General features: G+C 40.1%; 1 protein-coding gene and 2 long non-coding RNA genes across 3 annotated transcripts; all 3 read right to left on the bottom strand.

Moving 5' to 3' along the window:
* Positions 1-2,362: 2,362 nt before the first annotated feature.
* Positions 2,363-5,625, bottom strand: LOC139038395 (uncharacterized). Its single transcript, XR_011491359.1, has 3 exons — positions 5,480-5,625; positions 3,676-3,755; positions 2,363-2,935 (listed from the first exon to the last, which is right to left on the bottom strand). It is a non-coding gene; the product is annotated as an uncharacterized lncRNA (long non-coding RNA).
* Positions 5,626-17,459: 11,834 nt separating this feature from the next.
* LOC139038394 (uncharacterized) lies at positions 17,460-35,497 on the bottom strand. The gene is made up of 2 exons (XR_011491358.1): positions 35,392-35,497; positions 17,460-17,753 (listed from the first exon to the last, which is right to left on the bottom strand). It is a non-coding gene; the product is annotated as an uncharacterized lncRNA (long non-coding RNA).
* Positions 35,498-43,498: 8,001 nt separating this feature from the next.
* On the bottom strand, positions 43,499-48,954 carry FABP5 (fatty acid binding protein 5). Its single transcript, XM_020891156.2, has 4 exons — positions 48,796-48,954; positions 45,161-45,333; positions 44,668-44,769; positions 43,499-43,747 (listed from the first exon to the last, which is right to left on the bottom strand). The coding sequence occupies exons 1-4, from the start codon at positions 48,872-48,874 to the stop codon at positions 43,694-43,696; spliced, it is 408 nt and encodes a 135-aa protein (XP_020746815.1). The 5' UTR covers positions 48,875-48,954; the 3' UTR covers positions 43,499-43,693.
* Positions 48,955-72,089: the final 23,135 nt, after the last annotated feature.

The raw sequence follows: 72,089 nt of genomic DNA, 5'->3' as shown, positions 1-72,089 counted from the left end.
CTTCCTCACCAGCTTTCTTACTGACACACAGAGATTAAACTTGTTATTTTCAATAGCAAAAAAAAAAAAAAAATCCCTTATTTATTACAACAACTTCGTATAAACAGGCTCATGGGTCACTTTTCATATTTGTTCCTTTTTACGGACATTTTATGATGTATAATGACTAACAATGGCAAACTCTTATAATTAGCAGCACATTTTTAAAAAAAAGTTTCCGCATGCCCAGTCAGTCAGTTCTGCTAAGGCAGTTGCATTTCTGAAACAGACAGTGCCAACAATCAGATCTTTCAGTGAAAGCATTATAAATTTAGTAGCTAGTCTCAGGAGTTTCTAAAGAATTATTCTCTGAAATCTTTCTCAGATTATTTCCCTCGGGTCTTTTCAGCCTTTTGATTAGCACTGAGTTATGATCTCTAGCCTAGAAATAGGGCACTCCTTGGGAAAGCTCATTGGTTCTTACTGCATCTCTACAGTATTTCCCAACATTGTTATCAGCATCCCAATGCCTGACATGCCCAAGGCAAGTTGTGTTGAGTAATGTGTATCAAAGGCTGTGGTCATGAGACTGCTCTGTAAAGGTTTATATACACTCTGCAAGAGATTTTTCAATATATAGCACCTCCATGAGTGAGTCTGGAAACTATTAAAATTATTGGGAATGTCAACTTAAAAAAGAATACATAACTTAAAAGTTGAGAACTATTTTTTATTCGGTGAACTTTCTGAGAACTTAAGCCCAGAAGACAGTCTCTAAGCTCTGAAGGACAGTTCCAAAGGGATAAGTGAGCAGCCAGGGTATAGAGGAATTTCTGCAACAAAAACCAGGTAGCCGGAACATCAAAAGATTACTGCTGATTAAAGAAAGAACAGATATTTCAAGTTAGTGAGTTTAGTGTTTTTCTGTCTATAGAAAGATGCAAGAGTCTGGGCTCATTGAAATCATTCCTTTGGCGTCTTATCTATCTAGGGCCAGTAACCTGTTCTTTTCCATCCTGAACTCCCTTGGGGTGCACAGTTGGGGCAATGGCTTATGGCTTAGTGGCTGGCAGCCTCTTCATCTCCACCCTAAGTTCCTTCAAGGCTCACCATTGGGGCAGGGCGGCTGTTTGGCTCTTGTCTTGGTGGCTGAAACATACTTTGTTTACTCATATGGCAAGTGACATTTTTCATCCACAAGAACATCTGCTTAGAGGATGAAGGCATCAGAATTATTATACTTTTAGAATACTGAAAAATGTAGAAACGGTTGTTTTGTGTGCCACGTGTAAATTATTAAGGGAGAAGCATTTTCTTGGGACCAAACTAAAAAAAAAAAAAAAAAACAGTGAGAGAAACAGAGAGACACAAAGAAAGAGAGAGAGGCACCCATGGGCAAGGAGTTAGACAAGGTCTAGAAGGCAGGCAGAGAGGATGGCAGCATGTGGTGACCAGTGCTTTCCCACTAGTAGATCATTGTCCTGTTTCCCTGTTCCAGCATTTCTTCCTGGTATTTGCTGCATCATCCCCTGTGAAGTAATGTGGTTCTTCAACCTGAACAGGAGCCCATGCAGAGAGAAAGGAGCAGGAGAATTGCTGCTCTCCTAGCTGCTCAAAGCACTCCTTTCCCAGAGTAAAGGGAACATCATTTTCTGAATATTCATTTTCTGACATTCTTTCTGTTTAACTGGCTTCCAGAACAGATTTGGACTACTAGTTGGTTATCCTATGATGGTCTAAATGCCATTCTCCAGGGAAAATGCAGGTACACAAAGGTTAACTTTGCTTACTTAGCAACGACCATCATTCCAATGGCTTCCCAAGTGGAGCTGGGGTAAAGAACCCACTTGCCAAGGCAGGAGACATAAGAGACGCAGGTTCAATCCCTGGGTCTAGAAGATCCCCTTTAGGAGGCCATGGCAACCTACTACAGTATTTTTGCCTGGAAAATCCCATGGACAGAGTAGTCTAGTGGGCTACAGTCCATAGGGACACAACTGAAGCAACTTCACACATCATTCCAATAGTTCAAATTCAGAGATATAAGATAATAGTAACTAGAGTCTTTTTCTTCTTTCTTTTCTTTTTATGGGATAAATGTAAATTCATACCATAAAGATAATAAAGTAATCAATTGCATAATTCAGCTGCACTTACTGAATGTTAATATTCTACAGGTAGTTAACACTTTTTATCTAATAACCCCCAAAATGCTCACTTTTAGCTTTCACAACCTAATTAATTTATTTATTTTAATTGGAGGCTAATTACTTTACAATATTGTAGTGGTTTTTGCATACATTGACGTGAATCAGCCATGGGTGTACATATGTTCCCCATCTTGAACCCCCCTCCCACCCCCCTCCCCATCCCATCCCTCAAGGTCATCCCAGTGCTCCAGCCCTGAGCACCCTGTCTCATGCATCAAACCTGGACTAACGATCTCTTTCACATATGGCAATATACATGTTTCAATGCTATTCTCTCAAATCATTCCATGCTTCCCTTCTCTCACAGAGTCCAAAAGTCTGTTCTTTACATCTGACTTTCACAACCTATTAATACATTTTCTGTTAGCGTTAACAGTTTACAATTGTTGTTCAGTCACTAAGTCATGTCCAACTCTTTGCAATCCCATGGACGGCAGCACACCAGGCTTCTCCGTCCTTCACCATCTCCCGGAGCTTTCTCAAACTCATGTTCATTGAGTTGGTGATGCCATCCAACCATCTTATCCTCTGTCGCCCTCCTGCTTTCTCTTCCTGCTTTCAGTCTTTCGCAACATCAGGATATGTTCCAGTGAGTCAGCTCTTCATATCAGGTGGCCAAAGTATTGGACTTCAGCTTCAGCATGTTCTTCCAATGAACAATCAGGGGCCTTCCTTTAGGATTGACTGGTTTGATCTCTTTGCAGTCCAAGGGACTCTCAAGGGTCTTCTCCAGCACCCATGAACCCCTTGAACCGCATGAACAATATGAATAGTTTACGGAAGCATTTCCAATTCAAAAGGATAAAGATAACTATTCATAAGAAACAATGTTAGGCCACACTGTATTTCTCTGTTGTTATAAGGAAATTTCCTCCTTCAGACTTGCAAAAGGCCACCAAGGGGGCCAAGAATAGAGGAAGAAACCATGGTTTCAGTTTCTGAACTCTCATCCTCAGTTCCCTCCGCGTCAGTGAAACTCTGGGCTCCCCCATCCCTCTCCATGTACAAATTATTTGGCACACTTCTGGCTAAGCGAATTGATAGCTAAGTGAGATTTAGACCCTGAGCCCTGCAGGAGGCAGGGGCTATTTCAGCACAGACCGCACAGGACTAAGAGCTTCCCCTGCATCATATGTGCATACCTTGGCACTGAATTTTAAAAGGTCAGGATCTAGATATCTAAGCGTTCAAAATTATTGTCCCCTAAGTTATTTGCTTAGCTTCTAATGCGTGTTAATCTCCCTCTGTTTCATCTGCAGTTGTGGGAGGTCTCTGTACTGAGCCGACAGGGAGCCTTTGTCAGGGCTGCTCTGCGCTGTCAGCAGTGGGGGCGGGGCTCTGCCCGGGCCCGGCTGGCCTGGCAGCGCTGGGGTGCCTCAGCACTGGCCCTTGGTGCGATCAGGCCATTTCTCAGCCTTGCTATTGGCCCACAGAGCAACTTTCTGTTGCCCTGGGAAAAGCCCGGGTCCTGCTGGCTGGCTGATACCTGAGAAGCCTCCATTCGCCATCCAATTCAGTCATCATCACACCACTTTTACTATCTGCACACCTCAGCACATTCCTGACCTGAAGAAAATGAATAAACAGTAAAGATCATTAGGATTTATTTGTAAAGCTCTCAAGCCCATCCAAAAAAAAAACTTGCCAAAGCCATAGTATACAATCAGTCAGGTAGAAACAGAGTTAAAGAACAAGTCACTTCCTTTTAAGAGCACTTGTTGGGTTCAAAAATAATTAAGAAGGCAGCCAGAACTCTTGAAAATTGATGCTTTCTGAAACAGAAAATTTCCAAATGCAAAGTGTCCCTGATGTTAGTTATTATTGTTAAATTCCAAACCTAGAAGACCTCCATACCAGTGATATCATATCTAAAAACCAAAAACATTTTAACAGTAGCAAAATCTTAAACAAGTTTTGAAAAACTGAGTTTGAAATGGAGGAAATAAGACCTCTAAATGCAATGAATATGTTAAATAGAATATGACAAAGTCAGTACTTTTCTATGAAGGGACTTTGTACTTTACAGTAAACTTGACACCAAGAATTTAGCAGAATTAGTAAAGGTCAAACCTCAAGATTAAACATCTACTTCCCTGGCATTGTCTTAAGGCTAGCAACACTACTGACCTTCTCCCAAACCAAGCTGTTCCTCTATATGAAACAGTATGGAACATGGTTTTGGGCCCCCAGGAAAAGATACTACAAGCTACAAAGTATTACTAATGATTAATAACAAGCATTCTCCTGTATCCCCCTAAAAGATATGTTTAAGCCCTAACTCCCAGTACCTCAGAATGTGATCTCATTTGGAAATAGGATCTTTCCAAAGACAGAGTAAAATAAAATCATTAGGGTGAGTTGCAATCCAAAACAACTTGTGTACTAATATAAAGGGTCTTCCCTGGTGGCTTAGACCATAAAGAATCCACCTGCAATGTGGGAGGCCTGGGTTTGATTCCTGGATTGGGAAGATCCCATGGAGAAGGGAATGGCTAGCTACCCTAGTATTCTTGCCTAGAGAATTCCATAGATAGAGGAGCCTGGCAGGCTACAGCCCATGGGGTCACAAAGAGTCAGACATGATTGAGTGACTAACACTACTACGATTACTACTAATATAAAGAGGAAATTTGAATGAAGACAAAGATAGACACACACAGAGAGTGCCCTCTGAACATGAAGACAGAGATCCAGATGCATCTACAAGCTGAGGAATGCCAGAGATGGCCAATAAACCAGCAGAAGCTGGGACAGAAAGAAACAATTAGCATATTTGCGCTCTGAGATCTCAGAAGGAACCAACCTCACCATAACTTTGATGTTTACTTTCTAGCCTCCAGAACTGTGCAAAAATATGTGGTCTTTTCTCCAGTAAGAGAATGAGTATTGCTGAAGGTGTTTGCCATTCTTAGACTCTCCAGCTTCCAACAGCCAACGCCAGTCAACACCGTACCTTACCCATTAGAGGAAGTCCCATACTCTAATGGGGCTTCCCTGGTGGCGCTAGTGGTAAAGAACCTGCCTGCCAATGCAGGAGACGAAAGAGACACAGTTTCAATCCCTGGGTCAGGAAGATCCCCTGGAGGAGGGCATGGCAACCCACTCCAGTATTCTTGCCTGGAGTATCCCCATGAACAGAGGAGCCTGGCCGGCTACAGTCCATAGAGTCACAAACAGAGGGACACAGCTGAAGCAACTTATCATGCACACATGTATACTCAAATATCCCTTTTGGGAAACTCCCCGACTGTGACTGCCTCCACCCAGGAATGAAGGGACTCAAATCCTACCTGGCCCCTTAGTGTAGCAAGGGAGTGGGCATAAAACCCAAACTCAGCCCATCAGGCTTCCTTCCTGGAACTCTGAATCCTGAGCAAGTAACAAATCTTTTCAGATTTCAGAGTCATCTCAGCAGCAGCACAAAGACCAGATTGTTTCTGTATCATGGTTCCTACTGCCAAGCCTGGGGAGCTGGCTAGAACTGCCAGCTTTCCAAGATGAATGCTCCAGACTCTGGTTAATACTTGAGTACCAAATATGCTTCTGATATATGTATTTTGACTTTTTCCACTTGATTTTCTTTTTCCTTCCCCTCGTCCAACCTCTCCTCCCTCCCCCACTTTCTCCTTCCTTACATCTCTCTCCCTGTTTCTTTCTGTCTCTCTCTTTTGGACCATATAGGTCTCAGTGGCTGTCAATGAAGGCAGTTGACTAAGTTTGCAATAAAGGGCTAATGAACAGACTACCAGACTGTAGTGCAGCTTCACCTCATATAAGCAGTGGGATATGATGAAAATCTTACAGCCAGTCTGAGCCTGCTTGCTCATGTGTAATGTGAGTCATATCTACCTTCTTAAACCCTGATGCTTATTGTGCAATCCGAAAAAGCTCTTTGTTGATGTTAAGGAGTGGAATGATGATGATGATGATACTAAAGATGGTGATGATATTTTATTAGAGTTTCATAATATAAACATGCAGGGTTTCCCAGGTGGCACTTAGTGTAAAGAATCCACCTGCCAATGCAAGAGACACAGGAGATTCGGGTTTGAACCCAGGGTCAGGAAGATCCCCTGGAGTAGGTGACAACCCTCTCTAGTATTCTTCCCTGGAAAATTTCATGGCCAGAGGAGCCTGGCAGGGTCTCAAAGAATCGGATATGACTGAGCACACACATGATAAATATGCAGGGAAGAGAAACATACAGATGGGAGGTGGAAGGTGGAAATACTTAGAGCACTTTAAAAAATTACCTAGACTTCTTTCTGGGTGTTAACATGAAATATTTGAAAATCACACTATATTTCAATGCACCAAGAAAAAGAGAGAGTTATTTCTTAAAGGGTACATTGAATACTATATAAATAACACTGCTCTTCATTTATTTTTCTTGTAAATATGGATTTCTTTGTTTCAGGTTTTCCTAAAGGGAACTTCATCTGTATGTGTTACAGCTAAATTCAGGAGTCTACTGATATCAGATTGTATATCATATCCCTAAAATGCAATGCCTGTGAGATCTGTTGATAATGGTTAGCTGTTTTTCAATAAAAATTTTGTTGAATTATACACTCAGGAAGGCATACAGATCATAAAGATACAATTTACTGATCTACCACAAGTGGCATACACCCATGTGCATATCAGCTAGGTCAAAAATTGAACACTCCTACAACCTCGGAAAGCACCTTCATGCCCCTTCCAGGCCATATTTAAGCTGCCCCAGTTGCCCCTAATTTTAACACCACCAAACAGTTTTTCCTGTTTTTGAATTTTATTTAAGTGGAATTATAAATTATGTGTCATTTTGTATAAGGCTTTCATAGATCAACGTCATATTTATGAGATTCATCCAGGTTTTGAGAGAAGCAGTGTTTCCTTTGTTACTGTGTGTTATTCTATTGTATAAATCTACTACAATTTGTTTATTCATTCAACTCTTTGAAATGTTTCCAGTTACAAATGATATTGTTTCTAGCATTCTATACTATCTCTTTTATTTGCATTTTTGTTAAATATTTAGCTGGGGATATAACTGCTGGGTCATAGAGTATGAATATGTTTAACTCTTATAGATAAAAAATAATTTTCTCAAAGCTATCCTGCAGTGTTCTGCACCCTTGTCAACACTTGGCATTCTCAGTTATTTTAAATTCTAGTTATTCTTGTGGGATTTAGTGTTATCTCCTTTTAGTCTTAATTTGCATTCTCCTGAGTCTAAGCACACAAAAAAGAAAAACTATATTATCTTTTATTATTTAGACTGAGGGATATGTAGAGAGACAAATTGTACCCAATGCGAGCTCAAAACATCACAACCGTACCCTCAAAATTGAATACACATACGTGAATCTGCATGTGTGTAGGAGACCAAGAGTGTGACAGAAATTCTTCAAATAATCTCCATGCAAAATTAAGTGCTTATGAAAGGATGAATAATAAACACAAGCTAATTTAAAATATATGCATTATTAAAGCTCAACATAACCATAAAACCTATAGGATCTAGACCACAAAAGGTTTTTTTAAGGAAGGGTGTTTTATCATGAAGTTTTTTTGTGTTTTTTTTTTTTTTTCAGTGGCTGGTCCATGGTAATATTCAAATGTAGACCACTCACTGATTTTTAAGCTCTTGTTAGACAACACATCTCATTATGGCCTACACTCACAGTGCATCACTCTCACTGTCCCATATTTTTTTTCTACCAAGAGATTTTATGCCTTTATATGCTGAATCATAAAATCCCTTAGTGGCCACCAGGGATGGGGTAGCAGGAGTGGTCCTTTCTGAGTGCAGGCAATCAGAGGATGTGCAGTTTTTTGAGAGTTTAAAAATGATAATAAAATAACCTAGGTGATCTGCTTTTAAATATTACCATGGATCAGCAATTTTTTTAAATCTCATGATAAAATACTTTTCCCTGAAAAAAGCTTTTGTGGTCTAGATTGCATATAGTTTTTGTGGTCATGTTGAATTGTAATAATACATTATATATATATATATATATATTTTTTCAAATTAGCTTGTATTTATTACTTAACCTTTCATAAACTCTTAATTCTGCATGGAAGCTATTTGAAGAATTCCTCAGTTATACATGGACAAAGGAACCTGGCATGCTATAGTCCCTGAGGTCACAAAGAGCCAGACATGACTTAGCAACTAAGCAACAACAATGTTGAATCATCCTTGCATCCCAAGAATAATTCCCAATTGATCATGCTGTATATACTTTAAAAATGTTTTCTTCTAATGCCCTAAATGATTGCTGCCTCCCTTCCCAATTTACCTCCCCTAGTTTGAATCTTTCTGTGCCTTAAAACTCAAACAGCACCGTGCATGATAAATCAGATATTAGCTTTGGACCTAAATTTACTGGATTCTTGGGAAAATGGAAGGAAGGAAATGGCAACCCACTCCAGTATTCTTGCCTGGAAAATTCCATGGACAGATGAGCCTGATGGGGCTACAGTCCATGGGGTCACAAAGAGTCAGGCACGACTAAGCGACTAAGCATATTACTGGATTTTCTATTGGCCTGGCGAGAAAACATATTCTTGGAAGCTAGTGGGAGTTCAAACATCTTACTAATATTAGCATCTCTTCTTCTAGCGAGTTAGAGAATCAAAACTAACTAAAAAAAAGTACAAGAGCACTTTGGTGGGAAGTTCAGGAAGACTTGATCCTTGACATCATTAGCTCATTGAGTTTGCACTCATCTCTTTATTGCCAGCAGGAGCAGGTTTCCCGGCTGGCAAATGGACTCAGTGAGAACTGCATCAACATTCAGCTAGAAACAGACAGGAGAAATCAGAAGTAGGGATATTCCTTATTGACATGTCATTATTTCTCTAAATACTATGATCATTGAGAGACGTGATATACGACATCTGTTTACAAAGGCATGAAGAACCAAGTGGCGATCCAGGAAGATTGCATGAGACAGTATTCCGCTTTCCCCCTGACTTTATTTCTGTGTTGTATCAGTTATACGCCAGCTGTTTAACCTCTTTACTAAGACATACCATGGTAGGGTGCGTTATGCTGTATTAACATAATTGTGTTCCTTTGTTGGCTGGAAGAGCTTTTGAAAAGTCCTAGACACTAGAAACAGAAGCTGCTTCAAACTAATGCACAGGAATTTCAGCACAAAACTGCAGAGGTTAGTTAACGAAAGCTGAAATTTTACATTACTGATAAAGCATGATATTTTAGAATTGAAGTGAATTATCTGTGAGTTTTGGGTTTGTAAATAGAGATACAGAAAATAAATATTTTGTACAATTAAAAGTAATAGTAACTGTCTAAATATTATTCATTGCTTTATAGTATTTAGCACTTTATCTCTCAATAATTACTGTGATTTACTAAATACCTATTACTATTGTTAAGAGGTAAAGTACTATTTGTAATAATGTGTGTGTGTGTGTGTGTGTGTGTGTGTGTGTGTTCAGTCATGTCCAACTATTTGCAACCCCATGGACTGTAGCCTGCAAGACTCCTCTGTCCATGGAATTTTCCAGGCAAGAATACTAGAGTGGGTTGCCATTTCCTTTTCTAGGGGATCTTCCCGATCCAGTAATTGAAACTTGGCAGACAGATTCTTTACCACTGAGGCACCTGAGAAACACTCTTTGTAATAACAAGTATTATGAAATCATTATTTATATGTATCAAACATAAATGTATTACTATTAATATATTCAAATATTAACTATCCAAATTTCCTATACATAATTCATTACTTTATAATATATAACATTTATTCCTATATAATGACTAAGATTTAGTTGTATTAGTATTTTGTACTAGAACTAGCAATTAATAATCATTTATTAAATAATAAATATGTAGAAAATGATTTTAATTACAAGCAAAGCCTCTCCCATTTCTCTCACTTCACCACCAGGCTATGGTCTCTAGAAGAACTGGGCAATGATTATTACATCTTCATGCTTTTCTGAAAAATCTACAACTAGTGACACTTGGATGGTGTCTAGAAGGATGGATGGAATTAGGAAAAGAGAGAGTGAAGGTCTTTCCAGGGAAGGGGCAGCAGATGCAAAGACATAGAGACGTCTGGCACCTCAGAAACCAGCTGGAATTGCTGGGGACTGGTTGTTGCCCTTCACAGTCTCACATCCCTGGAGCTCTTCCCAAGTGTCTTTTCTCTTCAGCAAGATAGTCCGACTTCTCTAACAGGGGTGACTTCCAAAGAAGCAGAAGTGAAATTTTCCAGGACCCTTGTGGCTTCCCTGGTGGCTCAGAGTGTAAAGAAACTACTTGCAGTACAGGAGACTCGGGTTAGATTCCTGGACCAGAAAGATCCCCTGGAGAAGGGAATGGCAACTCACTCCAGTATCCTTGCCTGGAGAATTTCATGGACAGGTGAGCCTGGTGGGCTACGGTCTACAGGGTCACAAAACGTTGGACACAACTGAGTGACTAACACTAACTAACTTAAGGGATAGATGAGAATTTGCAATCATTTCTGTCACATTCCACTGGCCAATGTAAATGATAAGGTCAGCAGAGATTCGAGGCAAAGAGAATCAGCCTTTACTTTACATATGAGAAGACCAACATATGTCTACAATGGTAGGGAGAACTGAATATTATATGAAACAGGATTGTTTCTTGAAATTTGAGGAGAATATCACAAATAGGTCATATCCCTTCTATTTTTAAATTTCACTATGTTTTGGACTACTCAAAAAATTGCATTTCTTTTATTACATGAAGGAGAAAAAAGAAGGAAGAGAAGAAAGAATTAAAAGAAAATCCCTGCAAAGGAAATTTGCCTTTTAAGTTTCCTAAACTAATTAAGAACACACTCAAGTCTGATTTATTATCAAAATTTAACAGGTATTTACCTATGTTAGAGTATTAACTGCAATAGTAAAATCATCCAAGTATCAAATTCTCAACATCTCCTGTTTAAATTAATAATCTTAAAGAAGTTTCACCTAAAACAGAGTTGTGGCTCATTAGATGAAATATTTTTTATTAGATTTTATATTAAGTGGAGTTCATTTGTAGAAAACAGACACCACCTTAGGTACTTAAGGGAAAAGAGATTTAATACCATGACTTTGGTGCATAAAAATTCACTGGAAATGGTGGATGCACAAGATCCAAGATGCTGTAGATCAACACTGCAGAACCAGCCCAGCAAAGGACTGCTAACTGTCATCATCAGGATGCTGGCAAGTCAAGAAGCTGCAGTCTCAACTGGACCATCATCTTAGCCACAATATGAGGAAAGAGTATTTCCTATAACTGTTGACTGGGATCAAAGAATGGAAAGCCACCACTGAGATGTTGGCCTCTGGACCATGGATGCTTAATGAGTTACATAAGGGCGAATATAAATTAAAAATAAGGAAAAAAATTAATTCTTTCCACTGTAAAAGGTGAAGCATTTCTCTCTCTCGTCCATTTCTTATAGCTTTTACTTTAGAAAACATGTAGTTCCTCTCATTCATTGAAATGTTTGTAACTCTTTTTTAAAAACTCAATATGCCTCTTGCCAATTTTATAATACAGGAATATTTCCACAAAGACCTGGAAACCAACTCTTTGAAATGTAAGCATCAAGGAGGAAAATGCCCCTCTCTCAGTTCTGGTGGGAGGGTAGGAGCCCAACTTCAGCTGGACCCTGTCTCCAAGTTACAAACCTACCTTCTGTCATAACAATATGAGAAATTTATTTTTCCTTTGGATAAAGGCAGTGAGCAAAGACAGGTGGTTGCCCTGATTACCAAGTGAATTTAGGACCAACTATGTGTGATAAATGGTGCTGTCCCAGGGCTGTTTATCTTGAGAAGATAGATGGAACGGGATGTATCTGCTTGGCTTTATAAAAGGGTGAGATTCCTTTCTCTTTTTGCAGTCTCCTACCAGATCACCTATAATTCACACCACGTTTAAGTTCAGGCTCACTCAATAACAAAAGTTTTTTCTTTTGAGGGGAGAATCTCTAGTTTGGCAGGGAATTTGGATTTTATATTTCCCCAATACTTGCATGCCACTGCCTCTGTTCCCACTGTTTTTGTTCACTTATTCAAGCCATACATGAGTACATTTGATAGGCAAAACCTATATCACATCGAGACCACTAATTTTGGGTGAGCTGGGAAATGTAGTTTTTAGCTTCCCAGTCCCAACAATGTATGTTTCATCAAAATAATGAAGTTCTAAATTTTGAGACAAGCAATAAATAAGGTATTATTAATATAAAGATCATGCAGTCTAAATGTGCTTAAATTTCTGCTCTAAGACCTGGAGAAACTCTAGTATTGGAATTTTTCTAACCATGAACTGCAACAAATGCATGCCTCAGCACGTGCCAGGTGTCAGGGAGAACTAATGACCAGTTCTGTGGATCTTCTCCACCACGGGCCTGAGCTAATCACTCTATTTTTAGTTCTCACCACAATTGTGCAGGTTGGGTATAATTATTTGGATTTTATTCCTGAGGAGACTGAGGTTCAGTTTCCATGTCCTATCTCAAACCATACAACTAGAAACAAGGTTTAAAAATTCAAGGTTTAAATGTAGGTGATCTATCCCCCTACTTATCTCATAATTTCCCCTTTTCACCTACAGGCTCCTAGACAATCCCAGTGGGGGTTTCTCCTGCCTTATCACACAGTCTCATTACGTCTAGAGTTAGGAAAATGCTCCAAGATAAAGAAGCAAAGGTTTTTCTAGATGTGGCTTAACACAGGAGCCTGGTTTAGAGAACCACCAGCTGGCACTGCCCTTCTGGCCAGCCACTGCCTGACAGCTTCCATGGATGGTCAACAGGAGGGACAGACAAGCAGCACCACCTTTCACCACAGGAACATGTTGGGTAGGTTACTTGACTTTCCTAAGCCTCAACTTCCAAATCTGTAAACCAGAGATAAACAGAGTCTCCCTCATGGGTTTGTAAGGACTGAATGAGAAAACATTCAAAGTGCCTGCCCCATGCCTGCGTGCGTGTGCACGCTCTGTCTTATCCAACTTCTTGCTACGCTATGGACTGCAGCCCACCAGCCTCCTTGTCCATGGGATTCTCCAGACAAGAATACTGAAGTGGGCTGCCATGCCCTCCTCCAGAGGATGAAGGCCCAGGGGAAAGCAACAAATGAAGATCAGCACTCATGATAATTCTACTACAATCATTTCACAAAGCAGTGCATTCTCATTTGAGATGGCCAGAGTTACTAAAAAATGACTTCTATAGAGCAGACTTTCGCCTCTAGTACTTCCTATTCATTGACCTTAAGTATCCCTTGTGGGAAAAAAGCAAATGAGGCATCAAGCTCCATCTCCCAGGTGACAACCTCTCGAATAATTGAAAGTACATTTCCCTTGTGCTTCCCTACATTTTCCCCACTCCAGGCTAACACTTCACAGTTGCATCTGTTGACTGTGATACAATTGTCGCACGCTATGCCATCCTGTTTGCCCTATAAACACTCTGGTTTGTCACTCTCTAGTGTGATGCTGTGAACAATATGGGGCCCAGAAGTGAACACAGTACTCCAAAGATGCTGTGCCAATGCAGAAAATTGAAAGTCTGAACCTCCCTTGGTCTGGGTACAGTTTAGCTTACCTTAAACTGATATTTGCTTTAAAAAGCCACCTTACATTGTCTACCCACATAAAACTTGTTCTTGAAACTTCCCCCATCCAACACACACTGAACTTTTTTTATATACAGACTATTCTTTAGCCACTTCTCAAGTCTATTTTTGGAAATATTTTTAAAATGTTGGTATTTACATTTTATTCCATTTTATTTCACAACTATACAGTTGTGAAATATAGATGTGAAATAAGATGATAGTTTTGGCTATCACTTCAGTCTTTCAGTTGTTTGCTTTTTTTTTTTTTTTTTTTTTTTGAGATATAGTTCATTTGGAGAAGGGCATGGCAACCCACTTTAGTATTCTTGCCTGGAGAATACCATGGACAGAGGAGCCTGTGGGCTGTAGTCCATGGGGTTTGCAAAGAGTGGGACATGACTGAGCTACTAACACTTTCACTTTCATAGTTGATTTACAATGTTTCAGGTGTATAGCAGAGTGATTCAGTTATATATCTATATCTACATATACATATATGTACTCTTTTCAGGTTCTTTTCCTTTATAGGTTATTACAATATATTGGCTATAGTTTTCTGTGCTATATAGTAGGCCCTTGTTGTTTACTTTGTATATATTGTAGTGTATATTTATTAATCCCAAATTCTTAATTTATCTCTCCCCCAAGGGCTTTTTAATCTTAATTTCCTTATTTACTATATAAGCAACTTCTCTGGATTAGCTAGGATTAGATTTGATGATGAGTTACGTGACACTAAGATACCATGACTTAAATGAAATAGAATTATATTCTGTCTTAAGTAAACAAAGACTATCCACTTTCCAGTTAATAGGAAGGAGGAAAGAACCAAGAAGTTTGTCTCCAGTCTGTTTAAGATGATCAAGCCAAAGTGTCCTTCCATATAACACTTTGGTTTATAGACCTAGTTAGAATGTAGTCATGAGGCCACACCTACCTGCAAGAGAGGCTGAAAAAGGAAATCTATTCTGAGCAGCTATGTTTCAGGCTAAGAAGAATAATCCCATGAAGTAAGAGAGAGAGCAGGTACTTGGGGCCAACTAGTAGCTTCTCCCACACCTTCCCAGGTTTGTGCCCTTGGTAGATATGAAGGCTTTCTTTCTATGACTTTATTCACATCACTGATAAAAATCTTTAAGGGGACCCAGACATTGGCACATTCAGCAAGTGAAATCTTCTCCCTTGTCCTACAGTGGAAAGTCCCTTAGCATATCATTCATTCAATAAGAATCCCATAAATATAGCAAGACCGAGGGTTGGGGGGGGGCGGGTATAGGACAGGATGTGATTGGTTATGTCAAAGCTTGCACCACATCCTTCACAACCAAGGATGAAAGGACCCTAGAATATGCATGCCTTTGCTTTTATCGTCTTATTTTCTCTCTTGTACTTTGGCATGTAGGTCTTACCTGATTTCTTTCTGCTATATTAGATGATAAAAACCAAACACTTTTTAGCTTGCTATCTTTACATTTTTAGTTCTGTATCTCAGATTTACAGACCAGGACCCCTTTAGGTAACAAATGGAATAAATATCGTATACTCCATCCACTTCAGTTTCATTAGACCAGTGCTTTTCAAACAATAACGTACATGAATCATGTGGAAGAAATTGTTAAAATTCAGACTGATTCAGCGGGTCTGGGAGGGAGCCTGAGAGTCTGCCCTTCTACCAATTTCTTTGGTGATGCCAATGCTGCTGGTCCTTTGACAATAGTCTAGGTACTAAGGAGATTAGACCACACACTACATGTGACCATGGACCCTGTCTGCTGTATACTGGTATACTCAAAACCCAACAGTACACATAGCACACAGAAGTAGCACCATAAATTTTTTGAATCAATGAATAAATAATATAACTATGGTCCCATAAGCTATCTACGGGAAGTAAAATTCAACTTAATTTACTTCTACTCACAATTACTCACAATTGTAATAAGCATCTACCTCATGCCCTCAACTATATTGGATACTTCAAGGACATTAATTATTTAGTGTTTACAACAATCCTACGAGTTATGTAATATTTCCATATTGAAAATGAGAAAACTGAAGATCAGATATAAATTTGTAGAGTCCTGAAACTATAAAACAAAATTTTAAAATGATAGAGCAACATGGTTGATTTACAGTGTTGTGTTAATTTCTGCTGTACCACAAAGTGACTCAGTTATACACATACATGCGTGCATACTCGGCCACTCAGTCATGTCCAATTCTTTTCACCCCCGTGGGCTACAGCCCACCAGGTTCCGCTGTCCATGGGATTTCCCAGGTAAGAATACTGGAGTGGGCAGCCATTTCCTCCTCCAGGGACACACACACACATATATATTCTTTTTTATATTCTTTTCTGTGGTGGTTTATCCCAGGATATTGAATATAGCTCTCTGTGCTATACAATAGGACCTGTTGTTTATCCAGTTTGTATGTAATAGTTTGCGTGCACTAACTCCAGACTTCCAGTCCGTCTCTCCCCACCCCACCTCCTTGGTGATTACAAGTCTGTTCTCTATGTCTATGAGATTGTTTCTGCTCTGGAGATAAGTTCATTTGTGCCATATTTTAGTTTCCTCATATAAGTGATATCATACAGTATTTGTCTTTCTCTTTCTGACTTATTCCACTTAGTATGATAATCTGTGTTCGCAATGTATAGTAAATTTTTAAAAATAATTTAAAATGTAGTGGTTTTGTATGCTAGAAATAAAAGAAATTTCTTCCCAAATTGTAGATGATTTACCTTGGATCAAAAAGTTGGTTGCTTCATTTTATACCTGTCTTTTGTACTGAAAGTTTAGTATGTACATTGAATAGAGAGATAATTGGGTTGTATGTTTTATTTTGTTGAAATAATATTATAAATCAACCATACTTCAATAAAAATAAGTTAAAAATAAATAAAGTTTTAATGACACACACAAATAAAATAAAATGATAGATCAGAGAGCATAACAGATCTGTGTAATCCTCAGGTGCACTGGCTCAGCTGCCTGCTTCTATCAAGGGAAAACAAACCCCTAACCTCCATAGCACGAAGCTCATTTGACAGACTAGTTCCACCTTGCTGCTCAAGCTGAAGAGAAATCCTCTCTTTACCAGCCCCAGAAGCAAAGAGGAGGTGTAAGGATGCTGTGTGTGAGTGTGTGTGTGTGTGTGTGTATTCAGCCACTAAGTTGTGTCCAACTCTTTTCAACCCCATGTACCATAGCCTGCCAGGCTCCTCTGTCCATGGGATTTTCGAGGCAAGAAAAGGGGGATGTACCAAAACTAAAGACCCTCTGAAAGCCTCATCCCCGGCACTTTCTAGTTTCTAGTGGGCTCACCTACAGTCTTAACTTAGGGGCAAATCTCCAGAACACCAAGCATCGCCTAAACCTCTGGTTCCAGCCTACTCAGCACTTCATGATAAAATAATTCATTACACAAGCAGCATTTGGGGGAAGTGTCTATACCCCAAATATATTTATTTGGCTTATCTCTGAAATAATTCATTTCAATTTTAACAATGAGAATTTTACTTCAATTTGAGTCACTACTTGCAAAGAAGTTGAGCATGACTGCATGAGTGAACAACAACAATACATGAATTGTTACCAGTTTTAATTTCCTTACCCTACTTATTTATTGTGCTATGTCGAAGACGGTGAATTATTAATTTTAAAAATTTTATTAGGAAATTCCTCAAAATAAATAACAAATAATTCATCTATAAGAATGATTAGATTAAATTTAAAATGGCCATAAATACTTGGCAGTTCCTCTCAGCAAGAGGCAGAGTCTGTTTCCACATTCCTTGAACCTGGGCTGGCCTTGTAACTTGCTTTGACCAGTAGGACCAACGGAAGTAATGTTGTGTAGGTTGAGTATGGGTCTCAGGAAGCTATGCAGTTTCCATTCTTGCCCTCTTGGGATGTGTAGCAGTGAGATCCAACCCAGGTCGAGCTGTGGGAGAAAGATCACATGGAGCAAAAGCAAGGCATCCAAGCTGAGGCTCCCTAGACCAACTAGATCTCAGACAAGTCGCCCACAATCTGCAGCCACATGAGTGACCCCAAGTAAGATCGACAGAGCTACCACATTACTGCCACACAGACTTGGAAGTAAACAAAATAGCTGTTGCTACAACAGACAACGGGGCTTCCCAGGTGGCTCAGTGGTAAAAAATTGACCTGCCAGTGCAGGAGACACAGGTTCGATCCCTGGGTGGGGAAGATCCCCTGGCGTAGGGAGAACCAACTCCGGTATTCTTGCCTGGGAAATTCCATAGACAGAGGAGCCTGGTGGGCTGCAGTCCATGAGGTTGCAAAGAGTCAGACATGTCCAGCAACTGAGCTCACGGACACAGCAGACAACTGTGTGTAATACTAACTCTACATGTTGCTATAGGGATTGGAAACCATGGCTATAACACACCTAATCCAGGGCCTGGCAATGTTTGGTGTTGTTCTCAAAGTTTCTAAAAGGTAAGTATTCTAAGATTTCTCTTAGTGACTTTTTCCCTCCACTAGGCATGAGTTCTTCTTTATGTTTAGACAAGTCTCCACTAGAGTAGCTTATTATCTGAGTGTCTGCTCGGTTGACATGCAGAACCGATTGCCACATTCCTGTTACTACTGTGCATACACCTGATGTTCTTTTTGTGTTAATTACATCAAGACTCTGGTTTTCTGAAGAAAGAGCTGATAGTCTTGTAATGAGTCCCATCTTGATAAATCAACTGATTTCAGGAAAAATTACTCTCACAGCAACCCCGTGATATAGGTAGATAAAATATTTTCCATCCTGTTTCTTTGGTTGCTTATTATTTTAACCTTACCCTAGTTAATCCATGAGAAGCAAGGAAACTGAATAGTTTTTCTAAATAAGAGAGGACTATAGTACAAGTTAGAGTTGGTATTTTAACCTCCCAAAGACAACTGACTACAAATTTACTATTCAACTAATTATGATGATATTGAAAGCAGTGCTATTCACTTAACCTTTGGATTCAGTGGGGGCAGTATGCCCCACCAGCAAAAATTGACTCTTGTAGGAGTGAAAAATATTTTGATATTACAATGGTTTATGTCGCTCAAAGGGGCCAAGGAACATAAACAGATATATAGAATATTGATATTATTAAAATTTCATAGGAAGTAATGGTTACTAGGAAAATAATGTGTAAAATGGCTCCATAGATAATAATGAAAAGAAGGCTAAGAAACACTGATTTATCTTTTTTCTTTTTTTTCAGTTTTATTAGATATAGTGAAAATAAAATGGGAATATATCTAAAATAGACAATGTGATGATTTGATATACATTGTACATTGTAAAGAATTCCCCTCACAGAGTGAATTCACTTCCCATATTAGCCCTTAGTTTTGGCCTGTAATGTTTATGTTCTAGTCTCTCCAGTTCAGTTCAGTCACTCAGTCGTGTCTGACTCTGCAACCCTATGAACTGCAGCACGCCAGGCCTCCCTGTAAATCACCAACTCCCGGTGCCTACACAAACTCATGTCCATCTGAGTCAGTGATGCCATCCAACCATCTCATCCTTATCTCTCGCCCCCTTATCCTCCTGTCTTCAATCTTTCCCAGCATCAGGGTCTTTTCAAATGAGTCAGCTCTTTGCATCAGGTGGCCAAAATATTGGAATTTCATCTTCAACATCAGTCCTTCCAATAAACACTCAGGACTGATCTCCTTTAGGATGGACTGGTTGGACCTCCTTGCAGTCCAAGGAACTCTCAAGAGTCTTCTCCAATACCACAACTCAAAAGCATCAATTCTCCGGTGCTCAGCTTTCTTTACAGTCCAACTCTCACATCCATACATGACTACTGGGAAAACCATAGCCTTGACTAGACAGACCTTTGTTGGCAAAGTGTCTCTGCTTTTTAATATGCTGTCTAGGTTGGTCATAACTTTCCTCCTATTCTCTTAGCAAATTTCAATTATGCAATACAATATTACCAACTACAGTAACTATGTTAGACATTAGATCCTTAGACCTTATTCATCTTAAAGTTGTAATTTTGTACACTTTTACCCATCTTCCCCTATTTCACCCACCATCAGGTGCTCCATGTCAGCAATACAGCTATTATGCTTTGTTACTTGTGTATTCACTAAAGGATCAATTTTAAGTTCCTTGAAGAACTTTTCCTTTGCATTCCCATCTCAGCTAACTGGTGTAAGAGTCTTAACCTTCATCCTATCTTGACTTTCAACATGTCTTCCTCACTCAGCTTAATACATGAGGAATAAGGAAATTGTTAATTTTTGTAAAGAGTAGGATATAGTACAGGTTAGAGTTGCTTGTATTTTTGACTTCTACAAGTTTGACTTTTTAAATAATTCCACATATAAATGATACCATTCCTCTGTCTGACTTATTTCACTGAACACAATGTTCTCTTCAATTTCACTGAAACACAGTGTTTCATCCATATTGTCAAAAATGACAGGATTTCTTTCTTTTAAGGCCAACATATATTTGAGATAAGTTTTGTTTCCTTTATATATCAGAAGTGGGGTTGCTGGATCATAGGGTAGTTCTATTATTGATTTTTTTTTTTTTTTGAGGAACCTTCATACTGGTTTTCACAGTGGCTACAAAAATTTATATTCCCACAAATACCCAAGCATTCCCTTTTCTCCATACCCCCTGCATATGCTACGTCTTTTTAAAAAGAGGTATTCTAGCAGGTGTCAGGTTATATCTTATTGTGATTTTCATTAGCATTCCCCTGATGATTAGTGACGTTGAGCACCTTTTCATGTATTTATTGGTCATTTATGTATCTTCTTTGGAAAAATATTTATTCAAATTCTTTGTTCTGGTTGCTCCAGCCACCAGTCATTCTCTCCTCTCTGCATAACTTTTGACACCTTTATTCCCTAAGACATATTAATATTGACATTAAGCCAGTTAATAACCATACCATAGACTCAAAGTGTTCAAGTGAAAGGAAAAGTCACATTTCTCTCACTTTAAATTAAAAGTTATAAATGGTAAAGCTGAGTGAGGAAGGCGTGTTGAAAGTCAAGATAGGATGAAAGCTAGGATACTTGCACCAGTTACCTGAGGTGGGACTACAAAGAAAAAGTTATTGAAGGAGCTTAAAATTGATCCTCTAGTGAATACAGAAATAAGAAAGTGTAACAGCCTTATTGCTGACATGGAGAAAGTTCTGGTGATCTGGATAGATCAAACCAACCACAACATCCCTTTAAGCCAAAAGCCTAGTAGTAACCAAGGTCCTATTTCATGAAGGCTGAGAGAGATGAGGAAATTACAGAAGAAAAGTCTGAAGTTAGCAGAAGCTGGTTCATGAGAGTTAAGGAAAGAAGCTATCTCCATAATATAAAACTGCAAGATGAAGCAGCAAGTGCTGAAGTAGAAGCTGCAGCAAGTTATCCGAGATCTAGCTAAGATGATTAATTAAAGTGGCTACAGAAAACAGCAGACTTTCAATGTATATGATGCCACCCTATATTGGAAGACAATGCCACCTAGGACTTTCATAGCTAGAGAAGAAAAGTCAATGTCTGACTTCAAAACTTAAAAGAACAGTCTGACTCTCTTGTTAGGGACTAATGCAGCTGGTGGCTTTATGGTAAAAATCAATGCTCTTTTACCATTCTGAAAATCCCAGGGCCCTTCAGAATTCTGCTCAGACTGCCCTGCCTGTGCCCTATAAATGGAACTACAAAGCCTAGATTTCAGGTAAAGCAGGAGAAGCTGACCTGATTCCATACTCCTTATTCATTGCATATACTGCTGCAAAGTGTTGAAACCTTTCCTCTAATCTAGTTTCTATCCTAAGGTTGTATCCACCTTGATAGTAATATTCTTTCACTTTCCCTAGGACATTTTGCAATAAAGTTGCGGTGTCTCAAGTCATGCAGGGACTGGGCCCACAAATGTCCTAAACTTTATATATATATATCTCACTTCTTAGCAGTAGTCATGGTGATTAGACCAGTGAGGGAACACATGAGCCAAACTGCCCTAAGTCTGTCTGTGGAATTTTTATATAGCAAAATGGGATGGGGGAATGTGTTTTTATTTTGCTCCAGAATCATAAAACTTGGAGGCTCTAACCTGGAATTGGCTATGTTCCCACCCCCACCATGTAGATGAAATCATCTATCTGCAATAGGAGAGGAAAAAATTAATAAGCACGAAAACAGAGACATAAATAGCAATGGTGTCATTGTGTGTCCAGGTTCACATCTGAAGTTCCCCAGTTTGCCTGATCCTTTCAGCTCTTCCTTGGCTTCTCAGAACTACCGCCTGAGTGATTCACTAAAGTAACCTTGCTGTTTAAGCTTTCTTAAGTTGAAGGATGGGCTTTCCTCATAGCTCAGTCAGTAAAGAATCTGCCTGCAATGCAGGAGACCCAGGTTTCATGCCTGGATTGGAAAGATCCCCTGGAAAAGGAAATGGCAATCCACTCCAGTATTTTTGCCTGGAAAATCCCATGGACAGAGGAGCCTGTCAGGCTACAGACCATGGGGTCACAAGAATCGGACACAACTTAGCAACTAAACCACTACCACAAGTTGAAGTTTATGTCATTGCAAACATAAGAATATTAACTCTAGCCAAGATAGCTAACTCTTATCCCTCAGATGTATGCTTTTCCTTCACGGAGTTGGTACCAGGAACTGCTGCCCAGTCAGAGAACACACTTCTCAACTCAGTACATTTAGTTTGGGCCATGTGACCTGTTCTCACCAATGGAAACAAGAGGAAGTGATGTGCATTACTTCTAGATTAAGGTTGTTAAGAAGTGACTACATCTTCACTCTTTTTCTTCTACTAGCTGAATACAGGTAAGCATAGTGTCAGATGACGAACCTACAAGATAGTACAAGGCTAAAATCCTGAATCACTGGTTAGGGGAAAGTTTCACAGTAATATCTTTGGAAGTTTATGTGACTGAAAAGTAAATTTCTATCATACATACTTGATAATTTATATATTTTGAGTATTGTATGTGAGAGCAACTACTCTTATCCCAAGTAATGTACTATTAAAGTCTTTACCCTCAAGTTATTCATGGAAATTAAAATTTTCTTTGAGCTTAGGAATGAACATGAAAGATATGCTACAAGTGGTACCCATTCCAAATTTGGAAATATGATAAGAATTTAATTGTGTGATAAAGCAAGGGAATGGAATAATACAGTGGAAGAGAAGCACATATGCAAAAACAAAAACAAACAGCAAAAAAAAATCATGGAATGTTTGGAGACTAGTAATCCATTTGTTATTAATATAGAAAGGAGAAGAGTAATGGGATACCAATTGAAGAAGACAGGGAGAACCAGATAATAATAGGTCTTGCACCAAAACAAATTCTATAAAATTCTGGGTTCCCATATAAACACAATCATTATATCACTCCTGAGGACAGAAAGAGCAAGTATTGTTTATAGAAGTTTTTTTTTTTTTTTAATAGGGTTCATGGCGTATATACCAGGAGAAGAAAAAGTTGATACTCTGCACATAAATAATGGAGTTAGGGATTGGACTGATTCTGGATTGAACTTGAACTTGAGAGTAGTCAATGGTCTTTGTAGTAGCTTGGAATAAAACTTCTTAATAAGAGTTCTTTATATGAGATGGTGACAAACTAATTTAAATGAATTCTCTCTCGAGATATAGACATAAAAAACACTCAGAGGGAAAGCAAATCACTTAAGCTATGACTGTATCCAAAATAGTGCAAAAATATTGTTACAATTCTCTGAGGTTTATGGAATAAGCCAGTTATGGAAATATTGGAACCCAGGACCAACTTATAACAAGAAAGTGAGATAGTAGCCAGGTTACTTTGTTTAATCTTGCTTTCTTATGCTACTCCCCATTACCAGCAGTGATCTGGGTGTACCACTTCCATGCCACCTTAGAAACAACTGCTCTAATCCTATTAAGTCACACTAATGAGTCTGTATTCTATCTTGAATGTGCAAGTTACTTCTACCATCAAGTAACAGCCATAATATCAGCTCCCAGGAAATACAACTGTATTTTTAGTCCCAGCTTATTTGTCCTCTAGTAAATAATCACTAACTCTGACATAGAATGATTTCACATTAAGTGAAAGAAAATAAATGGGTTAGAGGAAATCAACTGAAATAGCTGTTTTATAACACAGAAAAATAATAATATCTTAAAATAGTCCATCTGCTGACAGGATACTGATACTTGAAAAATTCTACAAATAAACTTAACAAGGCTTTGAACTTTGATGTTGCAGCTGTGAATCTTGTTGCCAGAAAGTAGCCATGAAGGCAAAGGGGATACTATTTAAATAATGCCAATAAATAATATAGAAATCAAATAAAAGAATTACACTTTGCAAGAAATAGTGTAGTTGATTTATCAAATGAGGATTTTGTGTCACTTTGGAAGTCAACGTTTCTCAACCTGTTTTTTACCAAATGTTATTTGGTATTTTATAATAAAAGTTTCTGACTAACAATACTTGGAAAATGTTAGCTTAGATTTGATCGAGTTTCTTAATTGCAGGATTTTTCAAAGTCTGTAATATGCTAAGCAGCAATATTAATGCTTAATAAAGAATTTTAAGCATAAACCTTATTTCCCTAACCTATTTGACCTTGCAACATTTTTTGGTAAAACATCTCAAACAGTGCTCAGAATTACCAGTTTAACTTGTTCCATGCACTTTCAATGTAACCAAAGAATTAATTTTTAATTCAGTCTTCCAAATTTTGTATAAATAAATTTAGTCAAAGCAATTGTTTAGTATTGTAATTAGGGGGGAAATTATTACTCAAAAGAAATTCTGCACCTGAACTTACCATGGAAATCTCAGTCAGAATAAAGAAGAGAACCACATTTACCAGAGAGTGTAGGGTCCTCTCCATGGGAACTGAGTGCACACCACGGATATGGACCCTTCAGACCTGATCACACAAGGACAGTGTTGCTCGTCCCAAGAAATAAAGGTGAAAGTGTCAGTCACTCAGTCTTGTCCAACTCTTTGTGACCCCATGGACTGTAGCCCACCAGGTTTCTCTGTCCAAGGAATTTTCCAGACATGAATATTGGAGTGGGTTGCCATTTCTTTCCTTACATAAATAAAATTAATTATTTTATGTTACAGCTACTCACCAGGGCTTCCCTGGTGTCTCAGATGCTAAAGAATCTGACCTTGATGCTAGGAAAGATTGAAAGCAAAAGGAGAACAGTGTGGCAGAGGATGAGATGGTTAGATAGCATCACCAACACAATGGACATGAATTTGAGCAAACTCCAGGAGATAGCGGAGGACAGGGAAACCTGGCATGCTGCAATCCACGAGGTGACTGAACAACAGCTTAAAATGCAATATTTTAACTGCTTTTATAGCCAAATGACTAAGCCTATTTTCTTTTCATCTTGGTGAGAATAACAATAGTATTCTTTTTGACTTGAAATACCAAAAGATTATCTGTCCATTAAATACAGTCATCTTTTTTAAAAATTCATTGAAAGATATGTACGAATCTGATTGACTTGGCATACAAAGAAAAGCTAAATGGGACAGTTTTTCCATCTATCTGAAACAAATCTGCAAATTCTGTGAAATGAGAGCATTAAAATTTATTTCTTGTCATTGTTCCAATGACTAATAAACTACTTCTGTTTTTTAACAACAAATCTCCACAGAGGAAGTTTACTGAGCTAAGGCTTTTCTTACAACATTAACACAGTCTAAGGAATACTTTGGTTTACTCTTTTTTTTCTTCAAAATTCCAAAACAAATGCATAAATCTATCTTGAGAACAGCAATAAATACACAGAAGACCTAGGATGCCTAGGAGTCAGAAGATGTGTGTCCAAGGTCCAGTTCTGCTACTGTCTTTGGACAATGAGCAAACTCTTTCAGGTATCATCTCCCAAACATAAAATGAAAAGGTTTGAGTTGATCATCCTAGCTTCAAAATGACTTGAAAATAATTTTTTCAATGTGTCGGTCCCTTTAGTTGAAACTCAAATAAGCAGAATGAAAGTGGGTCCCAGTGTCTCATGTGTATTTCTATTGCAAAGTAATGCAGAGATTTCCCAAGGCTATCAATATGCTCTTGCGAAGCCCATTCCTAAAAGGAGGTGCCTATTAGTATCATGCAGTGAGTCTAAAGGCAACTCTGGAGGTCAAGTGGGGAAGGGGGTTAGGAAGCAACAAATTCTGCAGAGTTAAAGCTATACAAACTTGCCCCTTTGACAAACTGTTTGTATACCACAAGAGTTCCATTTCATTTTTCCTTAATTTTGTGACTTTCCCTGAACTTTTCATTTGGAGGTTGAATTGCATGTAAATTGGAGCTAATATGTGACCCCAGGTGACATAAGATCATATATGAGAAGTAATACATTCAGGGCCTCATTTTAATAGATAAAGTTTATGTTTACATCTTGGAGGCATTTGTGTGAATACTTATGACACCTAGTGGTCAAAAACTGGGAAATGGGATATTTAGGGAACAGAATGTCCTGAAGGAGGTTAAGTTATAAATAAAGGAAGAACTACTTTTTGGTAAAACATTTGTCTACAAAGGTTTCTGGTTTGAGATCCCTCATATAAGAAGCATCAACTTGAAGAAAACAAACCCTTAAAAAGTCAGAGTCTAAAGAAAGTGGAACTATGCCATCTTCAGTTCCAGATTCTGAACTGAGGAAGAAATTAATTCACTTGTATTCTTCCCATCTAGCAGTTTGAAAAACAACCATTCAAGAACTTCTGTGATCTGCCATTGCTCAGTCCAGGTGTTCAAGGATACACACTGGTCTTTAGAAGAGTGAACTCACGGGTCAGCATCTTTTTATTTTGTATCAACATCTTTTTATTTTCCATGTGTTGATGCAGTCTTTAAAAAATGTTTCCACTAAGGGAAAATTCTCAATTATTCATGGTGTCTACTTTGCAAAATCTTCAAAGAGAAAAAATGTAAAATCTGGAGTTCCTTTTCAATAAAAACAGTAGCTTACCTTCTTTCTTAAAAAAGCAAGAATTAGAAAGATAATAATAATCAAAGGGAGGAGATTCATAGAGTTCAAATGCGTTTGAATAAAACAATTCACTGGAGGAAGGGGTAGGCAGGAATGAGCACCACTGTTTATACAAAAAGCCATGTTAATAACATTCCTGGAAATTGTTATAGCTGATCACTGCCTTTGGTTCCTCTCTAAACTTTTTGGCATTTTCAAATGAGATCCACCCTAGGAGCTTTATCACAGAAGGCCCACAATCCACTTTCCTTCATATATTGAATATATTCCATCCTTCAAAGCAAACCATAACCAATTGCTTAGACTCCTCCTCTCTGAAATGTATTCCCAAATATTGCTGCTGCTGTGCAGTCACTTAGTCATGTCTGACTCTTTGTAACCCCGTGGACGGAAGCATGCCAGGCTCCTCTGTCCTCCAGTCTCTCCCAGAGTTTGCTCAAATTCATGTCCATCGAGTAGGTGATGCTATCTAACCATCTCATCCTCTGCCACCCCCTTCTCCTTTTGCTTTCGTTCTTTCCCAGCATCAGAGTCTTTTCCAATGAGTCGGCTCTTCATATCAAGCAGCCAAAAATCGGAGCTTCAGCATCAGTCCTTCCAAAGAATATTCAGGGTTGATTTCCTTTAGAATTGACTGATTTAATCTTGCAGTTCAAGGGACTGTCAATAGTCTTCAACACCACAGTGCAAAAGCGACAGTTCTTCGCTGCTCAGCCTTTTTTATGGTTCAAATCTCACGTTGGTACTTGACTACCAGAAAAAACAGTTTTGACTATACAGACCTTTGTCAGCAAAGTGACATATCTGCTTTTTAATACACTGTCTCCCAAATATTAGTTGCTCTTATAAAAGTTTGTTTTACAGGCTGTAGGGATAGTGTTGGATTTTGTCATGTAAGTCCCCTCCTTTTGAAAACAAATCCCTTAAACATTCTGGTAAAGGATGCTCCCATTAATACATCAATCTAGCTACTAATGTTTATATTTAAGCTAGTTTGTAATTTCTCAAGAATGATTTATTAATTTGGATTACCTATCCTACTGCTCCTCTTCATTATTGTAAACAGCCAAGAACTAGAAGAGTCTGAAGTTCTTTCCAGACACTGAGAATTGTCTGAGAATTGAATCAGCTGAGTAGATACATATTTTCTATAACTTGGAAGCCAAAAGAGCATAAATTGGAGTTAACTTCTCTGTGTAAAGAGAAAAAAAGTATGAAAGAGAGAGAGAAGAAGAAAGGCAGAGAGAAGAAAGGAAGGAAAAGAAAAAAAGAAAGAAAGGAAGGGGAAAGAAAAAGAAAGAAAGAAAAGGAAGAGGTTCTTAGAATGCAAATGTCTAGTAAGCAAGTTTTCAGGAACAAAGGGAAACTAAAATACTCTTTATGCATTGAAGTTTCTCTTAAGATCTTTCTCACAGCCCTGTCTGGAAGTCAAGTGAATGGGACCAGCAGAGGTTCCATCATTAACCATCTGTATTCTTGGACAAGTCACACAAACATTCTGGATCTTCCTTTCCTCATCTTACAGTATGGAGATATTTTGCTAGGTGATATCTAACTGGGGTCACCTCTGCTGCAGAATTATTTTTTTTAAATAGTTTATTGACTTTTTCTTATTTTATTTTCTCTGCTAATTAGGCCCCTCAAGTTTCCAATTCAATACCCTTTGAGATTTGAATCAAGAGAAGAGGAAAACAAAGATAATATCTATTTTCTCACTGCTATGAAAAATGAGAAAATAGAAAAATATACGAGAAGATTATCACGGAAAGAAAAAACTACTGTTTTAAAGAAATATAAAAAACCAGGAGTACAATTTAAGCAGTGACATATAATGATAGTTTTTTGTATTAAGTACAATAATTGCAACATTCTGAAATATTATTGGTTTGAAAGGTGGGAGTTGGCTATTAGTGTTTCAAGGTTGGGAAAGAAACACGCTTAAGCAATTACAGTTTCAAAAAGTTAGAAGTTGTTTTAACAGTTCTACACATTTCCAGAGAGATTCAAATATGGGATATGGAGTTGAATTCTCTTGTTTCCTTCCAGCCCTGAAAAGCTAACAGTCTATATTTATTTCTCCTGGATTTTTCTATGAAATGGCCTTTCCAAGTCCCTCTGGGTTTAGAGTTATTTGATTCCATGACTCCTATTTGCTGAAGGAAAACCAGAATGTCATCCCAAAATATGCCTCTTTGACATAAAAATTATTTTGAGCTGAAGGCAATGAAGAAGCAGTAAACGCAGCTAAAGTTACCCCCCTTTCTGCCTAAACACAGGAAATAAATTCTCCTTTCACTGGAGACAGACTCTTAACCCAGTGAAGGCAGCAAGAGTCTGCAACACAAGCTTGTTAAACTAACCGTTATATTCTGAGTTACTTCTTCAGCATTTACCACCCTTAGCCCAAACCCCGTTTTCTTCTCAATTCTTCACAAATTTATTGTTTCTCTGTCTAAAAGATACAAAAGCTTCCTGCTCCAATCACTTCTTTGGATCTCCATTCTCTTGTGTAGGCTCCATGTTCATATAAAAGCTCAATATAATTTGTATGTTCTTCTCCTGTTCATCTGTCTTGTCAGTTTAATTTTCAGACCCAGCCAAGGACGCTAAGAAGGACGAGAAAAAAATTTTCCTCCCCTGTGTTGCCAACCCATGAGAACAGGAAAGTCCCTCGGTGGACTGATGAAGAAGTGAGAAGACTTGGGAATAAATATCATTTTCACTGTTTTTACCATCTTCATCTACCTGGTGAGGAAGTGATGAAGTGTAGATAACCCAGAAAGAGTGAGAAATAAGAAACACGAGCGTAGGCAGACTAGTACTACCAGACAATGCCTGGAAAAATACCCATTTTATTTGTTTGTTTTTAGAAGAACCTGTATTTCTGACACTCTAGCCCCTCCCCAAATGAATGAGTTTGTTCCAGAAACTCATTCACATGGTGCCAAGTACTGTTTGCAAGTGGGTTGTGTGGCTTGTATATTTACAGTAGCACTTCTCAGGAAGTGCTAAAGTAAATCCTGTGGCTGAGAAGAGTCTTAGATTGTTTTGGTTCCTGTGATATTTATTTAACATAAACTAAAAGTGGAAGAGCACACATACCATGCACGCATCTCAGAGAATACCTGCTACCCTGTCCCAGCAGATGTTTGATTTAAGAGTGTTAAAAAGAAAAAGCAAAACTATGGGGCATAATCAGCTAATGTGCTTTTTCCAAATATTAAATTTCCCATAGGACTAGATTTTTTTTTTTAATCTAGTTTTGAGGACTTCCCCAGTGGCGCCGTGGATAAGAACCTGCCTGTCATTGCAGTGGTCATGGGTTTGATCCCTGATCAGGGAAGATTCCACATGCCACGGAACAGCTAAGCCCATGTGCCACGACTACAGAGCCCACATTCTAGAGCCTGCAGGCCGCAACTAGAGAGCTCTGTGCTGCAACTCCTGAAGCCCGAGTGCCTCGAGCCTGTGCTCGGCAACAAGAGAAGCCACCACAATGAGAAGCCCGTGGCTCCTACAAAGAGTAGCCCCCACTTGCTGAAACTAGAGAAAGCTCCTTCAAAGCAACAAAGACCCAGTGCCGCCAAAAATAAATAAATACATAAAATAATTTTTAAATTGCTTTAAAATTTAGTTTTGAAAGGCAGTGGAAAGATTAATTGCGGAAAGGAAAGAACAGAGGATACAGAGCAATTAAAGAAACTGTATTTTCCTTTTTAAACTACATTCCTACTCTATTAGCCGGCTTCTGTTGAGGCTTATTTCAGGGCCTAGGTTCATGACACGACTAGCAGAGAATTATGAAGTTCAAAGAAATCTACACCATGCATCTTACGTATAGGTGTATGTTTATGTATTTGCACTGTAATGTATGAATTCATGGAGAAGGAAATGGCAACCCACTCCAGTATTCTTGCCTGGAGAATCCCATGGACAGAGGAGCCTGGCAGTCGACAGTCCATGGGGTTGCAAAGAGCTGGACAGGACTGAGTGACTAAACTACCACATATGGATTCTGTTCAAAATGATTCTGTGTTTGTTTAGGTAGCATCTCTGCTTCCATGTCAGTCTATTATTTTGTAAACCTACTGAGGGCAAGGGACAGCTCTAATCCCACAAGTTGCTTCAAATGAATATCAGTCTATAATAACTTCACGCATGCCACGCCATCCTCCCATTCTCCCCACCATTCTAGCAGCCAGCAAGAACATCACTATTTGATGATACATTAGACTTTGTGCTCTTATCAATCTCCTGTAACCTCCAAACCCAGCATATGTCTCAACCCTGAGCAATTTGGACCCTATGTCTTTCTTCCCTGTAATCAATCTTCCTGTTACATTTTAGCGTTAACAACCTTCCAGGAACCTACCAGCCTCTTTCTCTGAGGCTGCTTTTCTAGAAAGGAATGCTACTGATTTATGGGTCCTTCTACTTATTCTAGAAACAGTTTTTTTAAGAAAAAAAAAAACACTTTTATCTTTGTGGATTTGAGCAGTAGGCATTCCACTGTCATGTAATTCCTTTTAGAAAGTGCACTGACTCCGAGGTGACATTAAATACCAAATTCAATAAAGACTTTTTTAAATGGTCCACATTAAAAAAATTTTTTTTAATAAATGAGCAATTATTTAAAAGAACAAGGCAATTCTAGATGGGCTAATAAGACCTATCCCCAAGGGAGGTTGTTAAACTAATAAAGAAAAGTACAGAGATCCATGTATAATTATGCCTGGATTTACAGAGAATATTTCTAGAAAGATAAATAAGAAACAAGCTACCATGATTTCCTCTGAATGGTAGATTTGAGTGGGAGACCTGCGTGGCTGGGCACAAGGGTGTAGAAAAACTTATCATTTACTCTATTAAAACAAAGTTCCCCTAAACAGAGTTCCCCTGCCAAGTTTATCATTATGCCCTCTATCCAAAACTTTATTCTCTTCTTATCCCTTCTGATCTCAATCCTATGCTAACTGAACACTAATCAACCAGAGTCAGATGACTAAAATTACTGTTGTTGATAGCATGTTGCTATAGTAAAATTGCTATTATAGATGTCATTACTATACAAACGCAGGTTGTTTCTCAGAGCAAGATGAGCTGAGACCCCCAGCCATGGACCACTTGGCCAGAGAATCAAACCAGAACATCCTGACCTCCAAAACTATGATTAAGAGATGTCACAGAAATGTCACAAGACAATGACTAACCCCAGCTTCCTTGTTCTTCCCCTTTAAAATTCCTCCAGCTCAAAGAGTGAATGGAAGTGGATCTGAGACGTGTGTCCCAGTCCTTTGCTTGCCACCTGGTAACGAAGCCTTACTTTGCTACAAATCCACTGTCAAACTTTAGCTTTCTGCCCACAAGTCCTTACTTAGTTACAACATTACCTTTTGAATTTTGTAGTATGTGCACTGAGTTTATTTATAGATTTAAAGTGATTTATTAATTTCAAAGGAGCTTCATGGGTGGCTTAGACAGTAAAGAATCTGCCTGCAATATGGGAAACCCAGGTTCAATCCCTGGGTCAGGAAGATCCCCTGGAGAAGAAAATGACAATCCACTCCAGTATTTTTGTCTGGAAAATTCCATGGACAGAGGAATCTGGTGGGCTACAGGCTATGGGGTCCCAAAGAGTTGGAACCCTTTGGTTCTTAGGTACTGAAATTAGACTTTGGCTAGTGTTTGGATACAGTTGTCAAATAAAATACAGGACACCCAATTACATTTGAAATTTAGATAAACCATGTTTAAAAATTAAATATAACTATGCCCCAAGTATTGCATGGGACATACTTACGCTTAAAAAAAAAAAATGCTGTTTATGTCAAATTCAAATCTAACTGGATACCTTGCATTTTTACTTGTTCAGTCTGACAGTCCTAGGTCCTGAACCCCCCATTTATTTTGTCGGTGACCCTGGAAAACGAGTGAAGTCAGATTCCTCTGAAGCAGAAGAAAGAAGAGAATGAGACCTCAGCCTGGTTCTGCACGGGTAGTTGGAGTGCAAGTTGGGCTTCAGAGGGAGGAAACCGGATTTCTGTTCCCCACACCCACACCTGAGCCTTGTGGGGAAGGGAGGACATCTCCAGACCGCCTCACTTGCAAGGAAAATGCCCCCAGTAGTCCGAGGAGGATAGTCAGCCCATGAAGAGCCATGCTGTGACTGCTGAAAGCACACCAAAGCTGGGGGAGAAAAAGGAGACTGTAGAAATAGATACAAAGGAACAACAAGAAGTAGGTCACTGGGAATAATTGTGAGCAAAGTAGGTAGGTTTAGTTGCTCAGTCATGTTAGACTCTTGTGACGCCATGGACTGTAGCCCACCAGGCCCCTCTGTCCATGAGATTCTCCAGGAGAGAATACTAGAGTGGGTAGTCATTCCTTGCTACAGTAGATCTTCCCGATCCAGGGATCAAACCCAGGTCGTCTGCACTGCGGGCAGACTCTTTACCAACTGAGCCACCAGGGAAGCCGCCCTTATTCCTGTTTGCAGAGCCTCTATATTCCTCCTGTTGGGTCACCAGTGGTATGTGATGGCCGTCACTCTGTGGTATGCAAAAAAAACCTGAAGGACGGCTTTACTGTCCTGCAGGGGGCTGTTTCATGCCCTGTCAGGCTAGAATTTTCCAAGTGAGGTGGTTCATGGAAGCACCAGTGGATTCCATGTCAGGCACACCTTGTCACACTTCATTTGCCATAAAGTGGGGCCCTTGATTCAGGTAATGCTGTTTCAGCAGATTAAACAGACCTTGTGGTCCCTGAGATAGTGGTGTTAGCTGATAAACCTACTGGCAAGAAGGGAAACCCTGTATCTGCGAGGTGTGTGTCTCTGCCTGATCTGGAGAGATTGACTCACAGATTCTGCTGAGGAAGAGCTAGTAAATCCTCCCTGTATACACTCACTGAAGCATTGCAGGCAGTTCTGACTCCCTATTATGCCCATCTAAGTGCCCCAAATCATGGTTCAAAGAAGAATCACTAACAACAATCATTATCTCTCTCGGGTTTCCATGGGTCAGGAATTCCCCAGGGCTCAGCAGGGCTGTTTTGAAGCAGAAGCAGCCTCTGAGGCAAGACTTTCTGAGCAATCAGTTTGCTAAAGGAAGTCTGGAGAGATCTGGAAGGCGAGGGGGAGGGGAAGCAGGAGCAGGAAGAGGGGGGAACCAAGGCAGGGTGTGATAGGGGCAGTTCTGCAGAAAGCTCGCTGCACCTGATTCGCTGGGCACCTCTGGATGTTGTCCTCCCCTGATGCAAGGGGCCTGAGCATGCTCACTCCACACCTGTCAGCACTGGCCATTTCCCACCCTGGACAGCAGGGTGTGAATCCCGAGGCATGCCTGCCTATACAGATACAGATCCAGGGTCCCCTTCAGATTGCTCTTAACCTGTTTCTTGATCAGTAAAAAAGGAAATAATATTCATATCTACATTATTTTTTAGGACTAAATGAAATTATGCCTACAAAGTTATTGTTTTAACAGCTGGTACATCTGTTGTTGTTTAATCACTAAATTGTGTCTGACTCTTTTGTGACTGCATGGACTGTAGCCCACCAGGCTCCTCTGTCCATGGGATTCTCCAGGCAAGAATACTGGAGTGGGCAGCTATTCCCTCGTCCAGGGGATCTTCCCCACCCAGCAACTTAACCCAAGTCCCCTGCATTGCAGGCAGATTCTTTATCATCTTGAGCCGTCAGGGACAGAAGATTATGTCCTAAATTATACAGTCTTTATCCCATTTTATGTGATGATTTACATGTTCCACTGCAGGTATGTTAATGTGGTTTATTACAACTGTACTGTCCCCAGGTGTCTCTGGGAGTGTTATTAATATATAATATATGGGTTAATATATGGATATCACATATGGACTATGCTAGCAAGTCAAGAAGCAACAGTTAGAACTGTTAAAAACATATTGTAAAGCAGAGACATTACTTGGCTGACAAAGGCCCGTCTAATCAAAGTATGGCTTTTCCATAGTCATGTATGGTTGAGAGAGTTGGACCATAAAGAAGGCTGAGCCTCGAAGAATTGATGCTTTCAAGCTATGGAGTTGGAGAAGACTCTTTGAGAGTCCCTTGGACTGCAAGGTGATCAAACTAGTCAATCCTAAAGGAAATCTGTCCTGAATACTCATTGGAAGAACTGATGCTGAAGCTGAAACTCCCATATTTTGGCCACCTGATATGAAGAATTGACTCACTGGAAAAGACCCTGATGCTGGGAAAGATGGAAGGCAGAAGGAGAAGGGAACGACAGAGGATGAGATGGTCGGATGGCATCACCAACTTGATGGAAATGAGTTTGAGCAAGCTGCAGGAACTGGTGGAGGACAGGGAAGCCTGGCGGCTGCAGTCCAAACAGTCACAAAGAGTTGGATGCAACTGAGCAACTGAACAACAACAACAACTTTTTAAAATGCAAAACAAGTTCTGAGTTCAGAAATATGCCTGGCCCAAGGGACTGGGATATGAGGGTCTACTTTTTACTACGACTTTACCTCCTGCCATTTGCACTTGCTATTCCTTCTGTAGGAGATGCTCTTCCCATTCCTTTCTTACCTGGCTCCTTTTCTTCCTTCAGGTTTCGACTTAAATTTCTCCTCCCCAGAGAGGCCTTCCCTGTTGCTATTGGTTCTTGCTGTTATTTCCCATTAGGCATGCTATTTTGTCCTGCAAAACAATTATGTCAATATATAATTATTACCTTAAAGCAAACATGCTCAGTTGTATCTGACTCTTTGCGACCCCATGGACTATAGCCTACAAGACTCCTCTGTCCATGCAATTATCCAGGCAAGAATACTGGAGTTGGTTGCCATTTCCTCATCCAGGGAATCTTCCTGACCCAGGGACCGAATCCACATCTCTTGCATCTCCTGTGTTAACAGGTGGATTCTTTACCACTATGCCACCTGGGAAGCCCAATTTTCACATTAGTTTTTATTTATTGTTTATCTCTCCCTCTAGACTCTAAACTTCACTAAGTTAAGGACTCTTTACCTTTATTTGTTTTTGTATGTCCAGCTTTTAGTACAATACCTGGCACATTATAGGGGCTCAATGTAGGGGCTCACATTTGCTGAAGTGAATGAATGAATGAATGAATCAGACAATTAGTCCATTCAGAAATGCTGATATTGGAATGGGACTCAAAGACCTCATCTTCTAGTTAAGCAAAGCTGATACAATAAGGAAGACCTAACATATATATGAATTTGTTCTTGTATAAAAGAAGTACTTTTCTTAGGTCCAAAAATACTGACTTCAGGTATACAAATCTGTATAGAGTAAAATAAGAGATATGATATAAAAGATGTAATTCTCCACTCAGTGAATACTCTGATGACATTGTAATGAAATTATCTCCTGGACATATTGCCTTCATTAACACCGTGCTGCCTCATTCTGATCTGGTGCCTTCTTATTTTGACATGTGTCTTTATGCCCTTGATATCTGGACTTGAAACAACACCATTTTCGCATCAACTACCCAAACAGAATTGGAACTGATTTAAGTTTTCTGGGATCCTAGAATTACCACCTATTTCAAGAGTAAAGAATTGAGGTTCTCATCAGAACCTTCTGACATGTTAATCATTTCAACATGAAATCAGAAGATTCTGAAATTATCTCATCTGTGTCATGATGGTTTCTCCAAGGTTTCTGGGTGTGGTTGGCATCTCTTAAGATGATGAGTCATACAGGTCAACCTCCAGAACTGGCCATTTTCCAAAAGTCTGCTTGTTCCAGAGAGAGTCGCAATTTTTTTTTCTTCATGTGCTCCTGCTCGGTGCAGCAAGAGAGGAAGCTGAATTTAGTGGTTAGAGCAAGTGCCTGAGTCAGCAACCCTCATTTCTATATTTGGTTATGCAATTTGCTGAAAATCATTGTCAAACCAATTCTGTTTCATTTATGAAAGAAGCCTTTATTCTCTTATATGTAACTTTTCTGAACTTCTGTGTGAGCACTATCTTCATTGCTACTGTTCTGAAATTGATCCATATCCTGGGATTTTTCTCTTTTATATTTCTTTTAGTAATGATCTGGTTGGAGAATCAATAAACCAACAAAGCAACCAAGCAAGAAACAAACTAAACCAGACACCAGGGCCTTGGTGGCATACCGCATAGCTTTCACACAACAACAGAGCAAGACCTACTACACAGAAGAGAAGAAGAACGGAGGCCCTCGGAATTGTGCCCAAGCAAACGTCAGGGTCTTGTGTAAAGCCCAGCAAATGAGAAAGAATAAAACCACACATCATTAATAACCTTAAATTGTCAGTGAGGTTGACTTTAGAATTAACACCTCCCTTACTCTAAATCTTTAACTGTATAAAGGAAAAGATGTGTTTTTTGCTAAAATATCAATAGTTAAATTGCATCTTGGCAGCAAAATTTTTGTAGGGTAGAAGTTTCCTTTAATCAGATGCTACAACTCTAGAACTTTGTGAGGTCAGTTTTGTTTGCAGCCTGGCAATTCTTAATCTATGTTATAAGGATAGCTATGTGCTATGGCCAATGGCTAATAGTCACTCAGACGAGTCCAATTCTTTGCAACCCCATGGACGGTAACCCATCAGTCGCCTCTGTCCATGGAATTCTCTAGGCAAGAATAGTGGAGTGGGTAGCCATTCCCTTCTCCACCGATCTTCCCAACCCAGGGATTGAACCCAGGTCTCCAGGATTGCAGGGAGATCCTTTACCATCTGAGCCACCAGGAAAGCTCAAGTGCTATGGGGACTATCTAAAGGGTAAATATTTCCAGGGGTATTTATTTTCTTCTTCGTACTTTTCTGGAGTATTTCTAACATGCTATTTATCATTAAATATATAGATCAATTTGCATTAGATTTTTGCATTTTTTATTACAGATATATAAATAAATAAGAAATTAAGCACCCCAACCCCCAGATAACCACTGTTAACATTTTTCTGCATTTTCCTACACATATGCACATATTGTTACACAAATGGGACAACATGTACAGAATTTTTTTTAACTTTTACTTTATAATAGACCATAGTTGATTTACAAAATTGTGTTCATTTCAGGTGTATAGCAAAGTGATTTCAGTTTTTCACATACATGTATCTATTCTTTTTCAAATTCTTTCCCACTTAGTTTATTACACAATATCTAGCAGGTTACATGGTAGGTCCTTGTTGGTTTTCTATTTTAAATATAGTAGTGTGTATATGCCAATCCCAAACTCCCATAATATTTTATAGTCAGGATATTTCTTCACCTTAGAGTGCATTGTGAGGCTTCTTCCAAGCTCTTCTTGGTCTTATTTTTTTTAATGCTTGTTAGTGTGTTATAACCAATCCCCCATTGCTAAAAATTACGTGCTTTCCAATTCTCTGCTAATATAAACAGCACTTTGACGAACATCCTTGTTACTAAATTTTCAATCATTAGGAATCTCTTTTTTTCTAAGACAACAGAAGATGAAGTCAGCTCGTCTACCATCAGACAAAGGTCAATTGTTCCCTTTGTTACCAAAACTACAGCTCAGAGTCTCAGACCCTTCTAGATTCACAAAAAAATGCTTCCGGGCAAAACCAGTCCTATTAGCTGAACTTATTATGTCTTTGTGTTCCTGAGTACTTTCTCAGTATTTTATCAGCTCTTTGTCATGTTAAAGAAACTTAAACATATGTATATTTTGTCGAGTATTTCCAGCTGTTTTTAGTAAGAAGAATTTACAAATATCAAGTTTTCCATTACTAAGGGTAAAACTACAGCATTTTTTATGTGCTCTGGCATTTCCTACTTGAGACCCTCCAGGGTTTCCCTTGACACAGACAAACCCAAATCCCTCACTAGAGCTACCAGTTCCTACAGACTCTGTGTTCTCCTCAGATCTCGGACTGCATCTTTGCTTCCGATGTCCCTCATTACTTCTCTGTCCATCAGCATCTGCCATTCTGTCTTTTTGTCTCTACAAAGGGCTTTAAGAATTGCTCACACCTGCCCAAAACACTACACCCTCAGATGTTGCTTGATTGCCTTCCGCTCATGAGTCAGATCTGGGTTCAAACAATACCTCCTTTGAGAGATTTTCCTGGCCATCCCAGATAGAGTGTTTACTACTTGATTTCATTTTTTTTTTTTTCTTGTTGCATCTATCACTCCACGCCATTTGGTTTTATCATGGGTATTCCATCTTTTCTCACTAGAACGTCATCCCATGAAAAGGACCCTGGCCCTGCTCTATCTCATTCCCCTATCATGTATCACCAGCACTTTTAAAAACTGCTCTGTAAAAAGTATTATTATTTCCTGTTCATACATTTTCAAAGTGTGCAGTTTGGGAGGAGGAGATGGACTTGTTCCTAAATAAATGTTCATGTATAATCTGATGACAGAGCGTGACAGACTAGATGTCATAAGACTTGAGTTATTTTCCAGTTACTGTGGGACCAGTGACTCGTCATTCCATCCTGCCTTCACAGTATTTCACAACATGTCTCACTCAACTTTTTAAACCAGTTCACCATCTTCATTAGTTCTTCCCACTAACCCACATCACATGTGACCCATCAAACAGCAGTGGATTCTAAGAGGGCAGCAAGAAAAGAGAGAATAGTGAGTACATGAAACCCAGGGAAAAGCTATAATTATTCTCATAAACTTGTAAGCAATTTTAAATACAACATCAATAATCATTAATTAAGAAGCACTGAAAGTTGAGCTAATAGCCTCAAGTGAGCTGGCAACACTAAAATCTAGATGCTAAAAATATGGTTCTCAGCCCCTTTATGGTCCGGCACAATTTCAAATACCAGAATTTTGAGAAAACAGTTGAAAAGATTTAAGACTCAAGAAACTTCTAAGTCAGCAATAAATGAAAAATCATTATAACAGCATAAAGCAAAGCTACATATTGTCTACAAAGACCTCACAGGCATGATGTGTCATAACTCCGAATCCCTGTGCTGTTCTTAGCCGTTCAGTCATGTCCAACTCTTTGTGACCCCATGGACTGTAGTCTTCCAGGCTCCTCTGTCCATGGGGATTTTTCAGGCAAGAATACTGGAGTGGGTCACCATGCCCTCCAGGGGATCTTCCCAACCCAGGGATCGAACCCAGGTCTCCCACACTGCCGGTGGATTCTTGACCAGCTGAGCTACCAGGGAAGCCCTTCCGCAGCCTTAGGCATTTATGTTCTGCTTGAAGAGAACAGTCAGTGCCCTTGCAGTACTCAGGGTCATAATCCAAAAGTTAAGTCATCTCTTGGTGGTACATTTTCCTTTAGTGAGAGTTTGATTTATGTTAAACCATCTCTCCTATAATAAATTGCACCTAGTTTGCACTGCATTCCAGGAACAACTCAGGTCACGTTCTGTTTGACAGACATTGCCTGTTGGCAGAATGCTCAGCTGTAGTAAAATAAATTTTAAATGTTGAGTAAAAGACCTGATTAAGTGGAAAGATTTGTACAAAGGTAAGAAATATGGTTTTTAAAAAAATAACTCAAATGGAAGTAAAATCATAAAGGGTCATAAATATTAAAATGTTAAATAGTCACAGAAGAGCCACTGATTTACTAATTAATGTATTCATTTAACAGATATTTATTGAGCATCATCTATGTGCTGGGTTGTCTCCTAAGTGAGCGATAGAGAATATGATAAAAAACAAAGCCCACTTCTTCACAGAGCTTACTTTTCAGTGAGAGTAACAGATAGCAACCAAAAAAAACTTTTTAAAGTCAAAACCCAAGTAAACATATACTTACTCAGGGTAGTGATAAGGGCAAAGGCAGCATAAAATACAGAATATGGGGAAGAGTGGCAACAAATATACACAGTGTGGTCTAGGGATGACTCACTGCTAGGGTGACATTTGTGAAGAGGCTTAAAGGAAGTTAAGAAAGTTGAGAAAGCCTGGGCTGCAGATTCCAAAGGGTAGATTGTAACAGGCAGTGGCAACCCCAGGTGCAGAGGCCCTGAGGCAAGAATACACCTGTGACAAGGATGACCTACTGGAAGGGAATATTCGCAAGGAGGGTTGGTAGGAAAAGAAAGTAAGAGGAGCGGAGATGCTGGGAACTTGGGAGACATGGGCAAGATCAAATAAGACTGCTGCAAATACTCTGGTTCTCTTCTGAATGAAATGAGTAGTCAGTGGAGGGTTCTCACCAGAGTGACATCGTTAAATATGCATTTTAAAATGATAGCTCTGTAAGAATTAAAAATGCAAACAAGGAGATCAGGGGAGAGATAACAGTGGAGTTTGAATCAGAGTGCTAGCTGTGGAAGAGGTGAGAAGTACCTGAATTCTACATATAAAATGAAAGTAAAGCTGAAATAATTTGCTAATCAATCAGGTATGATGTGGGAGAGAAAGATAGGAATTTAAGATCTCTAAAGCATTTAGCCAAAGAATTGGATTGAGATGGAGGATACCACAAGAGTAGGTCTGGAATCAAAATAAGACATTTGATTTTGGAAAACATGAGGTTAGCATTCTGTGCTGTCCGAATCAGCAGTTACTGGCCAAATGTTGGTATTAACATTTACATATTAATTAATGAAAGTTAAAATTTACAATTCAATTCCTCAGTTGCATTTGCCACATTTAAAGTGCTCAGTATGGAGAAGGAAATGGCAACCCAGTCCAGTTTTCTTGCCTGGGAAATCCCATGGACAGAGGAACCTGGCACTCTCTCCTCCACGGGGTTGCAAAGAGTCTGACACAACTGAGCAACTAAACAACGTAGCAGAAAGGGTTTGATTGACACCAGATAATAGGAAGTTGAACTATATTTGTTCTTGTTCCACCCAGTGGTTCTCAACTAGGTATAGTAGGATACCCTTAGACCCTTTCAGATGTCTTATCTGAAAATGTATAGGGTGTTTGGGATAGACTGATGGGTGTCATGGGCATTTTGTGGCAATGATCTTAGGACAGTGACTTGTCACAGTTCAGCACAATGAAGACAACTTCTCTCATTTAAAATGTCAACAGCTTCTCCATGGAAAGAATGAGTCTGCCCTCCTTCTAGCAATACTCCACAGTCCATAAAGTGAAGCAATATAGACATTAGAACATGGTGCTGGTCTTAGATAAACTTGTGTACAACCTGTTCTGACTTAACCTTGCTGTATGTCTTGGGATCATTTCCTAGATCCTGAGACTTCATTTCTTCGTCTAAATAATGCAGAAAACAATTATTAATATACATCATCTAGGGTGGTTCTCAGAATTATGGAACTCTTTATAGTACTTGGCTCAGTGTTTGGCTCAGGAAGTCATATAAATGTACACTATTACTAGAAGCGGAAAAAGAGGATGAAAGAGGAAATCCAATATAGAGACTTAAATAAGCAAGATGTAAATTCAAATAGAAAAGGAAGTCTAGAGCAGCACTGTCCATCCAAATATATGGATCAAAAAAAAAAAAACTGCAAGTTTTTTTTCAGCACATGCAACATTTAAATGTTCCCCAGCCACATTAAAAAAAGCAAGAAACAGGTAAAATTAATTTTATTAATATCCAATATTTAAGTAACCAACTATATCCAAAAATTTTATTTCAATATATAATCAATATAAAAATCAGAGGCATTTTCAATTTTTTTGGTATCACTTTCTTTAAATTTTATGTGTATTTTACTTACCCAGTGCTCAGCAGCCACATGGGGCTACAGCACAAGGCTACAGTATAAATGAATCCAACTCTTTCATTGACTGCTAACATTCAGTAATTAAAAGATTCTTACAAGTTAACATTTCAGTGTGTAGAGGGTGGTTTCATAAAAGTCTCAAGTATTATATTTGGGAAATTTAACTCAGGATCTTCATATAAGCTGAGGCATGCCAGAGTTGTAGAATGATTGATCAGTCATGAGTGGGCTCAATGAGTTGTAGGTTCCCATTCCAACTCTACAACTTCCTGTATCCTTGAACAAGTTAGCTAGTCAAAAACCTGTGTTCTTACTTGCGAAAGAAATAATGGTACTAGCTTCCCTAAGGATTGCTATGAGGATCACGTACATAGTATTAGCCCAGTGCCTACAGAAATTTTCCAAATGTGAACTGTTGATATTTGCTATGTGGGTTGAGAAATAGGACAGAAGTCACAAGAATTCTAGTTATTCTTTACATATACACACAAGTATTTCAGAGTTGAATTACTTTTTTAATTACTTTTGTTAATAAAACAAGAGAACATTGTATGCTTTCAGAGCTGAGCGTTTGTCACAGTGAGTGCAGTGATTTGTCCCTGTGGTCAGATATAATTCAACCTCTGGAAGACAGTCTGGCACCTGGTAGGTCCTCAGAAAGTTTATTAAAAAGATTTTTGGCTACAGAATTTCTGAGCAGTAGTTATAAACACACTACTGAAAGTATGATTACTAGCCAATGATGGTGATTTAATCTTTATTCTTATATTTAAATTATAAAGTTTATGCAGCTATTTTTCAATGAGAACAGTCTCTGCCACAAATTTAAGATCCTTGAGTTGATACAAAGTTTAAAAGCACAAGGCAAGATTAATGATTGGTAGCTTATTAGCCACAGAAGTAGTTCTATATATAAATTACTAAAATATAATCTCAATATGGTATCCTCAAGGCTATCCCACTTATTCCATATGTAAATGTTAAAACTCACACTAAATTCCTATAAAGTTTAAAAAAGCATGCAACACTGGTGTAGCACAAACAGATTTATTTACTAACCAAAGAGATGACCCTAATTAAACCAACACTTTGAAATAGTTTAATTGTTCGTGATAAAGATAATTGAAAGCAATAATGAAAAAAAACCAGCAGTATGGAGATTTGCTCATTGAACTGAGCTCGTTCATCCTCGCAACTAATTTCTGTGCAAAATGATGATGGAATTTTTATTCTACTTTTTCATAGACCCGAGTACAGGTAACATTGTTCATGACGCATACCTAGGAGAAAGAATGTCATTAAAAAGAGGCAAGTTAGTCTTACATCACAGAGTAATGGTGGTAGTTGAATGCTAGGATCACAATCCTACAAAACATTGAAAATCTACTCCACAGGTGGAGAAAATGCACTTGAGGATTCCTGGGTTTGAAAAGCTAGAACCTGTTATTTTATTTATGATGTGTGTACACTTTACTGAAAACTACTGATTTGCAATATCTAAACTATTCATTTAGTTTTAGCAAATACTATTCCTCATTTTAAAGAAACAGAAAAATGTATGCTCAAGATTATATAGTCATTTTTTACAAACTGAAGGTTTGTGGCAACCCTGCATTGAATAAGTCTATGGAGCCATTTTTCTAACAGCATTTGCTCACTTTCTGTCTGTCACATTTTGTTAACTTTCACAATATTTCGAAATTTTTCATTATTACTATTATGTTGGTTGTGGTGATTAGTGATCTGTGATATTACTCTTATAATCTGGGGGCTGTTTTCAGCAAAAAGTATTTTTAAAATTAAGGCAGGTATATTGTTTTTTCAGACAGAAAGCTATTGCATACTTAATACAACAGTGTAAATATAAATTTTATATGCACTGAGAAACCAGAAAATTTATGTGACTCACTTTATTGCGATGTTCCATTTATTGTAGTGGTCTGGAATCGAACCTACAGTTATCTCTGAGGTGTGCCTGCACTGTAGACAGAGCAGCAGAACATGGACTAGACCCAGCTCCTGCTATATCATCTTCTCTAGCTCCACAAAGCGCTTTCTTTAGTTATTAAGTATTCTTGTATTTATCTTGTTATTTGGCACTTTTTTTTCCTTCAACCTAGTTCTCCTGTTCATGATCAGTGATCTAGAACATTTATGTGAACTATGAATTTATATAAGACATAAGATGTCAGACACTTACCACCACTAATTTCCCATCTTCCAGTTTTCTTGTTATTGTGCTTTCCTTTCCATCCCATTCCTGATGTTGAACCAATGCGCCATCTGTAAAGTTGCAGACAGTCTGCCAAAATAGAGTATCCTTTTTAATCTTCCAGAGCACAATGAAGAAGAGTTTCTGTGACTCCTTATAACCTCCTTAACCAACATTTCTTTATTTTTTCCCTTCTGAGTCTACTTCACCTCATTATACTAATTTCATTCATACTAATTTCATTTCACCATACTAATTTCATTCACAATGTAGTTTGTGCTTTTCAATCTAGATGTCCCTTAAAACTATTTTTACAAAACAGATTAAGTTGTGAAATCGGTATTTTCACTAATTTGTCAAAACTCAATTCATAAAACAACTTGAGACTTTTTCATTAAGTTCTGGCCTGAAAGTAGTAAGAATGTTATTAATAGAGTTAATCATTCTGCAAGCTTCTGTGATATTACAAATTATAATTAACCTGAGTCTTTCTGCCATCAGCTGTGGTCTCTTCGAACTTCTCTCCCAGTTTACAGGAAAACTGTGTTGTTTTCAAAGTGCTCTCAGTCTTTATGCTGAGGTTTTTGCCATCAGAAGTGATGATACAGTCTGGTTTGGCCATCGCACCCACTTTTCGCAGAGCCATCCCCACTCCTGTAGAAAGTTATACCATGTTAGACACCTGGAAGACCAAAGTTCTCGTTTACATAATAAAAGCAGTAATTCAATTGCAATCACCACGCTGTGCATATTTTCAACTATTCAGTCATCAATGGGGAAGGCAATAGCACCCCACTCCAGTGTTCTTGCCTGGAGAATCCCAGGGACGGGGAGCCTGGTGGGCTGCCGTCTGTGAGGTCACACAGAGTCGGACACGACTGAAGCAACTTAGCAGCAGCAGCAGCAGGTCATCAGTAACAACTGTGAACATACACATATCCAGCGCTTACCAAGCACTAGTACCTGACGTATACTATTCATGGAAGCCAGGCAAGGGCCTTGTGAGAGGTAGATAGTCTCCATCTGACAGATGAGTAAGTGAGGCATTGATGTAACTTACTCAAGCCCATCCAGCTAAGAAGGGAGGTGCTGAGAACCAACGACGCAGGGAGTCTAGCTCTAAATCTCAGCTTTAAGACATCATGCCATGTTGGCCCTCAGAAACTTAAGGAAGGTATCCTGACTTCTATAATTTCCTCAGTTCTGCCAACCACTGAATTATATGACTCCAGCACATAGTCTAGCACGTAAGTCCCTGATAAATATTTGATTAGTAAACTACACAAAATCAGTATCAATCCTGAGATACTCAAATTGCAGTTTTAAGAGTTAACTGCACAATCATGATGCTAACAAACAGGAAAAACCTTACCCTCACAAATAGTATTTCAGAACTCTGTAACTCAAATTACTCTATTAATACATTTATTTTATAATCTATGTGTTTCCCCCTAATATTAACATTTAGTAGGAAACTTGGTTCTAGGCCAAATCTCAGTTTCATGGATGAGGCGACCACAGCCTAAGCAGAGTAACTGACTTGATGATGAACATGCAGCCCGGCTTGACATGTCCCCGCGGAGCCTTCTCTTTTCCAGCTAGGCTCTGGTGCTTTGTTTCATTAGCTGAGTCATTATTTTCTCACTTTGGACAAATAAAGGGCTCTGCTCTTTCCACACCTTGCTTGCTCTCTGATGAATTGTACCTTGACAACCTTCCTGACTCCAGAACTCTGGAAACAATCCATCTGATAAACACGTTCAGTTTCAGCGGGCAGAGAAACCACCTTTGTGGTCCTCACTCAGGTGCACACACACGTATGTGTGCCTCCTTTGTGAGTGCAGTTAGTTGCTTTTTGTCCAGACTCACCTTGATCAAGGTATAGAGCAGAGGGGAAAAAAATAAATACTGCCTTGTTTTATTCACAGGATCATAAACACACTCGAGATTCACCAGAGCCAGACTTAACCAGCCATCAGCTAGAAGGTGTGTTTCTGAAGTACTTCAGCGTACTTTGGGGTCTAGGTCTTTGTAATGACTTCTTCACTCATTTAACATTTGGTAATAGAAAGTTACTATTTGCGGGAGGCTAGCTTCTAAAACGGAGAAGGCAATGGCACCCCACTCCAGTACTCTTGCCTGGAAAATCCCATGGGCGGAGGAGCCTGGTAGGCTACAGTCCATGGGGTCGGGAAGAGTCGGACACAACTGAGCGACTTCACTTTCAGTTTTCACTTTCATGCATTGGAGAAGGAAATGGCGGCCCACTCCAGTGTTGTTGCCTGGAGAATCCCAGGGATGGGAGCCTGGTGGGCTGCCGTCTATGGGGTCGCACAGAGTTGGACACGACTGACGTGACTTAGCAGCAGCAGCTTCTAAAACAGCCCTACAGCCCCAGCAGTTGTGTCAGACAGAATCTTTGCTATGCTTCACTTCCTAGGGGCCTGTGACAAAAGTTCACTTTTGCCAATCTACCCAATGTCGCAATCAGCACTCTATCGTTGTCACTGGCTTATGAAACAGACAACAGAAAATCCAACACCATTTTGAGCAAGAGAACTTGAATCTCCCTACAGAGACGCATCCTCCCTTGGAAGGCTTTTAAGAAGTCAAGTGCCTCACTCTGTAGAACAGGCTCTAGTTTCATTTAGGTCACTAGAACTGACTCAAATTTGTTCTTTTTTCTGGCTGAGTAATAGTCCACTATATATATCTACCACATCTTCTTTATCTATTCATCTGTGGATGGACATCTAGATTGCCTCCATGTCCTGGCTATCCTAAAGAGTGATGGTATGAACATTGGGGTACACGTGTCTTTTACAATTTTGGTTTGCTCAGGGCATATACCCAGTGGTGGAGTTGCTAAGTATTAAGGCATATATATGGAATCTAGAAAAATGATACTGATGAACCTATCTGCAGGGAAGGAATAGAACTGCAGATATAGAGAACGGACTTATTGACACAGTCAGGGAGGAGAGCGCGGGAGGAATGCAGAAGGGAGCATCAACATGCACACACTATCAGCTGTAAGACGGATGACGGGCAAGAAGTTGTGTAGCACTGGGAAGCCAGTCAGGTGCTCTGTGATGACCTGGAGGGATGGGATGGGGGGAAGGGAGGGAGACTTGGAAGGGAGCGATATATGCATAATCATGGCTAGTTTCCCTTGCTGTATGGCAGAAATCAACACAATCTGTAAAAATTTTTTAAAAATAATAATTAAAAAAAAAATCAAGTGTCTTGGACAAGGCCACGCCCATCTTGGAGGCAGTTGGAAAGCAGCTGAAGGACCGGCAGTTTCTGACTGCGGTTCCCGGCGAAGCCTCTCTGCGCTCCACCCTCCAGACGTAGAAGGCTGCAGGGCATTGCTACCCCGGGTACACTCGACCTCACCGCGCTCCTCCCACACGCCACCCGGCCAGGTCACTGTCGCCAGCGCCACGCCTCTGAGCCCCGCTCCGGGGCGTGGAGAGAAGATGCCCTGATGCTCCACCGGGGGAGCCCGGCCAACCCACAATGGCCCGACGCACGCGGCGAAGGGCTCTGCGCGGGGGGATGCAACCGAGAGCGGAATGGAAGCTGAAGCGGTAGCCCGGATTTCGGCTGGAAACCGAGTCCTGGTGTAGAAGAGGCAGGGGACCCTGCGCGCCACCTGGGAACAAAAGATGCCGCAAGGTGGGCCAAGGCAAGTGGGTGGGGCCACGACCGGGCGAGTGCGAGGGAGGACGATGGCACAAGAGCGGATGAGTGGCGGGGGAAGAAAATTAGGGAAAGTTAAGAGGGCCGCCTGGAAGGGGCGAAAGAAAAGAAGCTCGGAGTGGAAGAGGAGTGAGCGCGCTAAAGGGCAGGAAAGCAGGGGTCGCGTGGGCCCGGGGAAAGCGGCAGAGTGCGGGGCAGATCAAGAGGCCGACGGTCCGGGGAATCCGGAGCTGGCGGGAGGCGCTCCCTCCGCTGCTAAACTGCGATGAGGGTGGGAGGTGGAGGAAAACGGGGTCAGGGGTAGGCGGCCGCGCACGCCCAGCCTTTCAGCCTAGCACGCGGAAGGAGGCCTACGGTCAGACAGCCACACACACGTGCCACGTTGCCGCGCCGTATGGCGGGGAACCTCACCTACTTCCTTCATGTATTCGTCAAAGCCTTTGCTCTCCACTAAGCGCCATCTTCCTACCAGCTGCTGAACGGTGGCCATGGTGGGTCCGAGCCGACAGGCGTGACAAGCGAGTGGAGCAGGGTCGAGCGCCGGGGAGTCAAGCGTGCGGTTGCCGGGCCACGCGCGCGGCTTTATAAAGGCAGAGCGCGCGCGCGGGCGGTGCCCGGCGACCAATGAGAAGCGCGCCTCGTCCTCCCGACCCGCCCTCCGCGCCCCCGGGCCTGGCTCCTGGGGTCCAAAAGAACTAAACTGCTCCACCTGCCGCGGCGGCTGGGGCTCCGCGGGCTCCTCCTGCAAGCTGGGACTAGTCCTAGTCCGACGCGCCCCGCGCCGCCAAGGACGCCAGCCCCTGCGCCTCCCGCGCCTCCGCACGCCCAGGAAGCCAGAGGGGCTACGGGCGGACCCGGCCCGGTTCTCCCGGGCCCGTTGATCCCATGCCAGGCTGCCGCCCCTCCTCCCGTTCGTGACACCCCCAAAGAATCAATTAGCCTTCGTTCGGTTCCCATTGCAGGAGTTATCAGTGGCTTAATTGACTGATCGGTAAACTTCTTCGCCTCTTTAATCACTGCTGGGGCGAGGGGTTGGGGGACAAACCCGCATCCCACACCCTCCTGAAATAACCTGTTCCCACTCACACGCCACTCCCGGCCCAGCTGGGGCCTCGGAGGGTATCTAACCTGAGTTGAGTTAGGCTATCTTATCAGAAGGTCCTGGGTGCGGGGAGATGTCCCAGGCAGTTCGGTTTCCAAACTCTGACTCTGTTATACGGTTATCAGTTTAAATGACTGCCATAGCTATTAAATGTTCTCATTCAAGTATGTTTTATTATTTACATTTTCAGCTGAGGGGAGCCCTGAACAATTTCTCCTCAGGCTCCCAAGTCTTTAGACAACAGTGGTTCTCCTCTTCTCCTTTAATCTTAATACTACCCTGTATTTATTTGTAAGTAGAACGTTCTACTTTTCAAAGTGTGCCTGTCACAGGATCTTTGTGCTCCTGGGTTGCTGTGGGAGTGAGTTGGAGTGAGATGTGGAAATTGCCACACACAGAGGCTAGCCACCTTGGTGGAGATAAGCTCCATTTATTGAATGCCTCCTTGCTACATGCTGTACTTCCTGGCCCCTTTATATCTGTTAATGCTGATGCCCACAGGATTTTTACTCAAGGGTATTATCCCAATTTTCTGAAAGAGAAATGAGGCAGGGAAAGTTTGCAGAGTGGAAGAACCAGAATTCCTGTCCAGGTTCCTCTCATTCTAGACTTTGTGAAATAGGACCACACCTGGCTGCCTCAAGCTCACCCTCCTCTTCATGGGATTAAGAGTAGAGGCTACATACTGAATACATACCCTGAATTGTTCCAAGACACTAGTTCTTCTTGCACCTTCCCTAAGAAACTGAAATCTGAGTTTGTCATTTCCCAGAATGCCTCAGGACATTTACTCACCTGCAGTGTATTCTTGCCCTAATCCTAGGGTTACCCCAGTTTCCCCAGTGGCACCATTTTAATGCTGAGAGACTCGGGTCACATAGCTGTGTCACTAAGGGCTGGCATGTCCCATACTTGAGGCTCAACTGCTCCCAGAAAATGTTCCTGTTCTGAGGGCAGCTGAGCACATTTGCCCAGCAGAGTAAGTGCTGGCTTCCAGACACTTAGCATGGCCCACTGCCCCTGCCTCCCAGAGAAGCAGCTCCTATGTGCTTGGACTTGCCTTCTTAATGTGCTAGGTCAACATGTTTGCCCATTTTTGTATAGAATATTATAATAATAGCCAGGACTCAGTACTGGAATACTAGTTTTTAGATTATCATAATCAACCATGCTTGATACTAAATACTTAGGTACTCAAGAAATCATTTTTATACCAGAGGCATTATCCAAAATTTAACTTTTAAACACACTCTTTGATGTGATGAGTGTGTGGATGAAAAAATGTGGCCTGCCAAGTCAGTAAACAAAGGATGTTGCAGGCCTCAGCCTAAACACCACCCTGACTCTGCACCCTGAGGGGATTCAGGGTCAGAGAAAAGCAGAATCCTGGCCCTAGATAGGTAAGGTTCATATCAAAGGAGTGATCTCCATGAGCCCAGATTCTTGCAACTTTCCTGGTGGCTCAGTGGTAAGGAATTCTCATGCCAATGAAGGAGTTGTGGTCCTTAGTCGGGAAGATCCCCTGGAGGAGGGATGGCAACCCACTCCAATATTCTTGCCTGGAAGGCTACAGTCCATGGGGTCACAAAGAGTCAGACTGAGCAACTACACAAATATGTGCAGATTCTTGCCTCTTTCCATACATAAGAAAGCGAAGCACTGAAATCATTAAGTGGAGATACCTGGTTTTCTTTAACAGTAGTCTTTTGATGTTCTGACTATCTGGTTTTAGTTGCAAAAACTCCTATATATCCTGGCTCTTCCCTTACCTCTTTGGAACAGTTCCTCAGAGCTATCGGAGGCGTCATCTTCCAGGCTTAAATCCTCAGGAACTCCACCGAATAAAACATACTTCTCAATTTTGCCTACAGTCTATGGGATCTCAAAGAGCTGGACACGACTGAGCCATTGAGCACACACACATTCAACTTTTAGCTTGTGCATTTTTTCCAGTCAACAAATGGGAATAGTCCTTTTGTGGTTAAAACACATCAACAAAACAAAGATACAGGTCAAATACCTGTTAGTGTCTCCCATGGGACAGAGCCAAAGGGCATGGTGGTGGCTCTGCTACTCAGAGCAATGCACTTAATCCCTTGTTCTCTGATGCCTCTCAACTGTATTACAGACCTGGAGAGAGATTGAAGCCAGGTTATTTCTAAGGTCCCTCAAGCCCTAAATTCAGATTCCCTTCCTTTCTTAAGAGTAATAGTAATGGATTATGTGCCTTGTGCTCAGATGCTTTAGTCGTGTCTGACTCTTTGCAACCCCATGGACCATAGCCCTCCAGGCTCTTCTGTCTATGGGATTTTCCCAGCAAGAATACTGGGGTGGGTTGCCATTTCCTCCTCCAGGGGATCTTCCTGACCCAGGGATCGAACCTGGATCTCCTGCATTGCAGACGAACTCTTTACTGCTGAGTCACCGAGGAAGCCCAGTAATGGATTACAAACTCTGAAAAACACTAAGTATTTCCTTAACCTTCAAACTAAAGTCCTGTTCTAAGCTACTTAACTTGAACCCAATATAAATGTAAAAACAAAAAATGCTATGAAAACAAATCTGATTAAAGTCTAGTATGACTTTATGGAATTGTAGACAGAGACTATCACCTGCCATTTCAGTAAACAAAGCATGTTGCTGTGGCTAGCAACATGATATAACAGTGGTCCTGATGTGCACCCTGAAGGGATTCAGGATGGAGGAAAAACAGCATCCTGGCCCTAGGTAGTTAAGATGCATATCAAAAAATAATTTCAATGAGCCCAGACTCTTGCATCTTCCCACACAAAGAAAAACACTAAAATCATTATTGTGAGATGTCCATTTTTGTGTTTAGCAGTTATCTTTTGATATCTGACTACATAGGGTTTTTTTGTTTGTTTTGTTGTTATTTTCAGCAAAAGCTATATATCCTGGCTTCTCCCTTATGTCTGCAGAGCCGTCCCTCAGAGCTGAGAGGCTGAATCCCTGGCTTAAGTTCTTAGAAAGTTCACCAAATAAAATATAATTCTCAACTTTTGGTTTGTGTATTTTTTTTTTCAGTCTACAGAATGGTTGAGTATCTCTTCATTGGACAAAGGGAAGAGAATTATCACTTGGTTGAGATTAATTACATTAGGATACAGGGCTTCCCAGGTGGCACTAGTGGTAAAGAACCCACCTGCCAATGCAGGAGACATAAGAGACATGGGTTCAATCCCTGGGTCAGGAAGATTTCCTGGAAGAGGGCATGACAACCCATTCTAGTATTCTCACCTGGAGAATCCCATAAACAGAGTTTCCTGGTGGGCCCCAGTCCGTAGCGTCACACAGAGTACGACAGGACTGAAACGACTTAGCACACACAGGGAAGAAGTACCAATAACTTTGTTGCAGCCTGTCTTTAAAAGCAGAAGGAGCCCTGTTGGTCATCAGTTTTGGTGGCAGCACAGAGACCACAAATACAGGTGTCACATCATGTATTCCGTCATGCTAGAGGATAATAAAATAGTATTTATTCTTGTAGGTGAAAATGGCTGAAGAATCCTGAATTACTCTAGCGTCTCTTCACCCAGTGCTTCTACAAGACAACCAATTATAAGACAGATGAAGTTTTCTTTAATATCTTTGAACCTCAGTTCTCTCATCTATGGAATTAAGGAGGTAAGGCTTAGACTAATTGATTTCTTAGATCTCTTTCAGTTTATGAAGCAGTCTTGCAGTAGTTGATAGCCCTGAAGAAAATACTCAAAATTACTCTATTTCCACCTAGTGGTAAAATGAAGTATTTCTTGCAGCTTTTCTTGGGTAATAACTTGTCAACTTCCACAATCACACGATACCTTTGATGCATATCATATAATTTTGCTTAAAGACAAGCTCCCAGTTTCAGTTTGTATAGATGAATGTGCCTCCCACAGAGTTAGTTATAATGTGTAAACATTTCCTAAGACAGCAAGCATTGGTGACCTAGAAGCACACAGCTGGTTGAAAAAGAGAGCACCACATTAAATGAATCGCTACAGATTACAGAAAGCAATCCATGTTCAAACCAATGAGTCTTCTCTAAGTGTATTCCCAGATTAATCAAAAAAAGGAGGAGAAAAAGCCAAATGATCTCTACCAAATGTTACTTTTCAAATTTTAGTGTGCAGATCACTCAGGGATCTTCTTATGGTATAGATTCTGATATAGCAGTTCCAGAATAGGACATAAGACCACGCATTTCTAACAAACTCCTAGGTGATGCCAATACTGGAGTCTAGGGACCTTGCCTTGAGTAGCAAGGCTGTAAAGTGAGCACAAATTTGCCTAAGGCTTTGCCACACCTGGCTGACTTTCACTTCAGTGCATGTATATTTTCTGACCATATCCCCATAAAAATATATAGAAAAAATGGGAAATCAAACAAACTCACTCCCAAAATTATCTCACTCAACATTTTGACTTTTTTCTTATTCTGTTGTTGTTCAGTCACCAAGTCATGTCCAGCTCTTTGCAACCCCATGGACTGCAACATGCCATGCTTCCCTGTCCTATACTGTCTCCCAGAGTTTTCTCAAAATCATGTCCATTGAGTTGATGATGCCATCCAACCATCTCATCCTCTGTTGTCCCCTTCTCCTCCTGCCTTCAATCTTTCCCAGCATCAGGGTCTTTTCAAATGAGTCAGTTCTTCACATCAGGTGGCCAAAGTATTGGAGTCTCAGCTTCGTCATCAGTCCTTCCAGTGAATGTTCAGGGCTGATTTGCTTTAGGATTGACTGGTTTGATCTCCTTGCATTCCAAGGGACTCTCTAGAGTCTTCTCCAGTGGCGATAGCCGCAGGCTTAATCGCTCAGTCATGTCTGACTCTTTGCAACCCCATGGACTGCAGCCTGCCAGGCTCCTCTGTTCTCCAGGCCAGAATACTGGAGTGGGTTGCCATGCCCTCCTCCAGGGCATCTTCCCAACCCTGGGATTGAACCCGAGTCTCCTACTTTGCAGGCTAATTCTTTACCATCTGAGCAGCACCACAATTCAAAAGCATCAATTATTTGGCACTCAGCCTTCTTTATGGTCCAACTCTCACATCCATACATGACTACTGGAAAAACCATAGTTTCAACTATATGGACTTTTATCAGCAAAGTGATGATGTCTCTGCTTTTTAATAGAGTGCTGTCTAGGTTCATCATAGCTTTTCTTCCAAGGAGCAAACGTCTTTTAATTTCATGACTGCAGTCACTGTCTACAGTGATTTTAGAACCCAAGAAAGTAAATGTGCCACTGTTTCCACTTTTTCCCCTTCTATTTGCCGTTAAGTGATGGGACCGGATGCCAAGCTATGTTTCTCTGTTCACTGGAAAGCATGATAGGAAGCTTCACATAGGGAAGGGAGATGAATAATAGTTTTAATCTCTTCGTTAAATCTTATAGCCAGTTTTCTGACCCTGACCCTTTCTGGCATGTCTTGCTCTAGATGTGCTTTGAATACTCAACTTAAAACCAGATATTCCATAAGAATTCCCATTTGAAATCAGTTCCAAAAGTATATGCTAATAGTAGATAGAGCATGGAGCTGCATCTTGTCTGAGGGCTATAGCAGCAGAATTTTCCAGATGAGAATAAAGTCAGGGAGCCACAGTACTTAAGGCACACTTAAGGTTCTAAATCCTTCAGTGGATCCAGCTGCAACAAGGAACTGGCAATGACTAGCATCCTTCAATGGAAGGTTGTTCTGTTTTGTTTTAGATAATAAGATTATTTCTTATTAAAGTACTTCTAAGAATGGAGTGATTTTATGAACTTTGTCCTTTTACTTAAAGCAGTTTGATTCTTACACAATGTGACTGCTGTAACTAACCATTACAACTGTCTGGTTGCTAAATAATTCATGGTAACTCTGTGCTTGCTAAATTAAGTGGACTAGAGGATAGCTAGAGGGAAAATGAGACATTGCAAATGTCACAATAATAAAAGATTATTAGTTTCAAAACAAGGCAGAGGTCATAGTGGCTCATCTCAGTGTGAGATGAATCCATTTCCCTTACTTACAGAGGTCTTCCTGCTCTCCAGAATTATGTGTTATTGGGCATTGATTTCATTATTAGCTCACAGCAACAGATTGTAGAAATATGTAGTTTGGCTAACCCTCTCATGCCTCATGTGGGCAGCATTCGAGGTGTCTAAAGGCACAACACTCAAAGGGGCATCTTGAAGTGGGGCAACAGAATGCTTGCAGAGCTTCCCAATAAACACAAAATTATCAGAAAAACACTAACCTCACCAGGCCTCAAGACAACTATCCTGGCAACCCTACCTCTGCGCATATTGTCACTTCTAACATACATTATATTATGCACAAAGGCCGGATCTGGCCAGCCACATACACACAGACAAATTTATAAAAAAACAGTTTTGCCCTCTTAAACTTGCAAAGAACAAAAACCTCCAAATAATATTTTTCCACTGTGCTATGTGCTGTGCTTAGTTGCTTGGTCGTATCCGACACTTTGTGGCCCCATGGATTGTGGCCTGCCAGGCTCCTCTGTCCATGGGGATTCTCCAGTCAAGAATACTAGAGTGGGTTGCCCTGCCCTCCTCCAGGGGATCTTCCCAACCCAGGGATCAAACCCAGATCACCTGCATTGCAGGTGGATTCTTAACCATCTGAGTCACCAGGAAAGCTCCAGAATACTGGAGTGGGTAGCCTATCCCTTCTCCAGAGGATCTTCCCAACCCAGGAATCGAACCGGGGTCTCCTGCATTGCAGGCAGATTCTTTACCAGCTGAACTACCAGGGAAGTGGCCAAATTCTTTTCTGGCAGATTATACTATCCCGTTTATTAGTCCCACCTTCCATATGCTATTCTATGATTGTGTTTTTCTCTCCAGATTTTAACATCATTTGACCATTTCTCTTTATTGATACTTTTTACTGGAATTAATGATTTTTCAAATCCAACATACAAAATAACTTGCCCTGAGCTTTTTACCCTGATGGGTCAGGCCCATTGCTTCCTTTTGCCTGAATTATCTTGTAAGAAGAGTCATCAGAGTTTAATAACCTACATAATCCAACTGAAGGAGCTTCCTGGATTCTCTCTGATCCTCTGAACTTAGTAGTGGGAGACCTACTCCATCATCCCTTAGAGGCATGCACAGCACTGCAAAAACAGCATTGCAGGATTCTGTGCCCTACCTTAAGGAGCCAAGAGGCAGGAAAAGTACTTCCCTTCATCTACCCGTGAACACCGCGGACATTTTTTGTTCACCTGCCCACTTCAGCACTGCCTAAAGATATAAATTCAGGAGCATGTAGTGAAATGTTTGTTTTATTCCTCCAAGTGTTACTCCCATGTCATCTTGCCTCTTTGTTCCTGAATGCTTTCTTTCACAGCAATGAATGACTGTTAATAACGAGAAGCCAATTTGCATTTCCAATGAACCACATCCTGATTTCTGGGTCGGCTAGATGCTGTGATTTCCTACGAGAACTGGGAGCTGAGTGGATGTTACCCATTGAGGTCAACCATGATCTTGGTTTGGGTCTGTTTTAGAAGGTGGATAAAGAATATTTGTGCCACACATCTCAGATCTTGTCATCATCTCGTAGATTCAAAATACTTTAGTGACCCCTCAGCACAAAGTTGAGGCTCCTGATGGCTCTGCTGCCCTGGTGGATTAGCAGAATTAAACACTGCTTTTGACAGTGCAGGATGTATTGCCTATATGTCCCAGTTAGCCTTAGGACAAGTCCGAGCGCTGGCTGTTGTCCTGTTGTAATTATAAACAGTACTGTCACTCAAAGGAACTCAAATTGAATGATATTGGATGAAGAGTTATAAAATGTAATTCTTGCCTACCAGGCAGCTCTAAAGACTAAATTTCAAGTATGACATTACCATGGGACTCTAATAATCATCTAATGTAAAACCTGAAGATTTTTTTACAGCAGAAGAGGAAGGCTGTGAGGCATAGTCAGTCTTTCCCTACTCACATGACCTTACACAAATATGTCATGTGTGCACTGCTCCGCTTACCCACAAATGAAAGACAAACACAGCTGTCCACACGTGACAGACTCCTTTGATTCAAGTCAGCTTGCATTTTTATACTGCCTAACGATTATGTGGAATAGGATGCAGTCCTTGTTTTCAAGGAGTTTGTCGTCTAAGTTTATATCAACCAAGGAACTTGCATTTATATAATTTTTTCATTTTATCAACATTTATTAAAACATTTCTCTCTTAGTTCTGAAAGTTCTCAAGTTTTAAATGCCTCTGAAAACATCACATAGATTCATTTTATCTTTGTAACATTAATTGAGCTTTTTAAGAAGATACCAGAGAGTCTTCTGGGTGGGGGGTTATGGGGGGTGGTGACTGCGTATATTGTCTTAATTATTTTTTTTTTCATATTTTATTTTATTTTTTATTTTTTTTTCCATTTATTTTTATTAGTTGGAGGCTAATTACTTTACATCATTACAGTAGTTTTTGTCATACATTGAAATGAATTAGCCATGGATTTACATGTATTCCCCATCCCAGTCCCCCCTCCCACCTCCCTCTCCACCCGATCCCTCTGGGTCTTCCCAGTGCACCAGGTCCGAGCACTTGTCTCATGCATCCAACCTGGGCTGGTGATCTGTTTCACCCTAGATAATATACATGTTTCAATGCTGTTCTCTTGAAACATCCCACCCTCGCCTTCTCCCAGAGTCCACAAGTCTGTTCTATACATCTGAGTCTCTTTTTCTGACTCTAGAGTTTTGATTGTTTGTTTGAACAGGTCATCTCTTTGACAGGAATGAGGTGAGTGTACTGAATGATATATCCTGTTGAATAATGTGCCAAATGCCACCGAACCACCTGAGGTAACATTCAGTAAGATCAGAAAGATCTTGACTACGAAATACTGGGTTAGAGAGCATGAAGCAACCCACATCACGACTCCAATCACCCTGTGTTTCAAAGTTAGTTCATCACCATGAACCTGGGAATAAACTGACATTTGGCTGTCCCTAACATTGTGAGATACTCAACTTTCATAATAAAATCTGCCAGTGTGCAAGTCACAACAGGGATTCTCCACCACCCCAGTCAGGCTGGGTAAGGACCAGAAAATCCTGCTGTGTTCCCTTTACTGTGTCAATGACATCCTCTTTGGAAAGAAGAAACTCAGAAGCAAAGCTTAATAATTTTCCCACACACCTCTGATACCTTTGTCTTTCAGTAGAAATTATAAGTGGTTCCTGAAAGAAGAATATGACTCTGTTGTGACAAGTTTGATTGTATTTATCATACAATACAAAATATTATTACTCCTGCAGCTATATTATCAGTATATCATACAAAGTAATAAAAACTTTAGTCAGTCGAGGAAAACACATAAAGGTATCATAACAAATCCTCTGAGAAGTCACAGACCCAAACCAGTCTTGCAACAGACAGGCTCCTTAAACTAAAATAGATCCTAACTTCCTTTCTTGTCTGCTATTCTAGAATAGGACCAGCTTCTGGAAACAGAAATGAATGTCACTTACTGGTGTCCCTTTGAATGTTACTTACTACATGAAAGTTATTTTATGTCACTTACTATATGAAAAAAACAGAGTTCCCCCCCCCATTATATTTTATATCTTTCCATTTTATTTTATTTTTGCATTATGCTTGACATAATCATTTCTGAGATATATTTACAGAAACAGAAGTTGGGCTCCATTAGGAACAGAAAATCATAACTGCCTAATATCTCATTTTGAAAGCAAGTAGGGATGTAAATTGGGCTTCTTATGTGGCTCAGCAGTAAAGAATCTGCCTGCCTGCACAAGAGATGCAGAAGATACAGGTTCAGTTGCTGGGTTGGGAAGATCCCCTGGAGGAGGAAATGGCTACCCACTCCAGTATTCTGGCCTGGAGAATCCCATGGATAGAGGAGCCTGGCAGGCCAGTCCATGTAGTCATAAAGAGTTGGACAGAGCAACTGAGCTCCCACACACAGGTATATGATTCATAACTGGAAACAAGATAAAAATCGCTTCAGAATTCAGTAAACCTTTTATTTATCACTTTCCAGTATACTTGAACCTTGTGAAGAATGTAGCAACAGGCTCCCATTCACTTTCATCTTTCCTGAGCTAGTGGCAGCAGCCCCACATTTTGCAGAGCAGGGCTCCATTTCTTCCACACACTGACTTTCTCAACCCCAACCCTGAAGGCCTCTACCCTGAGAAAATTGAAGTCATTTTTGCATATTCAGAAGTTAAACTTGATCTCTGGTTCCCACACCCAAGTCTCTGAATTTTTATTTGCACATTTTGGCAGTAATTTCTAGTCAAACCTGATCGCAGTCCCATTAGCTGTCAGTTAGGCCGACATGTTATTAGTAAATCCCTGAAAGTCAGATAATTTCATTTCTGAATGGAAATGTATGATTTGAAATCAGAACTAAAGGAGGATCTTAAAATTTTAGAGTTGGGAAGAATTATAGATGTCTTCTACTTCAATATAAGCCCATTTAGATTTCTCTTAGTACAAATAAATTCAACCTCTCACTTAAATCCTTTTGGGGACGGAGACATTGCTTCCCCACCAATAAGTCCTTTGTGCATTTAACTAGGAGAAAGCCATTATCACTATGTACTGAAATCTTCTTTCAGTGATTTCTAGCTATTGGTCTTAGTTTGACCCTTTGGAATAGCATAGAATGTCCGCTCACTGATTTTCTCATGGTAGGCCTATAAAGTCTGTATGTATTTGATGATGATACTTAACACAGACAGTTGCTTAGAAATCCAAATATATTGTATATAAGGTACTTTGGATAAAGAGAGAACTATAGATAAAATTGTATAAAATATACATTATGTGTATGTGTATATAAATGTGTGTGTACATATATGTATATGTGGGTGCATGTATATATATATACTCTCTCTATCTTTATATATATACATGGAGAGAGAGAAGTACTAATTACAGAAAAAGGAATAGTGAAAAAAAATAGTAATTCTAATTACATTTTAAATTTAGTATAAGCAAGAGGCTAGGAAGGGCTTCCCAGGTGGTGCTAGCGGTAAAGAACCCTCCTGCCAATGCAGGAGACATAAGAGATGTGGGTACAATCCCTGGGTCTGGAAGATCCCCTGGATGATGGCATGGCAACCCACTTCAGTGTTCACGCCTGGAGAATCCCATGGACAGAGGAGCCTGGTGGGCTACAGTCCATGGGGTTGCAAGAGTCAGACATGCCTAAAGCGACTTAGCATGCAAGCAGAGGCTAGAAAGGATCACATAATAATAACTAAAATCTTGTTTAATGTGACTGTTACAAAATATTCAGAAAAAGAATAATTTCTACTCTACTCAACATAATTAGAGTATTTCATAATCCAACTGCAACTATTGCTTCAGAATGCAGTTTTTCCAGGGTAAGTAAGCAATAACAGAATCCCAAATTACAGGTTTACGAAGAATATCGGATATATTCAGAGATTATTTAAGTATTAGAAACACTTTATAGGGAGAAATATTAAAGTGAAAAATGAGAAGAGGATTAGCCTAAATTATTCCTATCAATTCATATTTGGCCTATGAAAATAATAGTTAATAATTGATGATTAGAGCAATACTCATGTGTGGATTTTAAATAGCTTTGGGAAAAAACACAAAAATTAATTATGCAGTTGTTTAGCCTTCACCTTTATTCCTTAGGAGAGCCATGTATCAAAATGACAATATGCATCATATAAACACACACACACACATGATTTGCTCACTATTTAAACCATAACAAGGCCTTTATGGTTTCTTAGAGAAACATTTTTTAAAATGTCGTAATTACTGTGGTCTCATTTCTCTTTTATCTTCCCTGCAATTGGATAAGCTTATCTTAAAAAGACTGTTTAAGAATTGAGTTAGAGCAACTTTCATCTCCTTCTTAACTCTATGCAGCAATATCTTAAGATATGACAGGCATAGAAACAGACATCACTCATAAAACAATACTTTTATTAATTATCCACCCTAATGGCATAATGGTACAGTTGAAAGAACAGTGTCCTAAAAATGTAGGAAACCCTAGTTCTAGACTCTTTTGTCCTGCTACAGAATAACTGTATAAATTTAGATTTTTATTTCCTCATCTGAAAAATGAGAACAGCGTAAATCAAATTTTCAAGGATATACATATTAATTTCACAAAGCATTTCTTTGACAACCTAAAAGGAAATCTGCATTGACAAAAGAAAAACAAAAAAACTCCGAGTTGTGTCCTTTAATCATTTATCATCTATTTATAAGGGTTAAATACAATGGTTGAAAATTAAAAGACATGCCATTGGCTGTTTTCAGATCCTACCACCTGGGCAAATCCTTATTATTGTTGTCCAGCCTGTCTACCCAGCAAGAGAGCTTGCTGAAGGGGACATTCCAAGCAGAAATGGAGGAGTTCTCTGAGTCAAGAAAGCTGCAAGTAAGAAATTCTCAGTGATAAGAGGTGGAGATGGATTCTCCAAAGAATCCACAGTTGCATCTTAGAGGGGTAAAAAATCAGTAGGCATTTTTAAATACTCACCAAGAGCAATTTGTTGTTCGTTCACCAAGTTGTGTCCAACTCTTTGTGACCCCATGGATGGCAGCACATCAGGCTTTCCTGTCTTTCACCATCTCCCAGAGCTTGCTCAAACTCATGTCCGTTGAGTCCGTGATGCCATCCAACCATCTCATCCTCTGTTGCCCCTTTTCCTCCTGCCCCCAATCTTTCCCAGGGTCTTTCCCAATGAGTCAGCTTTAAACATCAGGTGGCCAAAGTATTGGAGCTTCAGCTTCAGCGTCAGTCCTTCCAATGACAGTCCTTCCAGCCCCTTCAGGGTTGATTTCCCTTAAGATTAACTGGTTTGGTTTCCTTGCTGTCCGATGGACTCTCCAGAGTCTTTTCCAACACCACAGTTTGAAAGCATTAATTTTTCAGCACTCAGCCTTCTTTATGTTCTAACTCTCACTAAGAGCAAACAAATGCCAAATATATTTTACCATTCAAATGTAAGTAAGTTTCACCTCAAACTATTCCAGTCAAATGAGATTTTTTTCAACTCTATTTTTTTTTCCTCTTTTCCACAGCACAAGAGCAGCCAGAGGTAGCCTCAAGGAGGCAAGATGATAATTGAGGAGAGGTCTCCATATTCCCGCATAGAAGTTTTCCAGGCTGTGCAGAGGCTATGAGAGGGCAGGAAACTGCTTTCTTCTTGCACAATGAGAAGGTCCACTCTTTAAACCTTTCCGTTACATGTGTATTCACTTAACGCCTATGAAATGTGCAAGATTTACTCCCATTTCTCCTCCTCATTAAACCCACTCTCTCTTTTATCCCATGTACTAGGAGATTCCATCAATGGGGTCACACAGAGTCGGACACGACTGAAACGACTTAGCAGCAGCAGTAGCAGCAGCAGATTTCTACCATTTCTTGAAATAATTGCCAGGGTTATGCCAGATATATAGATCAATTAAGTCAAATGATGCCTCTGAAAACAAATGGTAAGAAGACAATGTCAGTAGATTTGAGCATGAAAGCCTCACTTTTAGGTTGCTGGGGGATTTTTTTGTGTTTTTTTTTTTGGTACCATCACCAGACACTTGATGATGACAATACCATCCTTCATATGACTCCATGTGCCAAAAAATGTAGTTAAGAATGTGCATGCATGCATGTTAAGTCTCTTCAGTCTTGTCTGAGTCTTTGTGACCCTATGGACTGGAGCCTATCAGGCTCCTCTGTCCATGGGATTTTCCAGGCAAAAATACCAAAGTGGGTTGCCATGCCCTCCTCCAGGGCATCTCCCCAGCCGGGGATCAAACCCGCATCTCTTACCACTGGCGCCACTTGGAAAGCCCAATTAAGAATGTTGGTGCTCTGTTAGGAAATGGCAAATTATAATTGACCATTCATGTAATTAGAAAAGGCAACCAAGAGATTGAGAATAGATTTTGTGATCAAAGAAACTTTGGGTGCTGGAAATACCATGGAGACTAAGCCTCTGTTTACCTTCTGTTTATTAAGGATTATGTTACCTTCTCTTCTTTACCATTTAAGACATGGGAAGCTGGGAGGGGACGTTCTCTTTCAGGCTACATGTTTAACTTGCTTGTTCAGTTCCTCCTTAACATTAGCAGGATGAGAAATTGTGTATACACGTAAAACCTCGCAAAAAGAACATCATTCTCTTTTCTTCCTCATACCATCTCCACTCTCACCAAACTTCTCTGAGATGAGCTAAAGTGATTAATCTATTTCATTTTGCAAATATACTTCTGGAATTGTCCCTGGCACCCAGGATTATCCAAGGTAAATAAGCATCTCTTACAGCTTTTCTCTTAATAAAGTGAAAAGTAAGTATAGTTTAGAAGAATTTCTGAAATAAGATTATTGGGATTTATAAGGAATTTTCATAAAAGAATTTGACCTACTTAAAAGAAATGGGACAGAAGTTTTTGACACCTTTGTTGGTTCAATTAACACTAGCTTCTAGAATGGTACATTACAGAAGCCCTGGCACCTTTAGAGTGTCGATCCAAACGCTGTGATAACCACAGAAACATTAGGAATCAGCATTCATTTGTGCTGTGACTACAACACGGTGTCCAGGCTTAATGAACTTCTACCTTCTGAATGGCTTAATCTGATGTTGCTGTTTTCAGACCACTGAATCAACAACAATACAAAGGTGATTTTACACTGGTTACTCACACCTAAGGTCATCACACTGGTGCCCTAGATAGGTTATTAATTGTTTCCATTTACAGCATGCTCCAGAAAACAGTTCCAGATAGAGGACCAACACTTGCAGCCACGGAGTAGGTCACAATGACTAGAGTCCAGGAAAACAGTTGAGTCACTGTGGGTGGAAGAGATAAAACCTGCACCAGGACAGGAGTTATGCTTCCCATGAGCACCCAACCTTATTAACAAATGTCAAAATTCAGGACAAAAAGTTGGGTAGGAACCCTCAGAAGGCTGACAAGGTTGCACGTTCGTACAACCACTTCAAGAATCTGTTCGGAATTATCTGCTATACCTGAAATTTTACACCAAGAGGCATACAAAAATGCTTATGGTGGTGTTATTTGTAACACCTCCCCCAAATGGAAAGAACTCAAAGATTCACAACAGAAGAGTGAGTTTTTTTACTGTGACATACAGTGTCTCCGGCATCCGAACCTTCAAGTTGCAAACTTGCAAAGAGGCGAACATTCATTTGCATGTCCAGTCATGTAAGTTAGTTCACGCATCTGGTGTACATTGTCATATGTGTGCATCCTCTACAAGTGGTTCTGCTTTTGTGTACTGTACTGGACAGTACTGTATAGCACATTGTAGTACTGGATCTTTATTTCAAGCCCAGGATGTCTGGAAGCAAGAAGGTAGATAGAACTATATCCAACAAGGAACCAGATACTGCGCCATAGGTGTCAGTCATGAGTAAAATTGCAGCTTGCCCTCCATCTCCTATTGCTGACAGTCCTTCAGCTCTACCATTTCCCACCCCTCCGGTCAGTTACTCTTCTTGCCTGTTCACTTGATGCCAGCCCCTATATGCCGGCTGTTGTACTCTACTACTGTGCTTATCAAGATACTGTCAGATTAAAAATGTTGCCTTTATTTTTTGTGTTTGTTTTTTATGTATTACTTGTGTGAAAGCATTATAAACATATTATAGTATAGTACTGCATAGCCGATTGTGTTACTTGGGTACCTAGGCTAATTGTGGACTTAAGAACAAATTGGACTTACAAATGCCCTCTCAGAACTCATTTTTACATAGGGGACTTGCTGTATTCATACAGTGGAATGGTATTCAGCAGTGAAAATGAAAGAACTATGGCTCCTTGCAACCACTTGGATGAATTGCATAAAGTGGCTAAGACTCTGCACTGCCACTGCTGAGCGACTAGGTTCAGTCTCTGGTCAGGGAATTAAGATCCCACAAGCCACCTGGCATAGCCAAAAAAAATTCAAAAATAGGTAAAACTCACCTAAGGAGGAGCGACCCCATGGACTGCAGCACACCAGGCTTCTCTGTCCTTCACCATCTCCCGGAGTTTACTCAAACTCATGTCCATTGAGTTGGTGGTGCCATCCAACTGTCTCATCCTCTGTTGCCCCCTTCTCCTCCAAAGAGTCAGTTCTTCACATCAGGTGGCCAAAGTATTGAAGTTTCAGCTACAGCCTCAGTCCTTCCAATGAATATTCAGGGTTGATTTCCTTTAGGATTGACTGATTTGATCTCCTTGTTGTCCAAGGGACTCTGAAGTCTTCTCCAGCACCACAATTCGAAAGCACCAATTCTTTGGCACTCAGCCTTCTTTAGTTAGGGGCTATCTAACTTTTTACTATATAAATTTTAACCTGTCAGTTGAGTACAGCTAGAGTTGGTTAAATTCAGCAATTAAGGAAGTGTGTTTTGAGGGGACTACACAGTACTTGGGCTTCCTTGATAGTTCAGTTGGTAAAGAATCCACCTGCAATGCACAAGACCCTGGCTCAATTCCTGGATCAGGAAGATCTGCTGGAGAATGGTTAGGCTACCCACTCCAGTATTCTTGGGCTTCCCTTGTGGCTCAGCTGGTAAAGAATCCACCTGCAATGTGGGAGACCTGGGTTCGACCCCTGGGTTGGGAAGATCCCCTGAAGAAGGAAAAGGCTACCCACTCCAGTATTCTGACCTGGAGAATCCCATGGACTGTATAGTCCTTGGGGTCACAAAGAGGACACAACTGAGCAGCTTTCACTTTCATGCAGTATCTTGATTTTCCATTTTACAAGATTACACTGACAACCACAGGGGTGACATATGACTAAGAAGTATCTGAGGACACCTTTTGGAGACTGCATGATAGAGTGAAAAAAAAGTTGGAATTTGGAGCCAGAGGGAACAGAGTCTGAATTGTAACTCTGCTAGATACTAGCTTTGTGATCTTGAGCAAGTCACATGCTTTCTCTGTTTCCTCATCTTTAAAGAAGATTAGTGACATCCGTTTCAGTTAGGGCTGTATTACATGTGTGCATGCATGCTCAGGTGCTTCAGTTGTGTCCAACTCTTTGTGACCTCATGGACTGTAGCCCTCTGGGCTCCTCTGTTTATGGAATTTTCTGGCAAGAATACTGGAGTGGATTGTCATTTCCTCCTCCAGGGGATCTTCCTGGCCCAGGGTTCAAACCTGCTTCTCTTACAACTCCTGCATTGGCACGCAAGTTCTTTACCACTAGCGCTACCTGGGAAGCCCTTTCATGTGTATATTATATGTGTGAATATAGTGCATGTTATCCAGTTCATGGGAACTACCATTACGAATAGAATTACCTAACCTATTTGTCAACAAAGTAAATAGATGGAACCAACATAAAATGTAAATTTTCTTTTGTTCTCAAGGCTTTTACCACAAGATAAAATGTTCCTTTAAAAGCATGGTCTTGGGCCCCAGAAAACAACTAGTCTATCTCAGAAGTCTGAAGCTGGTAGTATCTGTGGTCTCAAATGCTTTCTTCAGGAATCTAAGTAACCAGCATGCCCCTGAGCCTTGCTTGGCACAACAGTATAACTAATGTCTCCCAGATGAGGGCTTCAGAACACTGCAGTGATTTGCACTTGAACTTTTATCACAGGATGCCTCCAGGAAAAGGGGAAAATGGAGAAGAGGGCAGAACATGAGCAGCAAAGAGGCAAAAAGATCATTACCATTAACATAAGGAGGGACTGGAAAGAAAATATGTAATTACAACATTTTTATCTAATCCACGGAAAGAACTGTGTAATATAGGATTTAGGGCATGGTATTTAATTCCGCAGTGGCTCAGGCGTAAAGAATCTGCCTGCAATGCAGGAGAAGCGGGTTTGACCCCTTGGTTGGGAAGATTCCCTGGAGAAGGAAATGGCTACACAGTCCTATATTCTTCCCTGGGAAATCCTGTGGACAAAGGAGCCTGACAGGCTACAGTCCATGGGGTTGCAAAGAGTAGGAGACGACTCAGTGGCTAAACAACCGCAACATATTATAGGTAAGCTTGGGTATCAACTGTTCAGCCAACAATGCACAGCCTAAGCATTGATGTCTAAAAGTTTTAGTCTCATATATACAAAACAGATATAATTAGAGCTCTACAATTTTTCCTTGGCAAAAAGAAATGGTTTAATTCTTTAATTGTTAAACAGTTATGTTAGTCTTTTATTGCCTGTTTTTTACATTTTCAAAAATATACATAGGTCCTTATAAAGAGAGGAGCTTTGTGCAATTAATACAATGACTTCCCTTCCCATGAGCCCCAAGTATACTGGAAATGATGTCATTTGTCTTAGGGGCCTTGAATTCCATTGAAAGCAGGCCTTATCATGACCACAGATGTTTACAGATAAAAGAAACTTTAAGAGCTTTTTCTTGTCCAGTAGCCAGAAAGACAAGGAATTGCGCTTTCCATCTTATCTATTTCTAAAACTTCCTCCTAAAACTTTGTTGACCTAAAAGTATTGGTTCTGACATAATTTAATTAAGCGTGTGTGAAACTGCAGTGTTCCAGAGTCTGAAATTGATATAATTAAAGTGAAATGCAAAGTGTGGACCCTCTGATGCCATTTCATAATGTCACACTCCATCACTTCAGTTTAATATCAAATCACAAGAGATATTTTTCATCTGTTAATTGCATTTTATATGCCCTTCACATCATTGGCCTCAAAGCAATTAAATTTGAGGAAAAAAATTACTAAAGCAATGAGTAAGGTCCAAAATAATCAAGTTCAGTAAAGTTGCCTCCTCTGAGTGATGTCTCTAGCAGATGAATTACCATAGTTTCATTCTACTATAGCTATTTCATTCTCAAAAATACATAGATTAAAAACTGAAGGATCTAGAGAAGGTTTTTTTCCCAGAGTATTTGGAAATCTAGCAAAAAGAATGAAACCTGCTGATTTATAATACTGTACTATAAAATGATTATTCCTTACATAAAGTGTAAAGTATCAGCAAACACCAAAAATGAAATTAATACTTGGTCAGTTTTCATTATACTTTATCCATGAGTCACATGAACCACAAAGTGTTCTTGGCAGTTTTATGCTTCAGATATTCTCTCCTAGACTATTCTCTCCTAGACAGATATTCTCTCCTAGATGTGCATTCATGATAAGTCACTTCGGTCCTGTCCAATTCTTTGAAGCCCTTGGACTGTGGCCTCCCAGACTCCACTGCCCATGGGATTCTTCAGGCAAGAATACTGGGGACGGGTTACCACCAGGCACCACTAGTGCCACCTGGGAATAGTTGACACAAAAGACTTGAAGATCTGACTTCTAGTCAGTAGAAAACCTAATATATGATGTTTTGGGATATTGGCTTAAATCAAATTAAATTACCATGTTTGTGATTAAAAGCAGTCACATTCAGGAAATTTTTATATGGTAACAGCCAAAGAACTGATAGGTGTTGAATACAAGCTTCTTGGTGTACCTGGAAACATCATAGCATTCATTCTCCATTAAACTGATATGAATATATATTTTGAAACTATTGTCTTATAAAGGGTTCTTCTGCTTACTCTTCTCTATCTTTTCCCATACCCACTTCCTCCTTCATCCTTTGAGTGGTTACCTTCTAATCTCTCAATCCCATAGAAACTCCTCTCTCCAAAATCAGTGGTGATCATTCAGGAAATTGTCAAATCCAAACACTTCTATGAAGTTCATGTAATCAAAGTATTTTACAAATGTTAAATTATTTGATTATTATAACAACCTTATGATGCAAACTACTACTGTCCTTATTTTTATGTAAATGAGGAAATTGAGACCCAGGGAGTTTAAATGATCTGACCAATCTCACACAGCTAGTAAGTGGCAGAGGAAAAGAAAATTGTTCAGTCATGTCCAACTCTTTGCAACCCCATGGACTGCCCTCCAGGCTCCTCCATCCATGGAATTCTTCAGACAAGAATACTGGAGTGGGTTGCCATGCCCTCCTCCAAGGAATCTTCCCAATCCAGAAATCTAACTCAGGTCTCCTGCATTGCAGGAAGATTCTTTACCCCTGAGCTACCAGGGAAGGCCAGTAAGTGACAAAGTCAGGATTCAAATCCAGAGTCTGGGTCCAAAGTCATTGCTGTTGACCCCCTCCACAGTGAGCTGGATTTGCTTATCTCTTCACTCTCTGTCTGGAGCACCATCACCCCACTTCCAGTAGGTCCTTCTCTATTGGATCTTTCTTAATCCCTCACTATTTTAATGAACTCAACTTCTCTCTCTTTTGAAAATCCTTTGTAATAAATTTAAACAGACTTACACTTATTTCCATCTGCATTTCCCTTTCATATAACCTCCTTGACACCCCCTATTTTACTATTTGCTATGGTTTTGTCTGACTCTAAATCCTGGATGGTCCAAGGTTAAAGCCTTTGAACTTTTTCTCTATACTTAACACTCATCTTCTCAGTGATTCCATTCACTTCAAGCTGCAAACACCAACTGTACAGGACAACTCCCACATCTATAGCTCCGGCTTAGAATTCTGTCCTGAACTCCAGTCCCCTACATATAGAACAGACTTCACTTGGTCGTCTAGCGGGATCTCACGGTTAACATGTGCAAACAAGGCTCCTAACACTTGCTCCCTCCCATAAACTCCATCTCAGTTTCCAACCAACCGGTGATAACACCATGCTTCCCATTGCTCAGGGCCAAAACTGTTGGCATTAGTTTTTATATCCCCTTCTCTCTCAGGCTCTACAATCAATCAGTCACCAAGTCTGATTGGCCCTACTTTCAAAATAGATCCATAATGCAACCATTGGTCTCCACTGCTATTCAAGACCAAAAATTTGCCTTGAACCATAATCATTTCTCACCTGAATTAGGCTCCTAACAGTTTCTGTTCTTGCTCCCGTAATTATTTTTTTCCCAATGGAAGCCTAAGAGATACTATAAGAATGTAAGTCAGATCATACCAGTCCTCCACTAAAATCTTTCCAGCAGGTTCTTATCTCACTTTTAGTGAATGTCAAAGCCACTTTCACTGGCCCCTATTCCCTCCTTGACCTCACTTCCTTCTACTCTAACTCTGCCTGAAATATTGGCCTTATCACCATTCTTCCAGTTCTCTAGGAGTGTTTCCACTCCAGGGTCTTCGCAATAGTGTTCCTGCTGCTACTTGCTGCTCTGCCTGGACCTTTTGTTTCCCACATATAGTTGCTCCTTAACCTGCATCTGGTCTTTGTACGAATGTTACTTTCTCAGTGAGGCCTTTCCTGGTCACACTATTTAAAATTGATAGTCCCTAATTCTAACATTCTCTATCTTGCTTTCTAGCCTTACTTTTCTCCATATCACTACCTAACAGGATATATTTTACTTATTAATTTATTTTCTATCTCTCCCCACCAGGATCTAAGTTTCATCAAAATTCACTATTCCAATCTCAGTGCCAGGCAGTGCCTATCATATAATAAATACTCTAAAAGTGTTGGCAGGTGGTTCTAGTGTTGTTAAGAACCTGCCTGCCAATGCAGGAGACATAAGAGACATGGGTTCATTTCCTGGGTTGGGAAGATCCCCTGGAGGAGGAAACGGCAACCCAGTCCAGCATTCTTGCCTAGAGAATCCCATGGACAGAGGAACCTGGCAGGCAACAGTCCATAGGGTCTCATAGAGTTGGACATGACTGAATCAACTTAGCATGCATGCATACAATCTACTCAGCCTGTAGCTCAGAGTAGAGAAAACATTGGTCTTTGATAAATGCCATTGATGGAATCTGTTCATTTGTGATTGAATATATTTTCTTTTTATTATATATCTAAGCTATCCTAAGATCACTCAAAAGGTAACTCCAATCCCTAGGTTTATTTCAACTCTCTATTTTCAAATTTCCAAACCTGAAAATTGCAGTACCAATAGCCTATTTTTTATATCATCCTAGACGGTATAGATCCTCCAAATTCAGTCTAAAGTCAAACACATCTCTAAACACTCACTGCCCAAGCTCAATTAGCTTTCTACTATTTTTATCAATGCTTAAGACATTATCATCCCTCAGTCAACAGTCAGTTTTGTATCTACTGAATTCCATATCTCTGTATCCAAATAGTTATCAAACCCTGAAAGTCTAGCTGTATATATAATGCTTCTCTATTTTGTCTCTTTCTTTCATTCATTCATTTCATAACACCTTCATCAGACTTCGACTGTTTCTTTATCCCATCAATTCAATCTGTTATTTAGTCCTTCATCCATCTCTTCATACATCAGCAAACATTTATTGAATCCCCACTGCACTAAGTATTTGGCTTATATTGAACAAAATGTACTATCAAATGGTGTCCTTGATCAGAAAAAGTGTCACTTGGTAGGACAAATTGATGAATACTGTTTGCCTCAATCGTTTAACTGTATCATTTACCTGATAAACAAAGCCCAGTCCTGAACCTGTGCCAGTCATGGGTTTTGAATTTTCCTGGAGGTAAAGGCAAGGGACCAGTATTATCCACTTGCCATCTGTGTGCTGGTCCCTCACCCATGGGGATATCCTCTCTGGCATTGTGTAAACATTCTCTTTCTTGCTAACAAACTGAATAGTTAGATTAACACTTCCTA

Source organism: Odocoileus virginianus, chromosome 15, assembly GCF_023699985.2.
Source record: "Odocoileus virginianus isolate 20LAN1187 ecotype Illinois chromosome 15, Ovbor_1.2, whole genome shotgun sequence".
NCBI lineage: Eukaryota > Metazoa > Chordata > Mammalia > Artiodactyla > Cervidae > Odocoileus > Odocoileus virginianus.
Note: the sequence above shows the minus strand (reverse complement) of the source record. Positions and strands in the feature narration are given on the sequence as shown.

Bases quoted from the DNA above. Each gene is read 5' to 3' on its own strand.
- FABP5 (XM_020891156.2), bottom strand. From the start codon at position 48,874: ATGGCCACCGTTCAGCAGCTGGTAGGAAGATGGCGCTTAGTGGAGAGC. The intron at 44,770-45,160 runs GTTAATTATAAT...CTATTTTGGCAG, and splicing joins CTGATGGCAGAAAGACTCAG to ACTGTCTGCAACTTTACAGA. The intron at 43,748-44,667 runs GTAAGTGTCTGA...TCTTTCTCCTAG, and splicing joins AAGATGGGAAATTAGTGGTG to GTATGCGTCATGAACAATGT.